Source organism: Gorilla gorilla, chromosome 5 (assembly GCF_029281585.2).
Source record: "Gorilla gorilla gorilla isolate KB3781 chromosome 5, NHGRI_mGorGor1-v2.1_pri, whole genome shotgun sequence".
Classification (NCBI taxonomy): domain Eukaryota; kingdom Metazoa; phylum Chordata; class Mammalia; order Primates; family Hominidae; genus Gorilla; species Gorilla gorilla.
The window spans coordinates 192,564,825-192,636,322 of record NC_073229.2 but is presented as its reverse complement, the minus strand read 5'-3'; the positions used below and the strand labels follow the sequence as shown (position 1 = coordinate 192,636,322).

Here is a 71,498-nt window from a genome sequence, read left to right as displayed (position 1 = left end):
GGACGGAGGAAGAAGATGGCCATATTTAACTGGAACACTTCTCTCCCTGAAGGACCAGCGCTCTACCCAGTTGTATGCAGTTTCCTGGAAATGTAAATTTTCCCACAACTGATAGGTGTAGCACTAAGCTGTTGGGGCCAGGACTTGCCGTATGTAGAAATGCACAAATCTCTGCTGTTTCTTGTTACTCACAGGAACTCAATCAACAGCTTTACCACCAGATTAAGCTGCAACAGCGGGAAACACCCTCTGAAGAGCAGCTGCCAGGACCTTGTGATTTTATGTGATTAAGAAAATCGCACTCTCTTTGCTAGGAAGCCTCTGGTGCTTGCACAACACTTTAAGACCAAAACTCAGAAATAACATCGGTAGTTTAATTACCCAGGCCAGCCTGAGAAGCTAAATCGCATCTCCCCACCTCAAGTTCTCAGACATCCGTCAGTGATGCCCAAAGTTAACACGTGGTCTAAATGCATCAAGTTCCTGTTAACACTTTCCACAGGCAAACAAGGGTCCCTCCCTGTGCCCCGGGTTTCTGGTGTTCACCAGGGTGTGCTGGATATAGGATCAGGTGTCTGGCCTTGACAAGCACCAGGTCTCCAACTGAGGGGTTCTGCAGGGGCAGGTTCTCCGGGCAAGCACATTCGGTCACCTGCAGAGCCGCACGTAGACCAACCATGGAGAGGCTGGCTACACCATGTGGGGAGGGATGGGGAGGGCTGGCACGAGTGACTTTTCATAGTTGCCCTGTAGTTCTCTAACAGGCAGCCAGGGTGAAGGCAAGTGCAGAGGGAGGCTCTCCTTGTGGTGGCCGGAGACCAAGCGGGACACCTGGCAAGCACGTTCACGTCAGGCACAGAATCCGCACGTGGTCCTCCCGTCTCCACAGGTGGGCTCCCTGTACCCTTCCTGGTCTCCACCCATCATCCCGTTTTCTCCACAGCGCTTCCCCTTCAGTATGTTAAGGTTGAAAAGGGGTGCGAAGTAAAGAAGTCACCACACTATGTGATCCAGCTTGAGTCTTGCTTTGCTGCAATTTTTATCCTGTGTCTGGGGTGGCAAGTTGGTCCTGCCCGGCTTGCGGAGAACTTTGCAGGCACACAGCACCAGGGCCACTTGAGCCACTGGGAGCTTCCCCTCCTGAGCACAGAACATTAGGAAGCAAGCTGGGGTTCACCTGCAGCGAGCTGTCAGCTGGGGCAGTCGCACTCCCTTTAGGAACCTGTACCAGCGACAAATCAGACCCTTCTCACAGCCACTCACAGCAAGGCTGAAAACACACCTTTTTCCTGGAAAGTCTGTCTGATTTCTTAGCATCTGAGATTCTAACTCAGGCCAATTCCTAAAAGACATATTTCTTCTGACAGAAGAGTAAGTTTTCCTGAGCTGTCAACACACACAGCAATTCAGGTCCCCCAGCGCACCCCCAAGCCGTCCCCAGAAGGAGGAAGTGGGCTCGTCGCTCCTCACCACAGGCTGCTTCTCCACCAAACACGGAAGGCGTGCGCACTGCCCGCCCAGAAACAGGACGAGCCAGTCCAGCCAAGGCGCCGTGCCTTTCCATCAATCTGTCACTCCTTACACCTCTTCTGGACGCATGCCCAGCAGAGAATTAGTCTCCGAAACCTGCAGACTTCCTGACAAAGAGGAGGTCTTCTAGCTCCGTCCAGGGGAGCCAAGCAGGGCCTGGGTGCCGCCAGGGCGTGTCTGAGCCAAGCAGGGCCCCGGTGCCGCCAGGGCGTGTCTGGACTCAGTGGGTCCTTTGCGCCAACTCATTGGACCCAGACGTCAATTCAAATGCGTGGCATTAAAATGTGAGGAGAAAATAATAAACCCACAAGTCAAGAATGCCCCCTTGATCAAGGGGAAAGTGGCCCAAACCACCCGCTAGAGACCCAACTTTCAGAAGGCTTTTTGATGAATGATGAATTAGGCAGCTGGTGGCACCTGCCAGAGCTCTGCAATCTGATCGATCCGTTCTGAAATCAATCAACAGCAAAGTATTGAGCGCTTACTGCAGCCTTCCACAAATGATGTGCTACAAGGGAAGTCCAGGCACGTAGCCACCTTCCAGCGCCTTGCAGTTTAATACGGCACATAAACATAACTCACAGGAAGAAAGGTTTAGAAAATAACCACGCAGATGTTTTCCACCTACATACCAACGCACACCGTTACTGTTTTCTAGCAAACGTCCACCGCTCTGCCACCTACAACACTCCCCACTGCCTTAGACGCTCTTTCCAAATTAGAAAACAAAACAAAACAGCCAAAGTTGCTGGAGTGAAAATCCAAGCTGAGTATGAGAGCGGACACGAGGGGCTGGAGGCAATAAGGGTTCATGGGACCGAGTTCTGCTGGGGAAGGTGAACAGGGTCTGGAGGTGGATGGTGGTGATGCTCACACCGCAGTGTGAATGCGCTTAATGCCACTGACCTGCACACTTGAAAATGGGTAAGACATTGAATTTTATGTTACATATGCGTTAGCAAAATAAAAATGTATATTAGTTGGAAACAGGGAGAGGATGAGAAATCACAGTTATAATTTTTTGCCAGATAAAGTGATCTCAGTCAATTCATTCAACTGCTGCTAAAGAGAAAAAGCAACAAAATATTATTTCTCTCCTCAACAATTTTCTTTTGGAAATGGACATCGAAGTCCCGCTTGTTTCAAATCTTTGGCAATGCAAGAGAAACTGACACACAGTTTATTCAGGGACACTCACGAGGTGACCACAGACTTCATGACAACCCAGAATTCCTTCCTTCCATGTTCTAGCTGGACACGCTGCTGACAGAATGTCCCTATGTCTTACTGCACTTACTCAAGCTCAGAGAACCCTCAGTTTCATAAATGGATGCCATCAGTTTCTGGACACATTGCCCAGAAGGCTGAAGCGATCCTACCACTTGCTTGCATTTGGTCTGAGCACCTGGCCTGAGTGCCTGCTTGCTGAGTGCATTCCTGACATGGGCTAGACACAAACAGAATGAAACGGCAGTCTGGGAATTCAAGCAGAAAACATCCTGAAGTTGTCTGGATTCTGTAAGGGTGAATGAAGAATGGGCAAAATTCGCCTGCAAACCCCACCAGCTCCCCCCACCATGAAACCAGTCGTTAAGGAGGAGCTAGTGGTGGGACGCATCCTCCACAAAGAGGAAGACATGGATGTGTCTTCGCACCGATTCTAAGACAGGTGACCCGAGCCCAAAGAGGGAGATGAGGCCCTGGGTGGTGTCAGGGAGGGCGCATGGTAGGATGGGACATGGGAGAGGCCTGGGGGGAGGGCAGGTGCATGTCCTGGCACCTCAGGGGAGGCGTTCACAGCCAAGGGCACCCTACAAGCAAAGGGGCAGCACGGCTGAGTGAAGGCCCAGACTGGACCTCAGCAGGCCGTGAGCTTGAGAACAGGAGAGACCGGACCAGGCAGAGCCCGCAAGGGACCATCTGGATTTCCTCCATGGAGCCTGCCAGGACCATATGGATGTACTGCATCCACCCGGGGCCCCGGGGACCACACTGGGCACCAGTGCTTTATCACCAGCCGCAAATGGCAAAGGCAGCGTACCATGGGAGAGGTGTTTCTCCAGAGAATCTTGCGGAGCAGCAGAGGCATTCCATGTGATTCCTGTACGCCCATTTCCTCGTAGACAATGGGATCCACAGTGTGGCAGCCTTGAGGTCCCTAGGAGGTCTGCCTTCAGAGCCTGTGCTCTTAAACCACAGGATCCCTTCCTCCCGTGGTTCACTATGAAGTCTGACATCCTCAGGCCACAGGCTGGCCTAATACGGGCCTCGTGTCAGTTACTGGGATCCAGTTTCTCCATTATATAACGGGAAGACTAATGAATATTCATAGGTTACTTATGAGGAATAAACAGACCAATGTTTCTAAAACACAGTGCCTTATATAGTAAATGCCTTATAAGAAGAAAACGGTCTAAAAGTTAGACTATACGTATAATTTAATTCCCTTTAATTCCTTGCCTTTCAGGATTATCTAGTTATAAATATTTATATTTTGTTGATTTCATATTATTTAAATAGTTTATACTTATTTTAAATTAATGCAATTAAAAATAATAATCAGTCTAGCAAGGCTGTGTGGGAACACAGTGCCTAGGCGTGGCTGTTGAAAGCGTGAATCAGTACAACTTTCTGAGGGGCAACCTTTTCAATGTACATAAGCCATTCACCTTTTGTGTCTGTTTTCTAAAGATATAAAATAGAGATGAACACGTATTTAGCTGCCAGTGGACATGTAGTAGCAAGTGTGTCCATCGAGGTCGAGTCGGGAGATGATGCAGACCCAACGACTTAACAAAGAGAATTCGACATAAATAATCACTAGCCGTGAATTCAAGGACTGAAAAGAAAACACCGAGGTGCTCACCGAGTGAGCTGCAGGAAATGGAAGGAGCAGGCCGGTGCTCCCAGGGACTTCCTGGCAGGAAAGACACAGATGGCCAAGTGTAGGCCCAGACCTGCAGAGCCAGCACTGTGGGCAATGGGGGCTGAGTGAGGAGCCACCCCGTAGGCAGCACAGCAGGGATGGGGGAACTGCGTCCAAGCTGCAGATTCATAAACTGTTACATGCACCAACAAAGATTGAACATCCATGTAACCATGAGCCAGGGCAGGTGACAGAGACAGAGGACAGCACTCACCCAATGCCAAGCAAAGAGCGCAGGTTACCTGTGTGATGTAGTGTGGCTCTGTGTCCCCACCCAAATCTCATCTCGAATGGTAATCCCCCCATGTCGAGGGAGGGAGGTGACTGGGTCATGGGGGCAGTCTCCCCCATGGTGGTCTCGTGATAATGAGTAAGTTCTCACATGATCTGATAGTTTTATAAGCATCTAGCATTTCCCCTGCTTGTACTTCTCTCTCCTGCTGCCATGTGAAGAAGCTCCTTGCTTCCCCGTCATCTTCCACCATGATCATAAGTTTCCTGAGGCCTCCCCAGCCATGCGGAACTGTGAGTCAATTAAACCTCTCTCCTTCATAAATTACCCAGTCTCGGGTATTTCTTTATAGCAGTGTGAAAACATCCCTATAGTGGTGTGAATGCACTGTGTGCACTATGTAATTTCATTTTTAACATAAAATATAAGGCCCCCAAAAGATAGAAATGCACCCTAAACAGGGTTGTAGAAATGTGACTCTGGAAGGTGAGATTGTGAAAACTGTTTCTTTTTCTTTCTTTTGTTTTTTCCAGTTGTTCTATAATAAGCATGTATTACTTTTGTAATGGCAAGAAAACAGTACGTTTTTTGTTGTAATAGATTAAATGTATGAACAAACAGGTGAGTCTAGTTCACATTTAGGTTTGGGGCTGGGAATCCTGTCTGTTCACACCACAGAGCAATGACAAACCCGGTTCCCAGCACTCATCCCACTCCAGTTCCGGGCTGATGCTCCCAGAAAATACCTTCCTGCGGGGAGTTTTGCAAATAGGAATCTTTCCAGTGATGGTAAATATTGGTAAAGATACCAAAACACTTCTTCCTCTGGAGGCTGTTTGCTTACTTCCCGGTCACCCTCGGTTTCTGCCAACCATTCTTTGAAATCTCCGTGGATTCTGTTTAAATTTCCCCTTCCCTTTGCTTAAGAAAATGTCATTTTTTTCATTTACTAAGTATTTATTATTGACCCAGTTATTTATACCCCTCCTTATTTTATGAGGAACTTAATAAAGTTGGCATTCATGTGTAAGTTTACCAACATACAATTAAATTACATGAAATGGCAATATTCAACTTTTTTTTCTTTTTTGAGACAGAGTCTCACATCTCACTCTGTTGCCCGGGCTGGAGTGCAATGGCACAATCTCGGCTCACTGCAACCTCTGCCTCCCTGGCTCAAGCGATTCTCCTGCCTCAGGCTCCTGAGTAGCTGAGATTACAGGTGCCCATCACCGCACCTGCATAATTTTTGTATTTTTAGTAGAGATGGAGTTTCACCATGTTGGACAGGCTGGTCTTGAACTCCTGACCTCAGGTGATCCGCCTGCCTCGGCCTCTCAAAGTGCTGGGATTACAGGTGTGACCCACCATGCCTGGCCTATTCAACCTTGTTAAATTAAAAAAAAAAACAGCAACTTCACATGGTTCAATCTAATGTAAAACACGTGTCTAATACTGAAACACAGTCTGTAAAATTAATTTGGATTTTATTTTCCATTCAACTTTTGTTTAATTGGCAGATCACATAAAATTGCATATAGCCATGTACAATGTGGTGTGTTGATACATGTTTACATGGTGGGATAATTAAATCAAGCTAATTAACATATTCACCACCTCACATATGTACTGTTTTTGTGGTAAGAAGATTTAAAATCTACTCTTTTAGCAATTGTGAAATATATATTATTATTAGGTGGAATTTTACTACACATTGGGCAGATTCTGGTTATAACACTGAAATGGATTTAGGTTTTACATGGATAACTTTTAGACCATGTTTACCTATAAAACCTATGCCTTTCTTCTACATTCTTGTTTTCCTTTCCCCCGATCCTCCAAAAAAAAAAAAAAAGTATGACTCTGACATGGTTTCTTCACATCAGAAAATATTTTACACACATTTCTATTTACACTCTCCAATGGTTGTAATTACAAAATCTATTAAAATGTTTTTAAAAACTTTAAAATATCAAACACAACCACATATGTGCACAATATAATTTAAAAAGGAAAACAATCATATTTCCCCAATGAAACCTAAAATCTGTATTTCCTAAAATATTCTTATATAATTTATATTTTTTTCTTAACTATAATTCACTAAGATAATTTTATTATTTTATTGTGTACTGAATTACTACATATTTGGATATCCTCTTTTATATCATAGTTCTAGCTAAACTGGTTAGTATTTGTGAATCTTGTTTTTTCTCTTAGCTCCCCATATGCTGGAAATTTTCTGTTATCTTCAGCATCTTTGATCTGTGTGGACAGAATGCTGAATGTAGGTGTGAAACTTAAATGCAAATGAAACTTAACTGAAATGCTACATGCTTTCCGTTTTCTTCAGTAAGAAGCATGCACATGACTAGCACTAGCTAATGCAGTCTGAGTACTTACAAGATATCTAACATTGTTCTAGTTGCTTCATGTCTGAGCTCCTGTATTTCTGCGATTTTTGTTGGCGATAACTTCTGTTAGTACCCTCACTGTGCAAAGAATGAAACTGATGCACAGACAGCAAGTAAGTGGCCAGAGGTCACACATAATCTTTGTGTTTAACTGGCAAAGCAGAGAATAAAGCAAGGTTCACCTCACCCTCGTTACTGAGGAGGCAGCAGTGTGCATGTGTGTGGGGTGCTGGTGCAGGAAAGGATGGTGGCCACTGAAACCAGATCCCCACTCACATCCTGGGAAAACAAGGTGGCAAAGGAACACAGAGGGCCACAGTTCCTCTGCCTGGACCCTCAGGACCAGCAGGCCAGTTCAAACTGAGGCTTAGCTGCACACTCTGGCTCTTAGAGGCCTTGGGCTGCACGAAAAGAATATGCAACTTCATGCACCTTCTGGAATGGCTACCATGAAACAGACAGACAACACCAGGTGCTAGCGGGATGTGGACTGACAGGGGCTCCTGCACACTGCTGGTTGGATATGCAATGCACAGCCACTCTGAAAACTGGGAGTTTCTTAAAACATTAAGCATCTGTCTACCCTATGACCTAGCCACTCCACCCCAAGATATCTACCCACTTCCAAGAGAAATGAAAACACATGTCCACAAAACGTCTCATACAAGAAGAATCAGGGAAGTTCGTCTATAACAGCCGCAGACTAGAAATAACCCAAATGCCCATCCACTGGTCAAGAGACAAAAGAGGTTGCAGTATCACCCTCAAAAGGAGGGAAGGATGATTCCTGTAAGATGGACAAATGTCAAAAGTTCTGGAACAGGCAGGGCTAACTTAGGGTGCTAGAAATACCAACAGTGAATGCTTGGGGACCAGGCCAAAGAAAATGTATGAGCTATAGAAATGCTCTTCCCTGACTCCATATATGTGTGAGTTACACGGGTGTATACAACAGTCAAAACTCATTAGACTGTATCGTTATGATTTGTCCATTTCACCATATGCTTAAATAAAAAAGCAAACAAATCACAAATGTACATAATCTATGATCCAGCAATTCCACTTCCATGTATATCCAACTAAAAGAAATGTGCAAGTGTCAGGGCAGCAACAGCCGAAAGAGGAAACAACTGGATCCTGTGTTAGTAGCAGAGTGGATAAACTGTACCTATGTTCATGGGGTATATTATTATTCATTCTGCTGCTAAGCTTAACTATATCCCCAGGGATAGAGTTACATGCTGCTACTACATGCAGCAGTAAAAATGAAGGAAATGGCCAAGTGCGCTGGCTCTCCCCTGTAATCCCAGCACTTTGGGAGGCCGAGGCGGGTGGATCACAAGGTCAGGAGTTCAAGACCAGCCTGGCCAACATAGTGAAACCCTGTCTCTACTAAAAATACAAAAAGTTAGCCGGGCGTGGTGGCACCCGCCTGTAATCCAGCTACTTAGGAAGCTGAGGCAGGAGAATAGCTTGAACCCGGGAGGCGGAGGTTGCTGTGAGCTGAGATCTTGCCACTGCACTCCAGCCTGGGTGACAGAGTGAGACTCCGTCACACACACACAAAATGAATGAACTGTTGCTACGTGGCATACCATGGGTGTGGCTCAAACATAATATTGAACAAAAGAAGCTAGACACAAAAGACAGCATGGTGTCATTTATAGAAAACCCACCAAGAGGCCAACTAACCTACAATACTGCATGGCGGGACATGTTAGGAGGTGGTGGGGGCGGTGACAGGAAGGAATGCACCAGAAACATGTGGGTGACAGGTCTGTGCCTACTTGCTAACGGGTGTCTCCACGTGTCAGAATTCTGTCTGCAGCCTGGTAAAAGCAGGTTGTGGAAAGACGCGATACCCTTCCCCTCCCTCTTGTTATTCTTGGAACTGACATATCCTGAACAGAGCCTAACAAATGGTAATAATCAGATGGGTTGGGTCCGTGTACAACATCAACCTGCTGTTTTCTGTTTGTTTGCCTGTTTTGTTTGTGCTTGTGAGTTCTCTGTCAAGGCCATAACTTGGACATTTGGGGACTCACAGCTGGGACAAATGAAGAGGTGAAAACGCTCTCAGTCCTCCTTTGCTATCAGGTCAAGAACTAAATTACAGAAAGATCCTAAGAAAATCAATGTCATCCATGCTCGTTTGAATAGTTTGCCCCATAGAATAAGTAAAAAACAAACATAAAAAGACCCACAAGTCCTCTTTTGAAGTCTTTCTTTTCATTTTATATTATTTTTTTCCAGATAATTTGCAGATTGCAATCTCACCTTTTCAAAGCAATTGGACGCGTCTTCATACCAAATTTCACTCAAGGGAACCTGTGTGCTCGTCTGCAATGCACTCTGGGCAGGGAACCTGTGTGCAAGTCTGCAATGCACTCTGGGTAGGGAACCTGTGTGCAAGTCTGCAATGCACTCTGGGCAGGGAACCTGTGTGCAAGTCTGCAATGCACTCTGGGCAGGGAACCTGTGTGCTCGTCTGCAATGCACTCTGGGTAGGGAACCTGTGTGCTCGTCTGCAATGCACTCTGGGTAGGGAACCTGTGTGCTAGTCTGCAATGCACTCTGGGTAGGGAACCTGTGTGCAAGTCTGCAATGCACTCTGGGCAGGGAACCTGTGTGCAAGTCTGCAATGCACTCTGGGTAGGGAACCTGTGTGCAAGTCTGCAATGCACTCTGGGCAGGGAACCTGTGTGCTCGTCTGCAATGCACTCTGGGCAGGGAACATGTGTGCTAGTCTGCAATGCACTCTGGGCAGGGAACCTGTGTGCAAGTCTGCAATACACTCTGGGCAGGGAACCTGTGTGCAAGTCTGCAATGCACTCTGGGCAGGGAACCTGTGTGCTCATCTGCAATACACTCTGGGCAGGGAACCTGTGTGCTCGTCTGCAATACACTCTGGGCAGGGAATCTGTGTGCTCGTCTGCAGTGCACTCTGGGCAGGGAACCTGTGTGCTCGTCTGCAATGCACTCTGGGCAGGGAACATGTGTGCTAGTCTGCAATGCACTCTGGGCAGGGAACCTGTGTGCAAGTCTGCAATACACTCTGGGCAGGGAACCTGTGTGCTCGTCTGCAATGCACTCTGGGTAGGGAACCTGTGTGCTAGTCTGCAATGCACTCTGGGTAGGGAACCTGTGTGCAAGTCTGCAATGCACTCTGGGTAGGGAACCTGTGTGCAAGTCTGCAATGCACTCTGGGTAGGGAACCTGTGTGCTCGTCTGCAATGCACTCTGGGCAGGGAACCTGTGTGCAAGTCTGCAATGCACTCTGGGCAGGGAACCTGTGTGCAAGTCTGCAATGCACTCTGGGCAGGGAACCTGTGTGCAAGTCTGCAATGCACTCTGGGCAGGGAACCTGTGTGCAAGTCTGCAATGCACTCTGGGCAGGGAACCTGTGTGCTCATCTGCAATGCACTCTGGGCAGGGAACCTGTGTGCTCATCTGCAATGCACTCTGGGCAGGGAACCTGTGTGCAAGTCTGCAATGCACTCTGGGCAGGGAACCTGTGTGCTCGTCTGCAATGCACTCTGGGTAGGGAACCTGTGTGCTCGTCTGCAATGCACTCTGGGCAGGGAACCTGTGTGCTAGTCTGCAATGCACTCTGGGCAGGGAACCTGTGTGCTAGTCTGCAATGCACTCTGGGCAGGGAACCTGTGTGCAAGTCTGCAATACACTCTGGGCAGGGAACCTGTGTGCAAGTCTGCAATGCACTCTGGGCAGGGAATCTGTGTGCTCATCTGCAATGCACTCTGGGCAGGGAAACTGTGTGCTCGTCTGCAATACACTCTGGGCAGGGAAACTGTGTGCTCGTCTGCAATACACTCTGGGTAGGGAACCTGTGTGCAAGTCTGCAATGCACTCTGGGCAGGGAATCTGTGTGCTCATCTGCAATGCACTCTGGGCAGGGAACCTGTGTGCTAGTCTGCAATGCACTCTGGGCAGGGAACCTGTGTGCTCGTCTGCAATGCACTCTGGGCAAGGAACCTGTGTGCAAGTCTGCAATGCACTCTGGGCAGGGAACCTGTGTGCTCGTCTGCAATGCACTCTGGGTAGGGAACCTGTGTGCAAGTCTGCAATGCACTCTGGGCAGGGAACCTGTGTGCTCATCTGCAATGCACTCTGGGCAGGGAACCTGTGTGCTAGTCTGCAATGCACTCTGGGCAGGGAACCTGTGTGCTAGTCTGCAATGCACTCTGGGCAGGGAACCTGTGTGCTCATCTGCAATGCACTCTGGGCAGGGAACCTGTGTGCTAGTCTGCAATGCACTCTGGGCAGGGAACCTGTGTGCTCATCTGCAATGCACTCTGGGCAGGGAACCTGTGTGCTAGTCTGCAATGCACTCTGGGCAGGGAACCTGTGTGCTAGTCTGCAATGCACTCTGGGCAGGGAACCTGTGTGCTCGTCTGCAATGCACTCTGGGCAGGGAACCTGTGTGCAAGTCTGCAATGCAGTCTAGGCAGGGAACCTGTGTGCTCATCTGCAATACACTCTGGGCAGGGAACCTGTGTGGTCATCTGCAATACACTCTGGGCAGGGAACCTGTGTGCTCGTCTGCAATACACTCTGGGCGGGGAAGCTGTGTGCAAGTCTGCAATACACTCTGGGCGGGGAAACTGTGTGCAAGTCTGCAATACACTCTGGGCTTTATGTCTAAAGGCATGGTCCTTTGCTTCATTCTCTACCTTTGCCCTAAGAGATAAGCATTGCTTGGAGCAGTTCCATAGCAATTATCATTAATCTTGTTGTGTAATTGTAGAAAGGTCTCCTAACCTCTAAATCATCTTATTTCTTCAGTCAGTCAGCAGGGTTTTTTGCAAGCGGAATGCAGAAGCCATGTAAGGCCACAGAACGGTTACAGACGATGAGGAACAGTGAGCGTCCCCCTCCCATTCAGTGGGAGCCACCTGCGCCGGCCCACCCCACAGACCACAGCGAGGATGCGCGCCTAAGAACGGTGGTGGTTGGAACTAAGGTATGAGGACTATACACCATAAATATTCCTGAATTACTTAGTTCAGAGGTAGAGAGAGTTAACATAACTGCTTCTTTAATTATATGATCTAAAGTATACACGAGAATAATCACCAAACTCCCATGCTAGGCGATATGGTGTGGGTCTGTGTCTCCGCCCAAATCTCACATTCAAGTGTAACCCCCAGTGTTGGAGGTGGGGCTGGTGGGAGGAGCTGGGTCAGGGGGGTGGATCTTCCATGAATTCCTTAGCGCCCTCCCCTCCATGCTGTTATCTTGAGGGAGTTCTCAAGAGATCTGGCTGTTTAAAGGGCGCGGCACTTCCTGCCTCTCTCTCTAGGTCCTGCTCCGGCTTTGCCTTCCACCATGAATTGAAAGCTCCCTAAAGCCTCCCCGGAAGCAGATGCCACCATGCCTCCTGCATAGCCTGTGGAGGAAACCTCTTCTTTTCCTTATAAACGAAACCTCTTTTCCTTAAAAATTACCCAGCCTCAGGTATTTCTTGACAGCAATGCGAGAATGGACTAATAACACCAGGTATACGCCAACAGTAGAATAAATATTCATTTAATCCGATACAAAATTATTTAACAGTTACACTTATACAATTACATATATTCCCGCAAAAGTTTATTATTTCTCAAAGATTAAGGTGTATCCTTACTTTGTAGTCATAACTGAGTGTCTGCTTGTTAATGGTATTGCAGTTTATATAAAATAAAAATGGTGGAAACAGCGTGTGCTACTTTCCGGACTTGCTGCCCCCTGTGGGGTGTGTGTGCATCTGCAAGTGAACCTGTGGTCTGTGTCTCTCCTGTAGCTGCTCAGACCACTGGAAGGCACTGCCTTCCCTGGCCTAAGCATCAACGCTCGTTTTTATCTCCATGGACTTCAATAAGCTTCCTTCTAAAATACATAATTCACGTGTAAAGAAATTATTCCTTCTGTATTTTAATTTCCTCTCAATCACTTAGGGTCCTCACAATGAACAAGATTTTGGTGCTAATTTTCTATTGCTAGTGACCTCACTCATTACTGAGCTCTACCCCTTGCATTGAGTGGCCACAGATTTCCTCTATTTCATGTTATTTTTGACATCCTCTCCCGTAACTTTAATACAGAGCTCTTACATACCAATAATAAATATCTCGAGTAAATTTTTGATAAATATTTAAACAGATAATACCAGAGAAGGTGTACAAATATATAACACATGTCAAAAAAGTTCAATCTTAATACTAATCCACGGGAGTGACCCCCTCCTTTCTTGGGGGAAATTTCTTTGAAGTTCAGTGGAACTTCCTGTGCAAATGTCCCATCTTTTTGCTGCTCTCTAGAGACAGGATGATGGCAAGTTTTACTCCCAAATCTTTAAATCTGCAGTTTATACTGAAAAACTAAACTGTGTAAAATTCATCAGTCACCTCATAAACATTAAGATACCTTGGAAAACTCATACAAAAGTAATGGTTTAAACATGACTTCAGACTTAGCAAATCATCCTTTTAGTTTTGCAAAACAAAGTAAAACATCCATTATATTTAAAATCTCTATTATATCAAATGTGGGGCACATCAGACAACTGAAATGTCACCAGCCACAAGCAGCCCATGGAGAAGCGTGTGTGTTGAGCGTCCTGCTGGCAGAGGTGCACGGGGCTCCATCTCTTAGTACGTTTCACAGCTTGTACCATTTACATGTCACCGCCTTAAGGCAGAGCTCTCATTCCCCTTCTTAAGCAGGTAGTTGGAATCACGTGGAGCTGTGAATTACACAATCCATTAGCAGCTTCTCCTCGCCCTACAGGGAGGCGACTCCCATTGTTCTCAATGAACAGCTGCATGCAACAGAACTCCATGCCCGGGAACCAAACGAAGATGGAGTCAAATGACAGTAACCGCCACCACCTGAGCCGTAGACACGCCGAAGTCCTACCACGAAGTAACCGCCACCACCTGAGCCGTAGACACGCCGAAGTCCTACCACGAAGTAACCGCCACCACCTGAGCCGTAGACACGCCGAAGTCCTACCACGAAGTAACCGCCACCACCTGAGCCGTAGACACGCCGAAGTCCTACCACGAAGTCTACAGGGGGGAAATTATGAGCTTCTGATAATATTTTATGAGATTCTTTTATACATAAAGGAAAGTCATCTGCTGACAGATGAACTGAGGCAGCACCTACCAGCATAATCCCAATGTGCCTTTAGCAGTCATATAATTATGAACTTCACATGGTTGCTTCGTCATGCAGAGAAGTCGCATATATTTGCTGTAACTTTATTAACAGCCATTTCCTTTAATAAAACGAAATAAGCTGCTATAGTGTTTATCGAGTTTTAGATGAGGAGTACCTATAACTTCTCCCACTTTAAAATTTCTCTTGACTACTCACAGATGTGAGGCCTGAAGACTAGATGAAGTTGGTGGCTTTATTTTGTACTTCAAGGAGAGTCACTGATTGTTAAACTTTTGATTTAACGACACATTTAATGCTTTAATGATTTACCCATATGTAACTAGTATTAACGTTGTAAATGTGTAATGTTTCACACCTTTCTATGCACAAAATACCCATGTACACCACATGCACACACACACATGCACACACATGCACAATTTTTAATTAAGCCAATGTTTTCTAATCTGATCTTTTGTCCTAAAAAAATTATGAACAATTTTCCATATCAACAATATCCATGTACTTTAGTGAATGCCATCCTGAGATGCCAGAGTGAGTGATCAGTATGAGGAGAGATGAAACCGGTCAGCAGCAGAGGCTGCAGAATCCAAGGACAGTGCCAGGCATGCAAGCATTGTGCAATATTGAGAGCAGGTCAAAGCAGCAGGGATGGGGAGTCCATTTAGCCAGTGCCACGGTGCCAGAATAATCAAGCACATGGGAAAGATGCTAGACTCCTACATCATACCACATGCAAAAAGAAATTCTGGGTGAATGAGAGATATACATTTAATATTAGAATGTGTGTAATATCAGAATAAAATGTACCAAAGTATTGCCTTCATGTTGAAATGGGAGAAAACTTTACGATGGCACAGGAGTTATGAAACACATTAAAAAAAGGAAAAGAATTACATGCTGATAAGTCAAAGTTACCACAAAGCTGTGGAAAAAGATAGACTGGAGGAAAATATGTGTAACACACATGGCAGAAAACTGGCAGTAACCTGCATCTATAACAAGATCGCACAAATTAATAAGATTTAAACAATGAAAAAAATGATATGTGTACATGATTCCCAGTGAAAGACACAGAGCTTGCTGATGTACACACGGAAAGGTGCTCAAACTCACTGCAAGTCACGGCACCGCTTGCTGAATAAATACTGAGATGCCATTTATTTACGACTCAAATCCAGGGGAAAAAAGTTGTAAAATGATGACATCGGTGTCAGCAACATATTGGGTGTGGAGTTAGCCCTATAACACATTGCTTGTTATGGCAACAATAAGAAATAATTGCACAATAATAAGATAAAACTACACATGCCCACTGACATCAGGAATCCCATCTTAGAAAATACAGCCTATGGCAATAAAACCGACGGCACTAAGGCGATACGTATGTGCTTGGTAGCATTGCTATACATAGTGGGAAAAAACCAACAACTGAATGTTCATCAGTAGAAAAATGATTGAAGTATATCACGTAAGGAAATACTTTTTATTAAAAGTTTATGATTTTTTATTAAAATGTTTATTTTTTATTAAAAGATGAAACTATAGAGTTATATGTACAGTATGAGTGTATAGTGTGAGTACAGAAGTGATAGATAATAGGTAGATAGAGAGATAGGTTTGTGAAAGACTACACAATAAAATACGTAAGGAAGAGTTGACTCAAGGACGATGGAGAGAAGACATCAAATTTTCCTTAATATCTATCGCATATTGTATATTATTTTGTAATAAAAACACTTCATAATATTTAAAAAATTATACAACACAGGAGATGATTTAAAAGACCACGGTGCAGTTTTTAAATGTTCTTTGAGCTCAATGACGAACTAATTACCATGTCTTTATGCAGCAAGTATTACTAGACAGCTACCTCAAACCAGGTATATTGTTCTAAGTGTCTAAAATACACCAGTAAAAAAACTAAAGGTCTCTAATCGCACCACTCTTACAGTCTAGTGGGGAAGGACAAACAAGGAGTAATCATCATTTTAAAAAGGCAAACTATGAAGTATGCGAGGAGATAATGTGCTGTGAAAACAACAGTGCAGGTGAGGGCTCAGGAGGCTGCAGAGTGGACGGGAACCCTCCCAGAAGAGGGCACAGCATGGAAGTGAGAGAGCACAGCATGGAGGGAGGGCTCAGGAGGCTGCAGGGTGGACAGGAACCCTCCCGGAAGAGGGCACAGCATGGAGGTGAGAGGGTACAGCATGGAGGGAGGGCTCAGGAGGCTGCAGGGTGGACGGGAGCCCTCCCAGAAGAGGGCACAGCATGGAGGTGATAGGGCACAGCATGGAGGTGAGAGGGCACAGCATGGAGGGAGGGCTCAGGAGGCTGCAGAGTGGACAGGAGCCCTCCCAGAAGAGGGCACAGCATGGAGGTGATAGGGCACAGCATGGAGGTGAGAGAGCACAGCATGGAGGGAGGGCTCAGGAGGCTGCAGGGTGGACAGGAGCCCTCCCGGAAGAGGGCACAGCATGGAGGTGAGAGGGTACAGCATGGAGGGAGGGCTCAGGAGGCTGCAGGGTGGATGGGAGCCCTCCCAGAAGAGGGCACAGCATGGAGGTGAGAGAGCACAGTATGGAGGTGAGAGGGCACAGCATGGAGGGAGGGCTCAGGAGGCTGCAGGGTGGACGGGAGCCCTCCCGGAAGAGGGCACAGCATGGAGGTGATAGGGCACAGCATGGAGGTGAGAGGGCACAGCATGGAGGGAGGGCTCAGGAGGCTGCAGGGTGGACGGGAGCCCTCCCAGAAGAGGGCACAGCATGTGCAAGGGTCTCGGGCATCTGAGAAACAGCAGATGCAGGGAGTGAGATGAGACAAGGGGAGGAGAAGGAGTCTGAAGGAAGAGGGTCTCAAGGGCCATCATAACCTACAGCTTTTCTCTGCGTGAAGCTGGGGGCCATGCCAGGGTTTTGAGCAGAGGAGTGACAAGGTCTGACACCCACTGTTGTGTTCAAAACAGGCCATGTGGGGGAAAGCACAGGAGCAGGAGGGCCTGTTGAGGATCCCTGCAGTGGAGCAGGCAGAACAAGGGTTCCTGGTGACCCAGGGCTGAGAGGTCATTGGACGATTCCAGTCCATAGCACACTGCTTAGTTGGAGCTCGGTGTTTTCAAGAAGTTTGCTATTGATGTGGTATTAGTCTGTTTTTACACTGCTATAAAGATACTACCCAAGACTGGGTAATTTATAAACAAAAGAGGTTTAATTGACTCACAGTTCCACATGGCTGGGGAGGCCTCAGGAAACTTACGATCATGATGGAAGGGGGAGCAGCCCTTTCTTCACAAGGCGGCAGGGGAGAGAAGAGTGAATGAAGGAACTTCCAGCCACTTATAAAACCATCGGCTCTTGTGAGAACCCACTCACTATCACGAAAACAGCATGGGGGAAACCCCATGATCCAATCACCTCCCACCAACACCTGGGGATTACAAGTCAAGATGAGGTTTGGATGGGGCCACAAAGCCTAAACATATCAGGTGTTTAATGGCTAATATTTAAACAACAGTAATGTGTATTTATTTATTTAATGACTTTGTATCCTTATAAACAGCGGTTAAAGACCAAAAATCACTTTCTGGAGCACCAGTTTTAATAATCTCATTTATTCTACATATATATCATGATTTATTCAACCAAGTACTTACATAGATTGCTTCCAAATTTTGCAATTATAAAGAGTGTTCAAATAAGCAGCCTTATAGAGTCATCTTAGAATGTTCCACTGATCGGTTCTTTAGAATACATTGCTAGAAGTGAATCAAGGAGCATGTTCATTTTAAGGCTTTTGACCGTTCTGCCGAATTGCCCTCCAGGAATTTTCTCCTGATTTGCAGTCCCACTAGCAGTCTGTTGCAAGAGGGTACATTTCCTCCCTAGCAATGGGTGTTATTATTATGGTTATTCTTTTTGATCTCTGTCAATCTGATTGGGGAGAAGGAAGTTTTCTAATTTGATAAATCATGTGTGTATTAATGTTGGCTTACTGCACAAGTAAATTGATCAACAAGAAAGTAACTTAACTCAATAGAGAAAGTGACCCACAGCCACAGCAAACTTACAAAAAAAATGTTTCAATTCTCTTATGCCTCTAAATGGACCCTGCTGACAGGCATGCACGCTTTACATGTACTTATAGTCATAATGTAGTTACAATTTTACATGCGGTTTTTTCTTCCTGGCACTTGGCATCTTATAAACATTTTCTTCATTGCTATTTAGTATTCCAAATTATAACTGTAACGGTTATGCGATACTCAGTAATTGACTAAATTGTGTACTTTAGGAACCTCTGATGATGATAAAAGAAAAGGAGGGGAGAAGGCCTGTCCCTCAGAGCTGGACTTGCTGTCACCTCTGTGGAGTTTAAGAGGGACATGAGAAGGAGACGCACGCCTAACTATGTGAACCTTGAAAAGAAAGTCAAAGGTAGAGAAACAGAAAAGCAGACATCACACAACATGGGTAATTTAGAAAATACAAACAGAAAATTAGTATTCAGAGAGAGATTCAAGAAGTGATTGCATCCACAAAAATAAAAATTGTAAAATATGAACGTGACCCAGAGGCTAACAAAGACCTATTAAAAATTAAAAATATGATCAATAAAATAATAGAAGTGCTGGAAGCCAAAATTGAACAAAATATTCAAAAACAAAAAGATAGGAAATATGACAGAAAAAATAAAATCAGAAAGGCTTAATCATGGAAGTCCAAACGAGAATTAAAATGTTGCAATAAGGAGACAGAAGATTTAAATAAAAAGGAGAAATTATCAAAGAAATAGAGAAGAATTTTTCTAGAGTCAAAGAACAAAGCTCCTTTCATGTTGAAGTTTACCAAATGCTGAGTGTGATGATTAATTTTATGTGTCAACCTAATGCCTGCTGAGCCACAGGCATTTGGTCCAATGTTATTCCGGATGTTTCTGTGAGGGCGTTTTCAGATAAGATTAACATTTACATCGGTGAACTCTGAGTAAAGCAAATTGTCCTCCCTAATGTGAGAGGCCCTCATCCAATCAGTTGAAGTCGTGAAGAGGAAAAATCCGACCTCCCTTCACCAAGAGGGATTCTTTATCGTTGTAGGGAGAGAAAAACAAAGCTCTGATAAAATGGGCAAAGATTCCAAGTTTATGGTAAGTAAATGGTAGGACCAGTGAAACAGGAGGTGGGGTGAAGGAGTTGGAAAGCTGGTAAAATTGTAAAATTGCCACAATCTGGAAGTGAGGTGGGACCTTCCTACAAATCAGTGTGAAGACCCTTAGTCCTCCTTGTGGAGGCCTCAAAAATGTTCCCTGAGCCCAAACTCTTTCTCAGAGGCACCTGTGATAGTGCATGTCATCTTGTGTGTGTGAGAGAGAGAGAGAAAAGGAGAGAGAGGGCAAAAAATCCAGCACATCCTACAATCAACATAAATTTATATGACAAAAGGGGAGAGTACGATTGAGACAAATAAACCAAGTCTAACTTTTCCAGACCTGTTTTTTTGCCTGTGACCTTCTGAACAGGGGACAACGGCAGAACAAAGGACTATGCAATCACTGGAATTCCTGACCAAGCTCACATTCTAGGACTCAAACTGAGATTGCATCAGTGCCTTTCCTCTGGAGGCTACGCTAACAGAGCTAGTTACATCCTTCACCCCAGACAGCTCTGGAGGAGACACAGTTCATGCAGGCAGTGGTCCCACGGTTCTCCTCCAAGTCAATGCTATGACACAATCTAAGATACAGAGGACCCAATATTTACCCAGTAACAAGCTCCTGACGACCACCAATGAGGGCTGAGCTATGCCGATAAGGGAGAGAGAAGCCAGCAAGCCAAAAACTCATTTATGACATTAGAGGAAATAATCCAGTGAAGCACGCCCACAGAAAATAGGCAGAAGGAAGATGAGAAGGAAAACAGCACGCGTGGATGAGTTAGAAAGCAGACACCAACAGAGAGGACCACCAAAGCCAATAGCTCTTTCTTTGAGAAACTGATAAAACTGTGAAACCATTGCCAAAATGTAGAGAGAGCACAAATAACCACTGATAGAAAAAATGTGAGGAGGCATCACGGCAGATTACAAGACATCTGAAGATACTAGCTCAGGTCATGATGCCAGCACACTTGAAAACGTGGACAAAAGGAACAAAACCCTATGGAATAATACATCTGCAACAAACTGACATGAAAAAATAAAAAGTCTGAATAATTAAACAACTATTTAAAAGCTTGTATTCAAAATTAAAATTTTTACACACAAAAATCCCAGGTAGAGATGGCTTCATTAACAAATTCTGCCAAATATTTAAGAATAAAACGGCATGGGTCTTACACACATTTTCCCATAGACTATCAAAAAAGGGAATGCTTTCACTCTATGAGGTCAGCATACTATTGATTCCGAAAACTTGAAAAAGACAAGAAAGGAGAATTATGAGCTAATCTCCTTGGGAATATAGATGCAAAACTTTAAAACCAGATACTACCCAACTAAATCTAGCAATATATAAGTGGGACAATATGTCATAACCAGGTTGATTTATTCCAGAAATGCAAGGTTGGCTTTATATTTGCAAATCAATCAGCATAATTTATGAAATAAACAGGGAAAAAAGGAGAAAAATATTTTAATTCCCTCAATATCTTAGAAAATACCTTTGAAAAAATTCAACATCATTCTAGGAACAGATGATTATTTTATTAATCTCATAAAGGGCATCTTCAAAGCACACACACCGTCGTCTCAGTGATGAAATATTGAAAAGCTTCCCACTGTTCTTGAAAGTGACACATGGAAAGGGAAGCATGATAGCATCACCGTTCAACATTCTCCTTGGGGCGCTAGCCACTAAAATAAGGCAAGAAAAATGAATAAAAGATTTAAGGGTCAGAAATAAAGACATAAAACTGCCATTAATCTCAGATGATATGAATGTATATGGAAAAAAATCCCAAAGAATCTCTAGATAAATGATTCAAATGAAAAAATGAGTTTAGCAAAGTTGTTAGATTCTTTGTTGGTATTTTTATCTATCATGAACCAAAATAAAATGAATTTTAAAAAGGTAACTGGCAATAGCATTAGGGAATCAGGAGCCCAGGAGAGCCAGTGTAACGCCATTTTAAAACCAACTCCCATCCTGCCTCACGGTCCTAAGATGTTTACAGCTAAGGAAACAGCTCGGTCATGCCTGCAAGACAAACTCCTACCACAACAGAAAGTCCAGGTGTCCCAATACCTGTAACAACATATGCCTTCAAGATAATTATAGTAATGCTCCGACGTACTTACATACTGAAATGTCAAGAATAGTTTTCTTTAAATCAACAGCATAATTCTGTCCCGCTGCCAGCCCACCCACATATAGTCACAGCTTAGCATAGACTTTCCATAGCAAGACCCCATATCAGAAAAACTTAAAATGAAGAGGTGCATTCCTCCACTTGCTGTATGAGGACATCAAACAAACTCTGCAATGGAGTAGTATCTAAGAAACTTGCTTCTTTCACTGCACTCTGCCACTCACCTTGAATTCCTTCCTGCATGGGATCCAAGAACTCTCTCTTGGGGTCTGAATCAAGACTGCTTTTCTGGTAACAATAGCATCAGAAAAGAAGAAGAAGAAGGAGAAGGAGAAGGAGAAGAAAGTAGGGACAAATCTAATGAGAGTTCTACAAGACTGCCACATCTTTCTATAAAGAAAATTATAAAATAATAATTAGAGATATTAAAAGAAACCTCTATGTACATACATACCATGAAACACTACGCAGACATAAAAAAGAACTAGATCATGTCCTTTGCAGCAACATGGATAGAGCTGGAGGCCATTATCCTAAGTGAACTCATACAGGAACGGAAAACCAAATACCACATGTTCTCACTTACAAGTGAGAGCTAAACATCAGATACACGCGCACATAAAGAAGAGAACAGGCCCCAAGGCCGATTTGAGAGTAGAGGGTGGGAGAAGGGTGAGGAATGAAAAACTATATATCCAGTGCTATGCTTATTACCTGGGTGACAAAATAATCTGTATGCCAAATCCCTGTGGCATGCAATTCACCTATACAACAAATCTGCCTATGTATCCCGAACCTAAAAGTATTAAGAAAAAGAAGAAAACTTTTATAAATAAAGGGGTATTCCTTGTCTGTGGATTAGTAATAGAATGTTCAAGATTGTAAAGATGTAATTTCTCCCCGGATGGACTACAGAGTCAATGGAGTCCTATCAAAATACAGTAGACTTCTGGTATTTATTTCCTTGCTGATTCTAAAATTTATGTAATATAGCAAAATACCAAAGATATTCAAGACACCCTTGAAAAATATGGTGGGAGAACTTGCTCTACAAAATACCAGCATTTCTTTTAAAGACAAAACAATTATGACAAGTGCAAGAACAGACAGATGCACTAGCCACATGGAGACTAAGACCCAGAACATTCCAGAAAACACACAGATATTTTACTGAGGACAAAGGTGGCGGCAACATGCAAGAGTTCAAAAAGGACAAGATTTTTCAATAAATATTGCACTGGAATATGTGCTTAAAAACAAGTAAATTGTGACACCTCCTCCAAATACAGCACATGAAAAGCCATTCTGGGTGGATTATAGATCTAGATAAGAAAGGCAAAATGATAAGGTTTCTAGAAGACAGCATTAGGTAATGTCTTCAGTAACCTGGGTGAGTAAACATTTCTTCAAAAGGTCACAAAAAGATTAATAATAAATAAGACGATGTAAAAATTAAGACCTTCTGTTTACCAAAGGACACGATTCAGAGAGCTCACATACGGGGAGAAGACATAACTGATAAAGGGCTCACCTCCAGTCTGTCTCTCTCTCTGTCACTATCTTCATCTCTCTCTATCTTTAAAAGGCATCTAAGACAAACCCACAGCTGACGTCATACTTAACAGGAAAGACTGAATGTTTTCTTTGGCCCTTTCTGTTCAACATGGTGTTAGATGTTGTAGCCAGAACAACTTGGCAGGTAAAAGAAGTAAAAGGTACCCATCCTGGAAAGAAAGCAGTAAAACTATCTCTATTTGCAGACGACATGAGCTTCTAGGTAGAAAGTACAAATAAATTCACATGCACACACACACACCCACACACACACAAACTATTAGAACTAATAAGTTCAGCAAAGTTATAGGAATCAATATACAAGAATCTTTTTTTTTTTCTTTTTGAGACAGGGTCTCACTCTGTTGTCTGGCTGGAGTTCAGTGGTGCAAACACAGCTCACTGTAACCATGACCTCCTGGGTTCAATGGATCCTCTAGCCTCAGCCTCCCTCCTGAGTAGCTGAAACTACAGGTGCATGCCACCATACCCTGGCTATTTTTGTATTTTTGGTAGAGGCAGGGTTTTGCCATGTTACCCAGGCTGCTCTGGAATGCCTCAGCTCAAATGATCCACGTGCCTCCGCCTCCCAAAGTGCTGGGATTATAGGTGTGTGCCACTATGCCTGGCCTTCCAATCAATATTTAATTTTTATACACTAACAATGAATGTTCTGAAAATAAAACTAGAAAACAATTCCATGTACAATTGTGTCAAAAATAATAAAATACTTAGAAATAAATTTAACAAGTACAAGACTTCTATGCTGAAAACTACAAAGCACTGTCGAAAGAAATTAATGAAGACCTAAATAAGTGGAAAGACATCCTATGTTTATGGTTCAGAAGATTTAACCTTAAGGTAGCAATACCTGTAATAGGTAAACAAATTTAGTTGCAATTCCCATCCAAATCCCAGATGACTTCTTTGCTGAAATTGACAAGCTGATACTAAAATTCATACAGAAATCGAAAGACACTGGCCAGGACTAGCAGCTCACACCTGTAATTTGGGAGGCCAGGCAGGCGGATCACCTGAGGTCAGGAGTTAGAGACCAGCCTGGCCAACATGGCCAAGCCCCATCTCTACTAAAAATACAAAAATTAGCCAGGCGTGGTGGCATGTACCTGTAATCACAGCTCCTTGGGAGGCTGAGGCAGGAGAATTGCTTGAGCCCAGGAGATGGAGGTTGCAGTGAGCCAAGACCGCGCCACTGCACTCCAGCCTGGGCAACAGAGTAAGGCCCTGTCTCAAAAAGAAGAAGAAGAAGAAGAAAAGAAAAAAAGAATCAAAAGACACAGATCAGCCAAAACAATCTTGGAAAAGAAAAAATTGGAGGACTCACATTTCCGGACTTCAAAACTGATTACAAGGCTACAATGATTGAAACAGTGTGGTACTGGCATAAGAATAGACATATATTGCAATGCAACAGAACTGAGAAACCAGAAACTGATTTCTGGATCAACTGATTTTCAACAAGGGTCCCAAGACAATTCAACAGGGAAAGAATTGTCTTTTCAACAAATGGTACTGGGACAACTGGGTATGTAAAAGAAGGGGCCCTTACCTCACACCATATACAGAAATTAATGCAAAATAGAACAAAGGCTTAAATGTAAGTGCTAAGTCTACAGCAAAATCTTAGAAATTATAGCTGTAAACTTTGTCTTTGGATTAGACAATGCTGTGTTAGATCACCCAAAGCATAAGGAACAACAACAAAGCAGATAAACTGGAATTCACCAAAATTACAAACATTTTTTTGCTGCAAAGGACACTACCAAGAACATGAAAAAAACTCACAACATGGAAAAATTATTTGCCAATCATGTATTTCATAAGGGAAGTGCAAATCATGTCTGATAAGGGAATTGTATAATGAATATTCACATTTCAATAACGAAAAGACAACCTAAATTTTAAAATGGGCCAAGGATCTGAATAGACAGTTCTCCAAGGGAAGTATACAACAAGCATATGAAAAGATGCTCAACGTCCTTAGCCATCAGGGAAACACAAATCAAAACCACAGGGAGATACCCCTTCACATCTGCTGGACTAAAGACAGCGGTTGGTGTGCACACTGAGGAAATGGAACCCTCATACCCCGCTGGCTGCTGGGATTCCGCTGGGAAAGCAGCCTGGCAGCTCCTCACAAGGTTAAGCACAGTAGTCACCTACGATCCAGCCATTCCTCTCTTAGGTATAATGAAAACATATTGCCACACAAAAACTCATACAGGAATGTCCTTGCAGCGTTATTCGTAATCGCTAAAAAATGGAACAACTCACATGTCATCAGCAGATGAACGGATAAACAAAATTTGGCACAGCCATGCAGTGGAGTATTATTTAGCCACACAAAGGAATACAGTTCTGACGCAATCTGCAGCACAGACGCACCTTGAAAACGCTCACCGAAAGGAGCCCCCACAGAGACCACCTGGCGTGTGACCCCATTTCCATGAACTTCCAGAACCTGCGGGGTGGTGGTTCTATGTGTGGGGGTGCAGGAGAGGGAATGGGGGTAGCTACCGATGAGAACAGGGTTTCTTTTGGGGGTGGTGAACACAACTTCGTTAATATACTAAAAACTGGAGCTGTACACCTTAAATTAGGTTAGTTTTATGGTATGTGAACTGCGTCTTAAGCAATTATTTTAAAAATTTAAAAAGCAAGCTAAGCAGCCTGGCCAACATGGCGAAACCCCATCTGTACTAAAAATACAAAAATTAGCCAGGTATGGTGGTAGGCGCCTGTAGTCCCAGCTACTAGGGAGGCTGAGGCAGGAGAATCGCTTGAACCCGGGAGGCAGAGGTTGCAGTGAGAGGAGATCGCGCCACTGCACTCCAGCCTGGGCGACAGAGCGAGACACTGTCTCAAAAAAAAAAAAAAAAAAAAAAGCAAGGTGCGGTTTCCAAACTGCAGATACCCATTGGGAAACGTGGGTAATCCGGTTTTGAAATCTCTACTGCGTCTGTAATGGTAACACGGTCCTTGCAATGTGATAATGTCCCAATAATTTATCTTTATAAACATTTTAAAACCTTAACAAGCCCTTTCTCCGCCTTTGTTCCACTTGCGCCTCTTTGCCCCTCTCCCCCGGGCTCCTCCTCCCGGCTGGCCCTCCCCGCTGAAGTCACGGAGGCGCTTAGCTGGCCCCGGGGTCTGGGTGCGCCCGCCCTGCCCGCAGCCGGCGAGGGGCCCTGGGGGGTCGGCGGGGCGGGTCCGGGGGAGGCCGCGGTGACCTCGGGGCGCGTGCAGACCCCGCCCTCCGCGCCTGGCCACAGATTCCAGCCCACCTTGGCGACCTGCGGAGCCGGGGGCGGAGAGAGGAGGCGCAGGAGGACCCGCGACACAGCTCGGGATCCGCGCGCGCTGGGCCTCCGGCGCCGCTCGTGGGGTTCGGGAGGCCGGGACCCTGCCCGGGAGATGTGGACGCCGGGCGGACCCCCGGGGCCCGCGGGCTGGGACCGCCGTAGGTTGGGCGCGAGGTTGCGCGCGGCGTTCGCGGGGCTGCAGGAGCTGCAGGGGCTGCGCGCCACGCAGCAGGAGCGGGTACGCGGCGCCCTGGCCCTGCAGCCCCCGCCCGCGCCCGCCGCGCCCGCCGCGCCCGCCGCGCCGTGCGGCCCCCACGGCCTCCACGGCCCGGAGCAGCAGCTGGAGGCGGCGCTGGCCGCGCTGCAGGAGCAGCTGGTAAGGACCGGGCGCCGGGACTCGGGGCTGCGAGGTGTGCGGGCCACAGGCGCTGCTCTTTCGGCAGCGACTGTGTGTTAGTGGGACGGGGGTGTCTGATGGATGGAGGGGACGTCCTTTGGGATTTGAATGGAATGCAGTTCGGTCTCCAAGGAAGGGGACATGGAGGCCCCGCGCGCAGGTGCCTAGAGGTGAAGCGCACAGGTGAGGACCCTAAAAACTGCCCGGGGCTGCAGCCCGCGCTCCGCCCTGCGTGGATGTGCGCCTACCCACGCCAGCATCCCGAAGCTGGCAGATGTGGGAGAGACACCCTGTTCGTTACAGGGTTACAGCATTGTTCTGACCTGCAGGTACTGACCGGCGTTCCCCTGGCGGAGGTCAGCTCGGGATCCTGGCATCACTTCCCGGGGGACCAGGTCCCCCCTGCTGTCTTGGGTTAGGGGCAACAGTGTCCGCGTGGTAAAGCGCACCCCGACTTGTCCTCAGGAATGTGCTGACGTTTCTTAAGGTCGCGTCACTGTAATAAAGTATTGGGGGAAAGCATGTAACTGACAAAGGTCTCTTCAACTTTAAAATGTGACCTGACCTGTAAGGAGAGGCGTGTCCTCTGATCCAGAGGAGAGAGACTCTGATTTCCCTGCCACGGGCCCTCTTCAGCACTCCCTGGGCGCTCTGAACCCCTCCTTTCACACAATGAAAGGAACTCCAGTCATTACCCCTCTGCTTATTATGTTATTGTATGATTTTGTTAAACTTACTGGAAACAACTCACAAGCGTTTTCGTAGTTGCTGTATTTTCTTAAAGACAAACTAAAAAGGCTGGAGAAAGATATCTGTTTACTTGTGTTACCTCTGTTACACTAAGTGAAATTTCTTTTACATTAGAAATTTAAGTCTGTCCTGTTAAAAGTTACTGCCTTTAAATGTTGCCCAGGTGAAGCTGCGGCATGACCGTCTGCCTCGCTCGCTCACCCAGGTTGTTAACATAGCAAACCCTTCTGGATTAAAGAATCAGGAAGTCCAGTGTCTGGGACACCTCCCAGGTTCCCCGTTATCTCCTGACGTTGTGGAAGACGGAGGTGGCAGACTGTGTGGGATTAACCTGGGCCCCCAACTCTGCCCCTGATGCCTCCTGAGAGGAAAGTAGCTGGTGTACAGACTTTGTTTACTCACCCAGTGATCAAATCCTGGCCGTCTGTTTAGGTCGTTTGTGTGTTTGCACCAGACACAATCGCAGCCTCTGTGTGACCTCAGCTCAGCACACGACAGCCACCAATGTGTTACACACATGTGATGGGAAGGGAGGTGCTGCCGAGATGCTGTTGTGTGTTTGCACCAGACACAATCGCAGCTTCTGCGTGACCTCAGCTCAGCACATGACAGCCACAGATGTGTTACACACATGTGATGGGAAGGGAGGTGCTGCTGAGATGCTGGCTTCAACTGTTCTGTCAAGGGGGTGAGAGTGCAGGTGATGATTAACTTGGCTTAAGAAATATACAAATCAAACTTGCAAGTGCTCAGCCTCTAATTACAAGTGGCCTTTTGGAAGAGAAGATCAAACAGATTTTTTGTTTATTTTATTATTATTTTTTAATGTGGGGACCAGAAGGAACACACAGACTTTGTTTTGGAACTTTGTTCTCCGGACGGATTATGTGATCAAAAGAGAAGAATAATTGAATTTGTGTGACATCAGCCCAGGGCTTAACGCTTTTACATTTTTCTTACAGGGAAAAACATTAGGAGTGATAGCAGTTCTATAGTGTTGAATACAATGAACAGCCTTGCTTGCTGGAACGGTTACACACTCCAGCAGCTCCCGGCTAACTCAGGGTTCCCTCCGCCCACCCCGGTGCTCACCTGTCCATTGGTCATCATTCAGGTGTGAAGGCAGGAAGAACATTTATCAGGCCCTGAGCAGATTTAGCCTGCAGGAATTCTCAGGTGAGAACGATTGTTAGCATTTGCAGGGATTTAAACGGTCAGGAAAATAGCAGCACTCACCACTTCAAGGCTTGTCGCAATGTGCTGCAGCGTTTTAATTACTGTGCCACGAGAGAGTGCAGTAGAGGGTGCTTAGTAGGATTTTGCTGAATAAATAGATGAGTGACTTGTATTGCTGCAACAAAAGGGAAAATGATTTCAGAAGTTGGGATCTCCCTGTTCTGGGTTTCTAAGCTGATGAGATCCCCGTGCCCGCCGACCCAAGTGGGTTTGCTGCTGTGTGGCCAGTCCAGAGAGGGTTGACTGTGTCCTCATGTATGTCTGTGAGGAAACTTGTCGTTCCCAAGAAGTGCCGGCCATTCCCACATTCATAAGGGTTAGGTTCCCCAACAAGCCCTAGATAGAAGGACTTCATCCACTCCCCGGAACTCAGGGCCCATGAGTAGACCGAAAACCCCATCCTTCACCAGTGGGCGCTGTCTCCACAGGGGGAGAGACACAGAAGGGCTCCGGGAGTCTGCAGTGAAATCTTATCCTGAAGAATTTCCCCGTCTTGACATGGCTGGTCATGACTTGTTCTGAAAGTGGCAGCTTGCAACAATTCCTTTTCCCTGGCAGCTTCCCACATTCCATGCTGCAGGAGCAAGCTGTGTGTCTGATTCTGCCGCATCAACATGATGCCTGGCATTTTCCTTGGGCTGGCTGTGCTTGCTTTGTGAGCACACGGGAACCAAGGGAGGCAGGGTGAGAACTTGCTCAGGGCCACGCATTAGAGCCAGGCAGCCCCAGAAACCTGCAAGACTTCAGTGCTCCTTTTTATCCACAAGTCCAGTCTGTGGACCAGGGACCCCTTTGCTGTTGATTGACAGACCTCCTTTAAACTTAGGTAACAGCATTTACCTCTCTCCTGAATGGAGGGGATAGCCTTGGAATTCAGGCATAGAATGTTTCCTTTGTGCATCCTAGCTCTCAGGGATAGAAAGGAGGTGTTTCAGATCCCATCTCCATATCCTGAACAGTAAGGCATTTTTCATGTTTATTCTCCACATGTGCCATAAAGGTGTTGCGATGTCTGGACTGTTGACTTGCCCACGGAAAAGGCATAGCACATGGAAATCAGGTCATTCTCTTGCGGTGCGTAAAGAATGCATTGCAAAGAAAGGGATTAACCTATTTTTTTTTAACGGCACCCCCTGGAATAGAAATCCTCAAACTTTTTGTTGTCTTAAGGAACTTGTGTGGTCCCTGGGAAGCTTGTTAAAATGCAGGTTCCCAGGCTTACCTGGTAGAGTCTCAAGAAATGAGTGGGGCCTGGAGCCTGGGGTCTGCAGGTGTGCCCAGCTGATCCCACTGCCTGGAGAGGCTTGGTATGAGCACCTTTATACCAGGCCCTCATGCCCCTTCCCCAGGCCCAGGGGTTTGGCATAGATGCCCCCAGAGCACACCGTGAGCAAGGCCGCCTGGAGTTAGCCTGAACGCTTGCAGGGGGAAGTGGAGCACGGCCATCCAGGGCTCGCTTGCTGCTGTGGAGTGAGTCGGTCCAATCATGGACATGCGTGGAGATCACGCTCTAGGGCTGGCCTTGCAGTGGACTCTCCTCCTTCCTGGCCACATATATTTTGTGACTGTGAGCACAATGTCGGACCCTAAGAAAGAGTTAATGAAAACCACAGTCAAACAAACCCCAAGTTCGGGACAGCGGTCGGGGTTAGGGACAGTGGTCAGGGTTACAAGCACGACGTAAATCCTGAATGGTGGAGTCCTGCAGACGTAGACGGGACCTGAGGACGTAATAAATAACCTGTGAGTGCCTGAGAGCTCTGTGTGTCCTGCAGCCCCTCGACCATTAATCAGAAACCAGCAACTGAAGGCCTGGCTGGCCAAACATTAATCACAAAGCAATTAACCCAGCACAGACATGGGGGCGGGAACGGGGCTGGGGGAGGAGGACAAAGCTGGCTGGGGTGCAGGGGCTTCCCTCCTTCAGAAGAAGGAGAGTGTGATTTGGAAGAGGACGGGGCACTTAGATCCTTTTAAACATTGAGATGTGGCCTCACAAAGGAACTTAATTTTCTGTCAGTACCATGGGTTTTGTTTTACACCAGGAAAAAGAAAAATCCTGTGCTGTAAGGATCCACCCAGCCCCTTTGTTTGGATCCAGGCTTCCTCTTTGCATAGCTGGTGTGGGAGAGCCCGCCTGTGTGTGCTGCTCAGGCTTGGCGGGTGGTGTTGTTCACTTGGATAGTGATTTACCTGTGTAAAAATGTGCAGGGTAAGGAGCCAGTATGTTTACGTGAAGCTGGGTGGTTCTGGAAGCATAACATTTTGATTAAATTCACAATTGGTTTTTGCCATGTTCACATTCACAGATAATATTATGGCTTCAGAGGCCGGGCGTGGTGGCTCACGCCTGTAATCCGAGCACTTTGGGAGGCTGAGGCGGGCGGATCACGAGGTCAGGAGATCGAGACCATCCTGGCTAACACGGTGAAACCCCGTCTCTACTAAAAATACAAAAACTTAGCCGGGCATGGTGGCAGGCACCTGTACCAGCTACTCGGGAGGCTGAGGCAAGAGAATGGCTTGAACCCGGGAGGTGGAGCTTGCAGTGAGCTGAACTCGTGCCACTGCACTCCAGCCTGGAGGACAGAGCGAGACTCCGTCTAAAAAAAAATATTATGGCTTCAGATTCTGTCACTGTGCAAACTTTGGAGGTTGTTGGGAGGCCCCTGATTGGGTCCTGGAGGAGGAGGTCTGCTCCTGGCACAGAAGCTGTGTGCTGGGTCGAGCCTGGCCTCCATCCCCTCACCCGTGCTGACAGTAGGCACTTGCGTTTGGAAAATCTGAGAAGTCATTCTCTCATCAGAACAGGAAACCATTGCTACCTGCCTCTCTCGTAATGATTTCTCATATTGTGGAAATTACTGAAGTAATTCCCTGAGGCCTAGGTTATGGGACTCAGGGGAACTCCTCATTTCCCACTTAAAATTTGAAATATAATTAATCATTTTCTTAAGAGAAACAACCACATAATTACATTCATTAATTATTTGCCTTAATCGTAGTTGTTCATCAAAACAAGAAATGTTTTAGAATTGAAAGACGCACACACACGCACACATGTACACACACACACATGCTCATAATAAGCCCTTTACAGTAGGGGAAGCTGAGGCCAGGAGAAGGCGCAGCCTCTCAGGGCAGGGCTGTGATGGAAACTTCTAAATACACAGCCCCTTGGCCAGGCACATGCTTGTAATCCCAGCACATTGGGAGGCCAAAGAAGGCAGATCACTTAAGTCCAGGAGTTGGAGACCAGCCTGGGCAACATGGCAAGACCCTGTCTCTACAAAAAATACAAAAATTAGCAGGGCGTGATGGTGCATGCCTGTAGTCCCGGATACTTGGGCGGCTGAGGTGGGAGGATCACCTGAGCCTGGGGAGGTCGATGCTGCAGTGAGCGGTGATCACACCACTGCACTCCAGCCTGGGCAACAGAGCAAGACCCTGTCTCAAAAACAAAACAAAAGATCCTGAAGGCCGATTTTCAAGCTGCATTTATTCCAGGTAAAGCTGACATTTTCCATGTTTTGCTGAGAACCTTCTCCCCTGGTAGCTCTGCCGAAGCCTGTAACAGTTCAAAATGTTACTTCTTCTCTCAGGGAAGGAGAAGGGACTTATAGTGAAGGGGGAGCTTTTCTTTCTTTCCAAGGGACTTTCTTACCTTCTTGAAAAGTCAAAAGGTTTGTGCTCCCCAGGCACCAGGGACCCAGAGGCGGCCGAGTGAAAGGACGCCACCGCACCTGGGCATGAGATGCGTAAAGCGTTAGTACAGGAGAGTAAACCCTTACGCAGGCTGAAAAATGCAGCAAAACAGACAGTGCAGATAGTTCCTGTCTGCCAAAAGGAGGTGTTGTTTTTGATCCTGATTTCACTCTCATAAGCTGTGGAATTCTGTATCCTTATAAAGAAATGTAATTTGAAAAGTGAGGATAAGTAAAGCAGTCTGATCTGGAGAAAACCCGTGTGTGTGTGTGTGTATGGGTGTGTGTGTGTATGGGTGTGTGTGTGTTTGTGTGTGTGTGTGAGAGTGTGTCTGTATGTGTGTATGTATGTGTGTGTGGATGGGTGTGTGTGTGTTTGTGTGTATGTGTGTGTGGATGGGTGTGTGTGTTTGTGTGAGAGTGTGTGTGTGTGTATGGGTGTGTGTGAGTGTGTGTATGGGTGTGTGTGGATGGGTGTGTGTGTGAGTGTGTGTGTATGGGTGTGTGTGGATGGGTGTGTGTGTGTTTGTGTGTGTGTGTGTATGTGTGTGGGGGGCGATGGGTTGTCAGTAGAGCTTTCTTTTTGTGACAGTGGAACAAGGAAATTGCTTCAGAGTGAGCAGGGGCAGCTGCCAGATTTAGAAGATGTATTTCACGTGGACTTTGAGAGTTTAAATTGCATTTACAATGCATGTTTTCACCCCTTTGAACCTTGAGTTTTGCTTTCCGTAGGTACAATAGTTCCCTTTCTCTTCTTTCCCTTCTCAGTCCCGGCTGAGACAGCAGGACATCGGCCTGAAGACCCACCTGGACCAGCTGGACCTGCAGATTAGCAAGCTGCAGCTGGATGTGGGCACAGCCTCAGGGGAGGCCCTGGACAGTGACAGCAGGCCCAGCTCAGGTACCAGGGCGCCCTGACCTCCCGGACACAGGGGCAGGCACGCAGCACAGGCAGAGGTGAAGCCTATCCCGCCAGCCCCTCTTGGGCTGAAATTCCATTCCAGGTATCCTAGCGTCTGTGCAGGGAGATGGCCGCTTCGTCAGGCTGATCTGAAAGTTAGGAGGCAACACTGAAGCCTTTCTCAGGGCATATATATTAATTGGCTACCTCGCTCTTATTTTTTTAATTTGCAAAAATCACATTGCGGTCTAAGTGATGTTATTGCACTCAGGAGGCCTGCGGCTGAAGCACCTCCCCAGACTGGTCTCCTCAACTTGGCAGGCACCAGGGAAGAAAGAGAGAGACAGGGGCCAGAGGTCTGTCCTAAAAGAGCTGAAATCCAGAGGAAGAGGCCACCTCTTAGGCAGGCATCGACCACCCAGGACTAAAGGGACCACTTGCCAGGAAGAGGGAGGGCCAGGGCTGCAGAGTGCAGGTGGAGTGGGCCCTGACCGACCCACTGACAGCTCCTGGGAAGAATCCTGAACATTCTCACCCGAGCCACTCTCTCCCAGGCCAGCCGTGTGGACGATGGCACACAGCCTCCGGTAGCCTCAGCTCAGGGGTTCCCCTGGGCCACCTGTGCCGTGACAAGCTCAGGAGGAGAGGGGGCCCTGGGCTCTTCTGGATGGGGGTCACTGACCTGCCTTGTCTGCTCCGTCCAGGCTTTTACGAGATGAGCGACGGTGGATCCTGCTCCCTGTCCACGTCCTGTGCCTCCGTCTGCAGTGACCACATCTCTCCCTCGCTGGGCAGTTTGTTGCCTGTGGCCCAGGCCCACAGGGCCAGGCCCAGCATGGGGGACTGGAGGCCCCGGTCGGTTGATGAGACTACTGTGCCAGCGTGGAGACTCCAGGCTACCGAGGAGGACGCCAGGCCCCCGGGGAGCGTGGAGGATGCAGGCCAGCCGTGGGGCACATTCTGGCCCAGGCCTGTGTCTACAGGTAAGAAACTGCCAGGGAAGGTGGGGGTCTCATCTCAGGCACAGGGGATGGCAGAGTGCAGTCCCCAGCTGCTGAGGGCAGAGCTGGGGACCCTACACGGAGCACGCTCTCAGGCTGTAAGGGACGCTGGAAGGCCTCCGTGGGCCACGTGGTGGTTTGGATGGAGGCAGGAATCAAACGCGGCCCTGCGCATCACCATCAGCTCTTCTAACGCACAGCACTTTTCTCTGCATTTAAAATGGACATCAGCAAGCTTAAAAAAATCCTTCAAAAACCCTGGATCCACTGGTGTTTGGAGTGAGAGTGGGGTTGAAAGGGCTGGTGGGGAGAGAACTGGGCTCACACCTGGATCCCACCCGCTGGCCCAGGAGGGGCTGTAGTTGTCTTCAGACTGTCTCCAAAGGCACAGATGTCATTTTTGGCCTCATTTTATTTCTAATACAAGGCCTGGTTTAGTAATAACCATTTGGTCTTTTCTTACTGAGAAGCCCCGTGGTTTCCTCCAGGGCATCTGCAGGGACCAGCTTCATGCCCCTGGCCTCCCTTGGGGCTCCATCCCACCGCTGCGGGGCCTCTTCAGCCTCCAAGCTCTCAGGGAAATGAGGGCGCTGAACTGGCGATTCTCACTGCCCATGCGCTCTCCCGCAAGGGGCAGGATCAGAACAGGCTGAGGGGGCCGCGCTGCAGGCACAAATAGGGCCCCGCACCCTGTGTCTACACGCAAATGGCCCCGCACCCTGTGTCTACACGCAAACGGCCCCGCACCCTGTGTCTACACGCAAACGGCCCCGGACCCTGTGTCTACACGCAAATGGCCCTGTGCGGTGTCTAGATGCAGACGGGCCCCACGCCCTGTGTCTACACGCATTCCCGTGTGCCCCGCACCCTGTGTCTACACGCATTCCCGTGTGCCCCGCACCCTGTGTCTACACGCATTCCCGTCTGCCCCGCGCCCTGTGTCTACACGCATTCCCGTCTGCCCCGCGCCCTGTGTCTAAACGCATTCCCGTCTGCCCCTCACCGTGTGTCTAAACGCATTCCCGTCTGCCCCGCGCCGTGTGTCTACACGCATTCCCGTCTGCCCCGCACTGTGTGTCTTAAACGCATTCCCGTCTGCCCCGCGCCCTGTGTCTACACGCGGACCCCAGTGACAGTGAGTCGCCGTCTCCCATGGGACCCAGGAGTTCCTCGAAGCAGTGAATGAGCAGCGTTTCCATCCCGGCTGCCACGCATGAAATGAAATCAACAGTGCACTAAATCGTCTCCGTAGTTACGTGTTTGTTCATTTTTCTCATTCCCAGGTGATCTTGACAGAGCCCTGCCGATGGACACGGGGCTCCAGAAAGCCAGCACGGACGCCGAGCTCCTCGGGCTCCTCTGCCAGGGGGCGGACATCCCGCTGCACGTGCCGGACCCCAAGTATCGGCAGGACCTGGTGTCCCAGGGCGGCAGGGAGGTGTACCCGTACCCCAGCCCCCTGCACGCCGTGGCTCTGCAGAGCCCCCTGTTTGTCCTGACTAAGGAAACCCCACAGAGAGGTGGCCCCTCGTTCCCTAGGGAGAGCCCTATGGGCCCCGCAGGTCTGAACACCATCCAGACTGGGCCGGTCCTCGAGGCTGGCCCGGCCAGGGCCAGAGCTTATATCGACAGGCTGCTGCATCTGTGGGGCCAGGAGACCCCAGCAAAGGGTAGCGGGGGAGGACAGGGACCTCTAAGGCATGCAGCGTCCCCATCTCCACAGAGGCAGGGTGGCTGGAGTACAGACGGTGGAGGGCGACTGCTGGTCTTCGCCCCAGGGAGGGAGGACGAGGGAGGGCCAGCTCAGAGCAGGGGTGCCGGCAGGGGCGGGCCCCAGCAGCAGGGATCCATGCCCCTTGAGGGTCCCCAGCAGTCTGGCAGCTTTCCAGAGGAGGGCTCCAAGCCCTCAAACAGCTGCGTCCTCAGGGAGACCATGGTGCAGCCTTCTCCCAGCTTGAAGGCCCAGCAGACACCCTCAGCTCAGGACTATGGACGAGGCAACATCATATCCCCATCCAGGATGCTGGACAAGAGCCCCTCACCGGCCTCTGGGCACTTTGCCCACCCATCCTTTGCTGCCAGTCTGAAAATGGGTCCCCCCAAGAGCAAGGCTGAAAAAATCAAGAGAAGTCCCATGGACAAGGTGCTGAGGTTTGCAAGGCAGCCGCTGCTTCTACTGGACAGGCCTGAGGGAGCCCATGCAGCCCCCCAGCCATCCCTGGAGTGGGACCCTGCCCACTGGCCCCCAGGGAGGGGCGGGCTCCAGCGGAGGCCAGCCTTAGCCTGGGAGGCACCCGGGCGCTCCTGTTCCGAGTCCACCCTCTACCCCATGCCTGTCCTCGTCCCCTTGGCAGTGGCCCCGCAGGAGAGCCACCGGACCTCAGCCCAAGCCCTGTTCCCCTTTGAGGCGTCACTGCTCACCTCAGTGGCCAGGAGGAAGCATCGCGGCTGGCAGTCCACTGTGGAGATCTCGGCCCGGGCCCGCCTGGCCAGCTGTCCTGAGTCTAACCTGGGGCCCCCCAGGCCCATGGCCAGGAGAGCAGGTGGCCCACTGGCCCGGGGCCGGCCCTCACTGGTCCGCCAGGATGCCTACACCAGGAGCGACTCAGAGCCCTCCAAGCACTCGGCCGAGTGTGACCCGCGGTTCCCATCAGTCATCCCGGAGACCAGCGAGGGAGAGTCCAGTGACCACACCACCAACCGATTCGGAGACCATGAGTCCAGCAGCAGCGACGAGGAGGGCGGCGCCCAGAGCAGGGACTGTGACCTGGCACTGGGCTATGTGGCAGCTGGGCATGCGGAGCTGGCCTGGACCCAGGAGGTCCCGGTCAGCTCGGGGCCACTCCTGTCCCCCGTGCCCAAGCTGTGCCGTATTAAGGCCTCCAAGGCCCTGAAGAAGAAGATCCGCAGGTTCCAGCCGACGGCCCTGAAGGTCATGACCATGGTGTGAGGCGCAGTGACTGCGTCAAGAGAAGCCTGCTGCACACAGGGGCCCTTTCCATGCAGTGTCCTGTGCATGTCTGGGTTTCAGTGTCATCTTGCCAAGTCGCTTTATCTTCTGAGGCCACCGTTTAACAGGAGTCCCCGCAGATGGGTTCTGCCCTGTGGAGTACGGCGGTGAGTCCCCGCCCCAGCAAAGACTTCCATGTGGAGCTCTGGTTTCAGATGCCAGCAGCCTCCCCAGCCGACCCAGTGTCTCTTTTCAAGGTCTGCCCAGGATGCTGCTTCCCGGCATGCACCTCGTTTCCATGTTGTCATTCTCCCATGGCTTCCCCTGCCCTCACTCCCCTCTGGCTGGGGAAGTGTTTCCCAATCCTTTGACCATTCCTCCCCAAAAGCATTTTAAAGAGGCGGTTGCAGGACTCTGAGCTGGAAATTGAATTTGAGTTTAAACTCCACGTTAAGCTGTCAGCATACACAAACACCCAAATTACGCCATGATCTCAAATAAAAGGAACATTTTTTTCCCTCTTTTAACCTCTTCCTCCCTGATTCCTTGTGTGGCACATGGTAGGGTCACCATAATCATCATGCCTGCCCATCACAGGGCACGTGCCAGCACAGGGCAGGGAAGGCATCTTATAAGTGAGTAGAGACTAAACTCTGGTTTTAGTATAAAAAGTAAGGCATAGGCTGGGCGTGGTGGCTCACGCCTGTAATCCCAGCACTTTGGGAGGACAAGGTGGGTGGATCACAAAGTCAGAAGATCAAGACCATCCTGGCCAACATGGTGAAACCCCATCTCTGCTAAAAATACAAAAAAAAAAAAAAAATAGCTGGGTTTGGTGGCATGCACCTGTAATCCCAGCTACTCGGGAGGCTGAGGCAGGAGAATTGCTTGAACCCAGGAGGCGGAGGCTGCAGTGAGCCAAGATTGCGCCACTGCACTCCAGCTTGGGCAACAGAGTGAAACTCCATCTCAAAAGAAAAAAAAAAAAAGGGCATAAAAGTGTTTTGGGGAAAAGAAAAAAAAAACTTTTTTTTTTGGTGTTTACTTTTCCAAAGTAAATTTTCCTCAAATTTTCAAGAAGAAAGATAGCAGTGTTTTCAGGTAAGCTGCCTGGTGAGGGCCACAGCATTTTCAATTCAGAAAGCAGCTTTCTCCTGAAAGATTGAAAGAATTTTACTTGAAGGTGGAGAAGGCCGTTGAAGTCCCCGCAGACGTCCTGGGCCCCTCAGGGCTGATGCAGCGGGGCAAGATCGTTGGGAGGAAGCCAGTCAGAAAACCAGAGGAAGACAGGAGTAGATTTGGAAGGAGGCGTGAAATATTCCTGGAACAAGGAGCTGGTTTTAGATGCCTGTAAGGAACTTCACGTCTAGAACAAAGCGTAGGTGAGGGGAGGCTGCTGCTTAGCTCCCTGACAGTGAAGACAGTGGAGGCAGGGTCTGTTCTGTGTGCACACCACGAGAAAATGCAAGCATTTCCCAGGGGTCAGAGCAGACAGATTCAAACACCCATTGAGCTCATCTGTGTGCAATTTCATCTGCCCTTCCTGAAATCTGCTTCCTAACAGAAGGCCAGAATCTTCCTGAAGCTTTCTAAAAACCTGCATTGAAATTTAAAAGGATGATTCAAACCCACTCATGGATGGGGGTGTTATTGTAAAAGTTAATTCACAGGGTATTTTATAAAAATGACAACAGTTTTATAATGAAGCGTGGCTTCTCCAGGACCACTTAGCAGGTGAGGCTGTGACGACAGCCCCGTAGCCTGAGTCCCCGTCCTCACTGAGGACTGTGGGCGCAGCCTCAGTCCACGCATGTTTTTGTAGCTGACCGTGCTGAAGACATGGCTAGGAAGTTCCATTAAGTCACAAATTCTGCTCATTCATTGGTGCTTTTCACAGCAGCTTTGAGTGCACTCTCCAGAAAGTGCAAACTTCCTGTTCATCCTCCATGGTGACCTAGCTTGTATCACAACTCTAGGCAGCTCCGACTCCGTGTTGCAGGCCAAGATCACAGGGAATCAGCCCAGAAGGAGAGTGAGTGCAGTGGGTCTGGGCTCCTCAGGGTTTTCTGACAGTGCCCGTCTTTTAGAAAGCTAGGCGTGGTTTCCTGAACATTCAGCTTCCAACCTGCAGCCCGGAGGGGTGCATTCCAGCCAAGTGAATCCCGTCCTGCTCCGCACAGTCCTGCAAGCTGACCAGGAGAACCATGCAGACTCCAGACAAAATGCAGCCGTCGGGTCGGGGGCAGGAAGGGTCCTCAGTGATCTGACAGTCCAAATCAATCAATCAATCAATTGTTCTCCTTCCCTTGTCTCTCCATCCTCTCTCTCTTCCTCAATAATGTGCTCTCTGGCTTTTGCTTTCTCTCTCTCTCCCTCTCTCATGCTCTCTCTTTCTCCCCCATTTTAACTGTGGAGGCCCAAACATGCATTTCAGTTTGCCTGAGGCCCAAGGCCTTGCCACTGCTCTTCTACTCTCCAGTAGCTTTGGAGTAAAGAAGTAGAATTCTCACAGATTCCATGGGGGTCCTCGGAGGGTTCCCTAGCCCTCCTGCCCTGTCTACCCGGCACCCTGACTCCTTGACTCCGCTCAGTGTTCTGCGGGACCAGGCAGCCCAGGACAGGAGGACAGCTCTGTCTCCAGCTCCCATCCCGCCTGGCCTCCTCATAGCCTGGCTGAGTCGGCTTCCTCCTTCATCAAATGAAGCTGATAGCTCCTCAGGATTTGGAAGGAGGCGTAAGCTGGCAGTTTGAAAATGGGACCCACATCTGTCTGTGCTCCCCACAGTAGGGGCAAGGGGTGAGTTGGCCCAGGTTGTGGCCTCCCTATAGTGTGCAGAGTTGGTGAGCCTCCCTGACCCGTCTGCAAACATCGCCCAGGCACCACCAGGAAGAGTGGGCAGATGCCACGTGCAGGCCCAGGGCAGATAGCAGCCTGGGGAAATGCTTTAAAACACAGAGTTAACAATTAGAACGCCAGTCATAAGAAGCCCGTTTTTGAGAGGGCTGACGACAGGGCGCTGATGGGCATGGCAGAGCCTTAAGCACTGTGAATTCAGAGAACAGGGATATTGCAAGAAGGCCAGGTGGCCCAGGCAGGCGCGCAGAAAGAGGATGGATGGAGATGCCCTGTGGTGAACATTCGTCTCCTGAATGTCTTATGTTCTGTGCATATTTTTCCTCTAAACAGACATAATTGTAACCACTCACACAGAAGCAGAAATGAACCAGGAAGCCCACTAAGGCAGAGCGTGGCCTGTCATTTGAGGGGGTGTGATTGATTAGATGACAGGGGCAGACTTCAAGTGCGTTGGAAGACAGAGGAGCTGTTTCCCTCTCTCTCAAGTGATTAAAAAGTAGACAACGTAGAATTTGACTTCCGGGGTCTTTAGAACTAACTTCTAGCATGCTTACAATAAAAATATTTTAACAAAAATAAAAATAACAGGATAAAGTTGCTCTTTATCCTTTCTATCCTAAAATATCCTATCCTCTTCTATCCTAAAATAAAAGGATAAAGAATTAAAGTTAAGCTAAAGTAAAAAATATGTCAGGAATTCTAAATTATAAGAATTTGTGAAAGATTTAATTATAATATTAGGGAAAGTGTCCCAACCTACTTTAGCAAATCATACGTTATCACTGAAGAAAACAGAGCGTATCATTACTGATCAAATTCAGGAATATAAGCGGGCACCCCAGCAAAGTTTTCTCTCTACATCCTCTTGCTCCAGCTTGTAGAATAATTAAAGCCTGTCTTGGTCCATTTTGTGTTGCTGTAACAGAACTGGGTAATTGAAAGAGAAAAAAGGCTTATTTGGCTCATGATATGCATGGCTGGAAAGTTCGAGACAGGCAGTGGCATCTGATAAGGCCTTTATGCTGCTTCTACCCATGGCAGAAAGCAGAAGGGGACCGGGCGTGTGTAGAGAGACACATGGTGAGAGAAGAAGCAAGAGACAGAAGCCGAGGAAGCCATTCTTTTAATCACCTGCTCTCTCGGGAACTAGGCCATTCCCCCAGAGCGAGAACTCACTTAGCTCTGAAGGACCGCGTTGGTCTATTCATGAGGGTTCTGCCCCCATGACCCAGAAACGTCCAGGACCCACCTCCCAACACCACCACATTGGGGATCAAATTTCAAATTTCAGCAGAGGTTTTGGTGGGGACACACCACACGCAAACCATAGCAGAGCCCTCTTATGACAGAATCCGCGGTTCTGTACAGTTACTGGATCCTAAACATTAAATACATAAAGCCTGATGGAAAACGGGAGCACATCTGGAATGGATTTAATGCCGTCCTACTTTACAGGTCAAGTATGTATTTAATCTCTGCGAATAAATGAAAGATCAGTGAAAAAAGGGCAAAATTATTATATAATACAGATTTCATGTGGCTTTAATGTGATGGTGCCTAGTTTTTAAACGGTTGACAAAAAGTATATTTATTTTTAAAGATTAAAGTCCACAAGAATTTGTTGACTGTCTTTTTCAATCACTTGCATGGTTGGCCCTGCTAGGCTTCGAAATGATGCTGTAAACTGGGCATGTTCACACACCGCGGCCCTCAATCATGTCACATGGGCCCCACCGCTATCCGGCAGACACAGCCCTTTTCAAAGGAGGCTTGGCCGGTGAAAGCCATACACAGGGTGTGTTCTTTCATTCACTCAGTTACCAAATGTGCTGAGCTCACTGGGTGGCTGCCTGTGCAGTCAAGGTTGGGAGGTGCAGACAGGAAGGGGCTCCTCCCCTCATCTCCTGAGCACTGGGGCTCCTCCCCTCCTTTCCTGAGCACTGGGGCTCCTCCCCTCCTCTCCTGAGCACTGGGGCTCCTCCCCTCCTCTCCTGAGCACTGGGGCTCCTCCCCTCCTCTCCTGAGCACTGGGGCTCCTCCCCTCGTCTCCTGAGCACTGGGGCTCCTCCCCTCCTCTCCTGAGCACTGGGGCTCCTCCCCTCCTCTCCTGAGCACTGGGGCTCCTCCCCTCGTCTCCTGAGCACTGGGGCTCCTCCCCTCCTCTCCTGAGCACTGGGGCTCCTCCCCTCCTCTCCTGAGCACTGGGGCTCCTCCCCTCCTCTCCTGAGCACTGGGGCTCTCCCCCTCCTCTCCTGAGCACTGGGGCTCTCCCCCTCCTCTCCTGAGCACTGGGGCTCCTCCCCTTCTCTCCTGAGCACTGGGGCTCCTCCCCTCCTCTCCTGAGCACTGGGGCTCCTTAAGGCAGACTCATCCCTCCCTCCTGCTGCAAACCCTTCCCTCACATAGCGTTGGGCTCCTGAATCCCACTAAATAAAATCAAGCTATTGCATAGTTGAAATGTTTGCTGGTTCAACTATCCAAATTATTTTTACCTCAATTGAGTTAAATGCTGCTGCAACTTTTACGGCCTGGAGTAGAAAATGCAATCACATCAAAAGGTGCCCTGGAAATGATAAAGAATTATGAAAACAGCCCTCTCTGAAAACAGGTTATGTATATAGCAAGAGCAGTGGTGGGTAAATGGTCCCAAAAATATGGCTAAGAGAACAGGACCATGGTTCAACATTCTTTACACATTTGGGGACAGCATTGCATTTGGGGTCCCAGCTGGAGCAGAATTTTAGCTCTCTGCTCGTGGAAGTAGAGCATGGCTGTAATACCACAGCTGATGACTCAGCCCCTGCTGCCAACCGCTGGGAGACCAGACCCAGGAAAGGATAGACAAGCTGGCTAATCAATAACCCAAGCACAGCAGAGTCCTACCTGACACTGGGCCTTCCTAAGGAGATGGAAAGCAGTGAACCTCTGTAAAAGCTTAGAGGTAAGCGGCAGTGAAGCTGGGCAGTGAGGAGCTGGATGGGGGTCTGGGAAGAGGCAGGCGGAGGGAGTGGGGAGAGGAAGACAGGCGAGTGGAGGGAAGAAAGAGAGATGGTGCAGGAGCAATCCAGGGAGAAGAGCGGGCCCGGAGCTGAGAATGAAGCTGGACAGTCACCAGGTGTGGACTTGTGGGTCATCCCATAGCTCCCAGTTCCACCTGGGACAAGGGGAACAGCCACTGCAGGCTTTGAAGTGTGGAATAAACAAAGGCTACTGGGTGTGGACCAACAAAGGTTGTTTATTCAGGGCTTGCTGCAGTGAGTGGGCTGGGCAGGCAGAGATGCTCACAACAGGGAAGCTTCCTGTGAACACACAGAGCCCCAGCTGTGCCCTGTTGGAGGCCAGGCTCTGGGGACACCACAGCTCTAATGAGAGGCGGGCATCCTGGGGGCGTATCTTGCCTTCTCTGGTTGGTCCCGAGTTGGAAGCAGGGACAAAAATTAGGAAGCTGTCAGGACTGATCAAGTCTTGGCCCTCCGGAGCTGATTGTCACAGAAGTTACTGTTGAGCTTCCTGGGCTCTCACTAAAGATGGCAATGTGGTTCCCTGAGAGCCTGACCGGGCCACTGGCCTCCTGGGCTGTGTATTGCAGAAAAGGAGTTGGCTTTCTGGGCAGGTGTGGGTCAGAGTTCTGCTTTTAGATACGATCCAGCCTTGGACCCTTGTGTGTTCAGTTCCTCAGAAGCAGAGGTGTAGGGGGAGAATGTAATTACATTTGTGTTTTAGAAAGACCCGTTCTCTGGAGGCTGAAGTTCCAGAGAAGGGGCCTGGCCCAGGGTCTGGGCATGGGGACTCCATGCCTGGGAGAGAGGCCCACGCAGGTGGCTGCCACAGGAGGATGCAGAACTCTGGGCTGCTCGGCCTCCAGAGGCCCCGGTCGCTGGCCGCTGTCACAGGCAACAGCAACAACGGGCTCCAAGAAAACCGGACACTCTTCCATGGCGTTTCTTCTTCATCCCCAGCAAGAAATGAGAGTTTTTGTTTTGTTTTGTTTTTGTTTTTTGTTTTCTGTTTGTTTGTTTTTTGAGACAGAGTCAATCTGTCGCCCAGGCTGGAGTGCAGTGGCACAATCTCAGTTCACTGCAACCTCTGCCTCCCAGGTTCAAGCGATTCTCCAGCCTCAGTCTCCCAAGTAGCTGGGACTACAGGCACATGCCACCACGCCTGGCTAATTTTTTATATCTTTAGCATAGACGGGGTTTCACCATGTTGGCCAGGATGGTCCTAATCTCCTGACCTCGTAATCCACCCACCTTGGCCTCCCAAAGTGCTGAGATTACAGGTGTGAGCCACCACACCCGGCTGAGAGTTCTTACTGAAATCAGAATATTCTTATAGAAATAATGTTCTAGTCTTTTAATTTCTGTTTTTGAATTTTTAATTCCACTTTATTTCTGTTTTTCTTTTGGCTACAGTCTCCTAAGCAAGGGCAGGGCACACACCGGGACAGAACAGCAAATCAATGACTTTAGTTGCTAAACTAAAGCTTCATTCTCCTTAAGAATGACTCTCCTCTATCGCCACCCCTCACCCCACTTGAGGACTTATCTGGAATTTCAAATGTTTGTTCCTGCAATGTATCTTCCATCCTGGGTGACAGGAAGTGTCTGGTTCCATGACGATGAAGCAGCCACAAGGCCTCTCTGTGTCAGTGCTGGAGAGAGAGAGCTTCCTTCCTCCTGTCCTGGACCCCTCCTGGAGGGAGGCTCCCAAGGCTGAGATGACACAGTCATTTCCCGCATGCTGTCTAGCACTGACCCACCCGTCGCACTTGTCCTGGTGCTGGTCTGCAGCAGCAGTGAGGGGGACCCCTTTGTGTGAGGGCTGCACTGGCCATCGTTCAGGAAAAGGCAATAGAGCCTCTGCAGTCTTTGAACGCCCTCGGTGCCTCCAGCGCATTGGCCTTAGGACAACACTCCTTATGGGGGGTCTCTGAGGTCTGCCCGGAAGACACTCTTCCAGCCCACCGGGTCCTGCAGCCAAAGTGCATGGTGTCCCCTGGCCCTGGAACAAGTCTCTGTGTGACACTGAGGGTCCCTGTAGAAACAGCCACATGGCCCCTCCTTCATGGAGCCCAGCGTTCCTTGTTGATTTTCGGCTTTCTTACCTGGCCTCCACTGTCCATCCTTGAGGTGGGCTGGTGCTCTAGGGACTCCTGCAATGATGGGTTTGTGTTGGGTATAGAAAGAAGCTATTGTAGAACCGTCCGACGATGGAGCCTTCAGAGGCACGGCGGCCCCGGAGCACATGGTGACATGCTGGAGAAGCTGGGCAGTGCCCAGGAGTTGGCACGTGGGGACTCAGTTCGCTGAGTTCGCTGAAAGCAAATCCATGTTTTGCATGAGCAGCCTGTGTGTCTGCTGGCTCTAAACCTGCCTTGTTTTGTCCAGTTGTGGCTGGGATCTGTGACTCCTTGGAAGGCATTTCACCTCACTCAGAGTCACAAAATTCAAGCAATGACAAGAACAGTGCCTGGAGTAGAATTCCATTTAAATTTTATTTATATTCATTTATTCACTGTCAAATATCCTTTTTATTTAACCAAATTTCAAACTGTTAGAAACAGTGGAGGTTATGGAACCCAGAGTCAGGCAGATCTTCAGAGTTTGTCTTTATTTGCAACTGTGAGCACAGAACTCACGTATGTTCATCTCAGAAAGATCACAGAAGCACAGGTGCTTAGGAGAGCTGACACCAAGCATGTGGAAGGAATTTAACTTCTTCATGTATTGGTACAACTGAAACAAATTATGCCTAGGCTGGGGAGACCTGCACCAGCTACTGGATTGGTTGAGGAAGATGAGATAATATGAGACCCTATTTAATAGGAAGATTATTTTACATATAATTTTCCACATATAATTTAGGGAAAATAGTAATTTATTAAAGGACTCTCAGGGACTTGTAGTTGAGAAAATGTTACCTATTTGGGTTAAGGGACATGTTCACTGACTCTGAGATTTATAGCATAGTTGTGAGTGGCTGACATTTACTATCTACTATTTATTTTTAACAAGTATATATGATTAATAATTAATATTTACAAAGTACTTCCACAAAAATCTTCTTCTGGTGCTCATGACAATCCTGTGAGGTAGATATTGTGGGTATTTTATATCTACACTATATTTTAAAGCTCAAAGAACCAAAGCCGAAATGAATAGTTGGCTTGCTCAGGGCACCCACCCAGCCAGCACGTGGAGGTGTCTGAAATTAACCTCAGGCTTCTGATTTCCAAAACCAATCTGTTGCCCAAGGTCCCAGCTCACAACTAGAGAAGAAGCCTCTTTGAACAGATCACAGCTTATGTATGTATTCACGTGTAATCTCCACAGTAGCTACGCTAGGCCATTGCATGTACATGAAGGTACGTGAAGGAATGGATGGAATTCTCTTACATTAGGGAAGATACTAACCTCCCAGCTGAATTTTGGCGTTAGCACGACACTTAGCATCTTTCTTGGCTGTTAAAATAAAGCATAACAGGGTGGCAGGAGAGGATGATATACCACCACTAAATACAGTTGGATCCCAAAGGTGTGTACTTGGCCTCTCTGTTTCTATTGGTTCATTGCCTTTTTCTTATTCAAAAACACATTTAAAATTTTGAAGTATTTAAAACAAAAAACAAATGCAAATACCACATACCCATTCCTCATGCCCTCGCCAAATGGATCTGGGGCAAGTTAGAATGCTGCTCCATTTCCTTCAAATAGTTAATTTTCAAACAATAAGTAATGTGTAAAAACTGTAGCTAAAGCCTCTCCCTCCATCACAGTTAGCCACAGCTCTGAAGTCAGGACGGATGTCTGTTAAGTTTGCCTATATTTACCTATTTTTTCCTATACTTATAGGTACATGCGTGTGCCTGAAACACCGCCAAGCATCCTTTTACATTTTCATGCTTTGAATAAATGTCATCATTTTTCCAATGTGTGTATTCACTCAATATTACATCAGGATACATGACAATTACCAGGAGAATATTTACTGAGCTCTTTGATAAGCCAGACTTGGTGCCATTCACTCACACAAGTCCTCCTACAGACGTGTGAGGAGTAATCACTCCTCACCAGGGGCTGGGACACGGACCCACCCGGGCTGCGCCCACACCTCCACACGCCTGTGTCTGCCCTGTGCTGCCCTTGACTGGGCCCTTGCCCCACTGACCAGGCCAAAGTTCATCCGTCCATTCCTCTAATGATGGACTCTTACGTTGCCGTTTCAAGCAACGCTGCAGCAAACATCCATCTCTCTGTCTTTCTGTCCGCACAAGCAAGATTCTCTCTGTATAGATACCCCATGTCTCTCCCAGGTGGCTGTATGTGTTTCCTCTGTCACAAACTACCACAGACTTGGGGGCTTAAAACACAGCAAATTTATCCTCCTACCATTCTGGAGGGCGGAGGTCCACAATCATTCTCCCTGGGCTGAGTTCCAGATGTTGGCAGGGCTGATTCCCGGAGGTTCTAGGGAAGAAGCTGTTTCCTTGCCTTTTGCAGCTTCTAGAAGCCAGTGGCTCTGGGCCTCCTCTTCCACCGTGAAAGCCGGGAACATCTGTGAGTCCTTCTCAAGCTGCGCCTCTCTTATTTTCTCCCTTATGCTTCCTTCTTCCTCTCATGAGGACCCCTGTGATTATCACACTGGGTCCACCCGGATAATTGGGGATAGTTTCCCCTCTCGGGTCAGTTGATAGCCACCTAATTCCCTTGGCAAACTTCATCCACCTTTGCCACATCACCTGACATATTCACAAGTTCTGGGGATTAGGACGCGGACATCTCTGGGGGACCATTGTTCTTCTGACCACACTCCCACCTGCCATGCACAAGACTTCCAACTTTCTCACTTCCAAAACTTGGTATTGTCAGGCCTTTGTAATGGTGCCAAATCGAACAGATATAAAATGGTGTTTAATTATGGTTCATTATGTGCATTTCTCAGTTTATAATGAGGTTGAACAATTTTCATATTTTTCTTGGCCTTCTAGTTTCCTTTGCGAATTAACCTCTACATACCCTTTTCCCCCATTTTTCTCATTGTTTTCATTGATGTGTAGGAGTCCTTAAATGTGGACACCAGTTTTTGGTGAGTGGTAAGTTACAGGTTTTGCGAGTATCACTTCTCCAGCTGAGGCTTGTCTATAAATTTGTTGATGGTGTTTTGGCTGAGTGCAGGGTTTTGGGTCAATGTCATCAAATTTAGGAATCTTTTCATTTATGATTTGTGGGTTTTAAAAAATTGTATTTGTAGAGCTCCTAGGCAGTCTGCTATTATACAGCTATTCCTTATTGTTATTAGCAGTTTAGCATCTTTGCCTTTTGCCTGGAGGTGCCCGTGATACTTGCCCTTGTGTAGGAGGAGAGCTCTGCTGCTGATTCCGGGTGCTTGTCCTCCACGACCATCTCCTCACCGCTGTGGATGGATCTGCTCTTTCCCTGATTCCGGGTGCCTGTCCTCCATGTTCTCCATGACCATCTCCTCACCGCTGTGGATGGATGCGCTCTTTCCCTCATTCCGGGTGCCTGTCCTCCATGACCATCTCCTCACCGCTGTGGAGGGATCCGCTCTTTCCCTGATTCCGGGTGCCTGTCCTCCATGTCCTCCATGACCATCTCCTCACCGCTGTGGATGGATCTGCTCTTTCCCTGATTCCGGGTGCCTGTCCTCCATGACCATCTCCTCACTGCTATGGTTGGATCCGCTCTTTCCCTGATTCCGGGTGCCTGTCCTCCATGACCATCTCCTCACCGCTGTGGATGGATCTGCTCTTTCCCTGATTCCGGGTGCCTGTCCTCCATGACCTCCATGACCATCTCCTCACCGCTGTGGATGGATCCGCTCTTTCCCTGATTCCGGGTGTCTGTCTTCCATGACCTCCATGACCATCTCCTCACCGCTGTGGATGGATCCGCTCTTTCCCTGATTCCGGGTGTCTGTCTTCCATGACCTCCATGACCATCTCCTCACCGCTGTGGATGGATCCGCTCTTTCCCTGATTCCGGGTGTCCGTCCTCCATGTCCTCCATGACCATTTCCTCACCGCTGTGGATGGATCTGCTCTTTCCCACTGGCCTGTGCTGGCTCCGGCTACCTGGGCATCAGGTATGTGAGGTCTCCTCCTGGGGACACAGCTATTCTCTTTCACAGTTTATTTCTTCCTCCTCCAGTGACAAATAAGTCAACGCTGCAGCTTTTGAATAAGGCTTGATAACGACTCTCAGCCAAATATCGCAGCTTTTCTTCTTCCGTGCTGTCTTGGCCATTTGGGTTCTTTATACCTGTGTGAATCACAGGATCATCTTGTCAAGTGAAAAGCCTCTGTTGGGTTTCAATGGAATTGCATTTATATTTATAGGCTGACTTGGGGGATTATGACTATCTTCATAACAAGTCTTCATGTCAGTTAACCTAGTTCTATTCTATGTACCTCAGTAAATTTTTAAATTTTTTTCTTAAAATTATGCCCATGTTTTCTTACATGTATCCCTATATGCCTTTTCTGTATGATAAATAAAATTGGAATTTTAAGTTAGGTGCATGTACCTGTCTGTATGTTACTGTGTTTATTTTGTATCCTGCAGCCTTATTAAACCCTCTCACTAGTTTTAGGAATTTGCCTGTGGGTTCTGTGGGATTTTCAGTGCCTGCAATCAAACCAGGCAGAGTGTCTGTTTGAACCCAGTAAATAACACTCCTCTTTCCTACCCAGGTTCTGAAGCAAAAGCAAAGTCTAAATTTAAGCAGCCAAAGGTTATACTATCAATTCTATTTGAGAAAATACTGGTATTATATCTGCAGAAAAGTGGGCTACCCAATATTGAGCTGTGAATTCACAGATTTGCCCGCCTGATCCTCAGAAGATCCTGTTGGGGTGAGGGCCTTGTCACTCAGCTGCCCACGCGGCTCAGGAGAACAGTTGGAGTGGCTCCGAACAGCAGAGGAGGGGGAAGGGGCAGGGCTGCTGCCAGGGCCCCAGCATATGCTTGGGACTCAGCACCAAAGGGAAGATGCCGAGCCCCTTGTTCCACAAGCAAGACTCGGTGCTGTGAAAGGCACTTGAGTATAAAGCAGCTTCTTTTCATGCCACGGTTTCTTCCTCAACTTGTCAGGATGTGTATTTGCTATTTAATGTCATTCAAAGTATAGAAAATTAAAATTTTAAATTGTGGGCATGAATTTTGTTGTTTGTCTTTATACTGCAGGCCAGTGTTATAAAATCTAAGTTGCATGCAGAATTACTGAAGCTGCAGAATCGCAGAATCGTTGAAGCTGCATGGTGTGTTCTGTAGCTCTCACACATATTTGCATTTTGTTCTTACCAGAGCTGTGCAATGCTCCAGGTGAACCTGACATGCATGCTCCGCATGCAGGCTGCACCTCCAGTTCACTGACAGGTAGGGAAGGATGTTCTTCTTTATATGTGTATAAACATATATATATATATATATATATATATATATATATACACACACACATATATATTGCATTATACTTTAAGTTCTAGGGTACACAGAAAGGGGAACATCACACACCGGGGCCTGTTGTGGGGTGGGGGGAGGGGGGAGGGATAGCATCAGGGGAAGGACGTTCTTAGCAGAGCCGTGCAATGCTCCAGGTGAACCCCACGTGCACGCTCTGCCCACGGGCTGCACCTCCAGCTCGCTGACAGGTAGGGAAGGACTAGGAGGGGAGGAGCGTGGCCATCCTCTTCCCCTTCCTCTGTGTCCTCACACCCAGCCCCAGTGAAATGGCAAGCATTCGGGAACAGATGTGACAGAGCTCCTGGCACTCATGTTTCTCAGGATGGCATTGCCTTCTCTCTGTGTTAGGTGTAGGTTCTGGTTTGAGAGGAAAGTGTGGCCTCTGAGGCTGTCAACTCCCGTTCTGCTCAGTGGTAAGTGCTCCATGCTCACTGTCTGTGTGCTTCGGGTCTGGCTGCACAGCTGCCGTCGCGGGTCTGTGCTCATGGGCATCGTGGGTGCTCTGTGGGGACGGGGAGGCAAAGAGCAGTAGCAGACGTGCGTGTTGGATGGACCTCCTCTACTCACAAGCAATCTCTGTCATCCCTGGGGACGTCACTTACAGAACACAAGTTCAAAGACAAAATCATCAAGAATTTCAAGACAGCAATGACAGAGCACTACACCAAGCTGGGGGCTGCATTGACTGACCAGTCACAGGCTGGAAGTCGGGTCCCGGCCACAGGCCCAGCTTCTTCTCCCGACATCATCGGCCCCCCTCTGCCCGCCAAGTCACTCTGCTTTCCCCACAGTGAGCCAGTGGGAGCTGCAGAGAAGTGTCCAGAAAGGACTGCTGGTCAGTGGAATTTCCTTTACGTGGAAAGTTGAAGTGAGGGAGTAATGGACGTAAGAGAGAATGGTTTCTCCCTAACAAATAGACTGGAAATTCCAATCCTTCTACTTTCTGTGTGTTTTTCTAGCATGACTGCAAGTGCTGGGGCCATCAGCACCATGTTCAGCAGCACCCAGGAAGCAAGAGCAGTTGACAGAATGTTAGTGAGCGTTCCTTCTTGTTTTTATTTTTTTTTAAGCCCCTTCTATATTTCATAATTTTTGTGATTTTGGGTAAATACACTGTTATCAAAAGTTAAGGAAAAGTTAATCTTTTTAGGCTAGGAAAAGTTCTAGTTTACGTGCATATATATTATTGCAAAATGATGTGAAAATGTAATGTTTTTTGAGATAATTGATATTTTTCATTCACTATGTTAATAAGATGAATCACATTAACAAAATGTCCATTGCTAAACCAATCATGCATTCATAGGATGAACAATGTTTGGGTATGGTGTTTTTGTTTGTACTTTTAAATGGTACTTAAACATAATTAGGGAGAAGATGAGCTCCAAAGCACCTGGCGCAGCTCCAGCAGGCTCAGCTAATGGCCGGTCTTCTCGTTTACCAAACCCACGTGGCCACCCCCACCTCCGACGAATTTTTTTTACAAAGTCCAGACATTCAATTATTTACAATGTGTCTTTTTAGGACACTGCCAGAATTAGGTTGTAAATTTTTTTTTAGGATTGTATCTTATGTTCATAGAAGAAATTGGCCTATGAAATTTCTTTCATATAATACTCACATCTGGTTTTCATCCCAAAGCTAAACCAGCCCATAAAAGCAGCTGTGATGGTTTTCTTCTTCTTATATTTCAATAAATGGTATGTAAAAGACAGGAATCACACGTTCACTCAAAATTTGTGGACCTGATTGTATAACCATCTGGGCCTTGGAGGGTTTTTGTGCATTTTTGAACATATGCTCTCTTAATGCTTAAGTCTCACCAAGTTTCTCTCTATATTTTCAAGTCGGCTTGCAAATGTATGCTTTACTAGGAAATCTTCTATTTCATCTAAATTTTTAAGTTTAGTAACATAAAGTTGCACATGCGTTTCTCTTAAGATTTGAAACATCATTACCACGGATGCAGCTATATCGTTTTCATCTGTGGCATTGCTTTTTTTTCTGCTTTCCCCATTTTCTGCATCTGATCAATCTTGCCCAGGGTGTACCAATATTATTCCTTCCACAAAAGGAATTGTTTTGGTCTTTTTCTAACTTTATTTTTTTAGATGATCTTGCCAGCAGCGTGTTAATATTGCCCGTTTTTCTAAAGAACCAGGTCTTATTTGCACTGGTGTCTCTATTTTTCCTTCATATTCTATTTCATTAATTTCTGCTCTTGCTTTCATTATCCCCTTCTTTTGGTTTTCTTTGGAGTTATTCTGTGTTTCCAAATTGTTTGCTCAGCTAATGGGTTTTCAGTCTTAGTACCATGTTAGCTAGCTCCAACAACTTTAGTATAGAGTGTTTTTGTTGGTATTAATTAGTAATTTTTTTTGTACTTTCATTATTCTTTCTAATTTGACCACAGATTATTTAAAAGGTCTTTGTAAACTTACAAACCGAAGGGGTTTTGGTGAATTGTCTTTTTGTTATTATTTTCTAATTTATTGTGAGGTCAAACACTTTAGACTAGATGCTGATGATTCTTGTAGTTTTGTGGTTGTTGTGTTGGTTGAGACTTCCCTTGTAATCTCCTGGGGTAAGTTTTCAGAGATTCTCCCTGTGTGCTTGTTGCTGGCAGGGTTTCAACCATATTTATGAAAAAGTGAGCCCTTCACTTCCTCTGTGTGTGTACATTTTTATTGTCTGCTTGCAGGTATGGTGAAATATGTTGCTGTGTTTCTAGATTTGTGCATTTTTCTTTGATTGTTATCCTTTTTTGCTTCATACAGTTGAATACTGTCTTGTTAGGTCTGTACTTTAGAAGTGCTTTTTCCCCCCCGAATGGCTCTTTTTATCATTACACGTTGGCGGTTTATGCTTCTAATAATGCTTCTTTCTCTAAATTCACTCCAGCCTGTCATGTTGTTATAACGCCCTCTCTTTGGCCTTTGTATTTTCCTGTTAGCTCTGCTCATATCCCTTTACATTCACCCTTTCCGTGATACTGTGTTTTAAGTGTGTCTCTCTCTCACACTTTAATAGCTAGTTAGATTCATTTACAATCATTGAATTTATTTAAATTTATTTCTAATACCTATTTTATGTTTGCTCATTATCATACTTTTTCTTTGTTTTGCCCATGTGAGTTTGATTGTAATTTCTTAAATTCTTTTTATTCTCTCTACTAGTTGGAGAAGTATATATTTTACTTATTTTATTTCAAGAGTTGTTTTTACATATTTTGACACACATATTTGTCTTAAGAAAGTTTAAATTTATAACAATTTTTTTCTTCTTTCATGCAGTGCAAATACCATAGAATGCTGTCAATCCATGGACACCTTGTCCAGCCTCCTGTGCTATTACTCACTGTGCTTTAGTTCCATCCTGCCTCATTGCCTCCATGGACAGCATCACTCTTGGAGTGATCGTTCAGTCTTTCCTGGATCAGCCCTCCATGAATGGCATCACTCTTGGAGTGATTGCTCAGTCTTCCCTAGAATCAGCCCTCCATAGATGGCATCGCTCTTGGAGTGATCGCTCAGTCTTCCCTAGAATCAGCCCTCCATAGATGGCATCGCTCTTGGAATGATCGCTCAGTCTTCCCTAGAATCAGCCCTCCATGGAGGGCATCACTGTTGAAGTGATCGCTGTCTTCCCTGGATCAGCTCTTTAATCGGCATTTGCTGATTTACCAGATGGTCAAAAACAAGGATATAGGATATAGGAAGTGAAAATTAGATTAAGATGAACAAGCATGTTATAACTAAAATGAAGAAGAAAATAAATAATAGGAGAAAAAGAAAAACTTGGAAGCAAATTATCCTATCTATCTATCTATCTATCTATCTATCTAACATCTATCTATCTATCTATCTATCTATCTATCTATCTATCTATCTACCATCTATCTATCTATCTATCTATCAGCTTTGGATAGAAAGGGGAGAACTTTAATGCTTCATTTGAGACCCTTCTTGGGGTTAAACAGCACTGATCCCCTCAGTTCAAAGGTCAACATCAGTGAGTTGCTGGATTCAGAAACCCCACTGCTGAGTCAGGACAATTTGTGCTTAATGCAAACACAGAGGGGCGAAGCCCGGCATCTGCAGAGCTGCGATGGGGTCACAGTGGCTGGGGACGAGTGACAGTTGTGCTCCCAGTCCAGCCAGCGGACAATCTCCTGTCCCTGAGGAATCATAAGCCATGGCTGCAGACTGGGTTTCTAAGGCCCTTCCTTCCAGATCAGCACTCCTCTCCCTTCCCCACCCATGTCACATCATCTCCTGGCACTGTTTGTGCTGAGAAGTCTCTCAGGGCCAAGCATGTGGTAAGGCCAGAGGTTTTGGACATTCATCCATGCTCAAGGTCACAGTGGTGTCATCAGGTCTCAGGCTATGGGCACAGGGCAATCCTCTCCCCTCAGCTGCTGAAATACGGCCAGAGATAAAGCAGGGATGAGTTTCTGCCTTCAAGAATAAATGTCCCTGGGCAGGGGTGGGCAGTCAAGGGAGAAAGGCCAAGCACCCAAATTAATGATTTCAGACCACAGATACTGAAACACCAAAGTGATAAGGGGGCAGGTGTTTCAGTTAACTACTGCTGCATAACAAATGACCCCAAAGCTTAGTGACTTAATATGGTGATTTGTTATTCTTTATCATTCTGTCAGCCGGGAGGTTCTTCTGCTGGCCTCACCTGGGCTCATGCACAAGGCTACATTTAGCTAGGGTGTCAGCTTGGGGGTGGGCATAGCTGGGACGCTGTGTCACCTGAGTCTTTCTTTCCCTGTGGTATTGTTTTAAAATATAGGTTTTAGTGCTGCCTCAGGATGTAAAGCGTAACAAGGGGGCCGGGGTGGGCAACGTGGGCCTGTGAGGCCTGTGGGTGCCCACGTTCCCCAGCTCCCCCCGCAGCTGGCTCCGCAGTGGTTCGCTCCGCTTGCCCGGTGGGGATCTGGGTTCCAGATGGAATGCTGCGTGTTCTCCACCACTCGTTGTGGCTGGGGTTACTGCAGCCACCGCCAGAGCAGCCTTGGCGCTACGGAGGACCCTAGGGCTACCCCTCAGCCATGCTTGGGGCTGATCCTGGAGTTGCGACGCAGGGTTGTGGCAGCACTGCCTGACGGTATGAGACCGGATCCTCATCCTTATGGTTTTCCATGGGAATTGGTGATACATGCAGCTGTTGTTGGATTTTTTGCTGTTCCCTTTTTTTTGTGGAGAAGTTTTAGATCGGTTAGGAGTCGGCTTTATGTGGGAAGAGAGAAAAAACTTGCTGTAGCGCTTTCTGGACTAATTGAAGAAAAATGTAAACTACTTGAAAAATTTAGCCTCGTTCAAAAAGAGTATGAAGGCTGTGAAGTAGCGTCATCGTTAGAGGATGCCAGCTTTGAGAAGGCGGCAGCAGAGGCACAAAGTTTGCAGGCAACCTGTGAAAAGCTGAACAGGTCAAATTCTGAGCTTGAGCCTGAAATACTCTGTCTAGAAAAAGAGTTAAAAGAAGAGAAATCTAAACATTCTGAACGAGATGAACTGATAGCAGATATTTCCAAAAGGATACAGTTGCTGGAAGATGAGTCAAAATCCCTCAAATCACAAATAGCTAAAGGCAAAATGACCTTCAAGACATTTCACATGAACGGAGAACAACGGAAGATAACAATAAAAGATGCTTTGAATGAAAATTCTCAACTTCAGGAAAACCAGAAACAGCTTTTGCAAGAAGCTGAAGTATGGAAAGAAGAAGTGAGTGAACTTAATAAACAGAAAAGAACATTGGAAGACTCCAAAGTACACACAGAACAAGTTCTAAATGATAAAGAAAATCGCATCGAGACTGACCGAACACTTGCTAAGGATGAAAGATCGGGCTGCGAGGCTGGGAGAAGACATAACGGATGATGGTAACTTAGAAGTGTACAGTGAATCGGAAGATGGTGCTCACTTAGATGATCCCTCCAAAGGAGCTTTGAAGAAGCTGATTCATGCTGCTAAGTTAAATGCTTCTTTAAAAACCTTAGGAGAAAGAAACCAAATTATATTCAGTTATCTGAAGTTGATAAAACAAAGGAAGAGCTTACAGAGCATATTAAAAATCTTCAGACTGAACAAGCATCTTTGCAGTTAGAAAACACACATTTTGAAAGTGAGAATCAGAAGCTTCAACAGAAACTTAAAGTAATGACTGAATTATATAAAGAAAATGAAACGAAACTCTACAGGAAATTAATAGTAGAGGAAAATTACCGGTTAGAGAAAGAAGAGAAACTTTCTAAAGTAGACGAAATGATCAGCCATGCCACTAAAGAGCTGGAGACCTACAGACAGCGAGCCAAAGATCTTGAAAAATTTGAGAGAACTATTCATTTTTATCAAAGGAAGATTATTTCCCATGAGAAAAAAGCACATCATAACTGGTTGGCAGCTTGGGCTGCTGAAAGAAACCTCGACGATTTAAGGAAAGAAAATGCTCACAACCGACAAAAACTAGCTGAAACAGAGTATAAAATAAAACTTCTAAAAAAAGATCCTTATGCACTTGATGTTCCAAATACGTCATTTGGCAGAGAGCATTCCCCATATGGTCCCTCACCATTGGGTCGGCCTTCACCTGAAATGAGAGCTTTTCTCTATCCTCCAGCTCTGTTGGAGGGTCCACTCAGACTCTCACCTTTGCCTCCAGGAGGAGAAGGAAGAGGCTCAAGAGGCTCAAGAGGCCCAGGGAGTCCTCTGGACCATCAGATTACCAATGAAAGAGGAGAATCAAACTGTGATAGGTTAACCGATCCTCGCAGGGCTCCTTCTGACACGGGGTCCCTGTCACCTCCATGGGAACAGGACCATAGGATGATGTTTCCTCCACCAGGACAATCATATCCTGATTCAGCTCTTCCTCCACAAAGGCAAGACAGATTTTACTCTAACTCTGGTAGACTGTCTGGACCAGCAGAACTCAGAAGTTTTAATATGCCTCCTTTGGATAAAATGGATGGGTCAATGCCTTCAGAAATGGAATCCAGTAGAAATGACACCAAAGATGATCTTGGTAATTTAAATGTGCCTGATTCATCTCTCCCCGCTGAAAATGAAGCAGCTGGCCCCGGCTTTGTTCCTCCACCTCCTGCTCCAATCAGAGGTCCACTGTTTCCAGTGGATACAAGGCGCCCGTTCATGAGAAGAGGACCTCCTTTCCCCCCACCTCCTCCGGGAACCATGTTGGGAGCTTCTCGAGATTATTTTCCACCAGGGGATTTCCCAGGTCCACCACATGCTCCGTTTGCAATGAGAAATGTCTATCCACCGAGGGGTTTTCCTCCTTACCCTCCCCCAAGACCTGGATTTTTCCCCCAACCCCCACATTCTGAAGGTTGAAGTGAGTTCCGTTCAGGGCTGAGTCCGCCTTCAGATGAGCCTGCTACGGAACATCAGAACCACAGCAAGAAACCTGACAATATTTTTGCTCTCTTCAAAAGCCATTTTCACTGATCTCATTTTCAGTTTAAGTAACTGCTGTTACTTAAGTGATTACACTTTTGCTCAAATTGAAACTTAATGGAATTATAATTCTTAGGATAGTATTTTGTAAATAAGGATGATTTAAATATGAATCTTATGAATAAATTGTTTCCATTTTATTTTATTCTAGATAGTATAACTATTTTAATTTGATTAACTAATCCACTATTATATAAAAATAGTAGGAGTTTTATATACGTAATCTTGCAGGTGGGGAAGGCTTTAAATTCTAAAGGCCTTGTCTTTATGCCAAGAACTGTATTTACTGTGGCTGTAGGCAAATGTGTAAGTAACTTTATGCTTGATTAAATAAATTTTAGTTGATTTAAGAAATAAAGAAAGAAAGAAAAGGGAGGTGAGAAGACAGAGGCCAAGCACTGTGTGGACTTAGGTGCTCAACGTACAGCGTGCTCGTGCTCAGGTCTGGGGTCACCCTCTCATTCTCGTGCCCCGGGTTGAAGCACACAGCAAGGACAGACCCAGACACCAGGCAATGAGTCAGTTCAAGGGAGGAGCCGACCATTCCAAGCTCAGGCTGTGCTGAAGGTCCCCAGAGTCGGGCACTTTTGTCCTCTGCCTCATCAGTGTGAGCTCTTGGCTTCAGTTCCCACACAAGCATAGATGCTGACAGCAGCATTGTGTGGGATCCTGGAAAATGGGCCCAGCTTGCGGATCTGTAGAAGAAGACTCACCAAATTCTGGGTTGTTGCAGCTTGGAATATAGTGCAGACATTAGGATAATTGTTTTGGATATCTCAACAAGAAAGGGATTTTGTAAGATGGCAAATACTATAAAAATGTGTAAAATAGCAGAGTACAAAGGCTGAATAGAGAATAGGAGATTGAGATTAGAGAAGATTGGGGAATAGCGGTTACAGGAGGCTCCAGCCATATAAAAATGTGAGCACATGAGAGGCTGTCAGAACTTTATTCTTTTAATCACTGAGGGGAAGTGCTTTTTGTCCAATTTTCCTATCAAGTTTTCATACCATTTTTATAAAGGAACAGAGTTTTCCAGTCATGGAAGGAAGCATTTCCCATGCCAGTCCCAGGCAGCGGCGTCTTGCGTGGTTAATCCTGAGTGGGGCAGCTTGGGTGGATCCCGGTTTTAGGCTGACGCGCTGCATGAATCCAGATGACCTCTTGGCTCCTGGTGGTCTGGCCTGCTGGGTGTGGATTGGGGGTGTCATTACCTGGCCCGCGGAGGGATGCGATAATGCCAAGGTGTCTGCACTAGCAGAGTTAGAGGACGTGCTCCATAAATGGTCACTATCGTTATGAACACGATCAGGTGCTGGGGTTGCTGGCAGCGTTAGTTCCGTGGGTGTACTCCTTATTTGAGGTGCATCATTTTTTTGTTAAGTTAAAATGTACTGTCTTTGTATAAGTTTTCGAGGGCTGCCATAATTAAGAACCACAGCCTGGGTGACCTAAACAGCAGGAATTTGTCGTCTCCCGGGCCTGGAGGTCCAACGTCCGAGATCAAGATGCCGCAGGGCTGTGGGTTCTCTGAAGGAGCAGGGGAAGGGTGTGCTCCAGGCCTCTCTCCGTAGCCTGCAGACAGCCGTCTTCCCCTCTGTGTCTGTCTGTCTCTATGTCCAGATTGCTCCTTCTTATGAGAACACCAGTCATATTGGTTTAGGGCCACCCTAATGATCACTCTCTAACATAATCACCGCTGTAGCAACCCTATTTTCAAATAGAGTCACATTCCAAGATACTGGGGGTTAGTATGCCAACATATGCTTTTGGGGGCAGACACAGTTCAACCCATAACAGTCATTTATCTAAAGACTTTGAAAATTCTTGCAAATTAGGAAAAGGTACATCGAGTTCCCCGTTGTAATGGGTTCCCCATTTGTGGGTGAAGAATGAAAAATGGATACTGGTTGGGAGGCCACTGCACCAGTCCAAGCACAAGGTGGTGGTAGTGTCGATGAGGGCGTTTGCCATGGAGGTAGGGCAAGTGGCCTAAGTTAGGGTATGTTTTGCAGGTGGGCAGAGCCCATGAGACTCTTGATGGGGTGTGAAGCGGCAACTCAAAGAGGACTCCAAAACTTTGTCCTGCATGTTTGGAAGGATGGAGTTGCTGCCTCCTGAAATAGGGAAGGGGAATGGGAATGTTTAGCAGGAAGATCATGGGTCCATTTTCAGGCTCATTTTGAGGGCCTAGACATGCACACGAGCATTCCAGGACCCACAGGGACGCGAGATGCCCTTCCATCCAAGCCAGCCCCTCCTCTTCTCTACAAAGGCATAGCCACAGGCAGTGGGTTGGGCAAGTTGGTGGCCAGAGTGGGAGCATGGGGGAGGAAACAGCTGGTAGGGGAGATGGAGTTCATGGTGACTGTCATCCAGGAAGCCTCGGAATTGTGCCTCAGGGAATGTGAGTCAAAGGCAGAAACATACAGAGAATGAGTTGGGCGGGGCCAGAGGGAGAAGGAGGAGCATGAGCCAGAATGGAAGGTGCTGAAGGTGCCTGTCTGGGAGGCTGTGGCTCTGTGAGGAAGCAGGGCTGGCCACATCTGCATGAATCTAGACCTCACCCTGGCTCTCCCCAGCTGTGCCCCTCAGGTGAGCATGGAGCACCCTGCACCCAGCACATGCTTCTACATTCCATGCTCAGAGCCATGCCCCTCGGGTGAGCATGGAGCACCCTGCACCCGGCACACGCTCCTACCTTCCTTGCTCAGAGCCGTGCCCCTCGGGTGAGCATGGGGCACCCTGCACCTGGCACACGCTCTTACCTTCCTTGCTCCGGCTTTGCTGCTCAGGTGTCTACATGCACACCACTGGCACCATTGGGATATGGGATGGCTGAGCGGCTGGGTGAGCTGGTGGGCCTCCGTGGTGACTTGTTCATCTGGCACCTGCTGTCTCCTTCATGCAGGCTTGCAGGTGTATCTTCAGTGATGCATTTCCAAACCCCAAACCAAGCATCAGGCCATAGCCAATCGACGTGAGTAGCCAAGGGTCTAGCAAGCATCTATGGGTTCCTCTCTCCACGCATGCTATGTCCACCTCTACCAGCACCTGCAGAGCCCTGGAGGGCCCCTCACCGCAGCCTTGCAGGAGACCCCACTCCCGGGACTGCATGGGCTTGTCTGTCCTTCAGAACTTGTGTGTTCCCAGCTGTGTCCTTGGCTGCTGCCGAGGACACGACCTGGGGCTTCAAGCAAGAGACTCATTGCCCACGGTGCTGGAGCTAGAAGTTCAGAACCCAGGTGGCGGCAGAGCTTTCTCTCTCTCTCATCTTCTGGGGTACGATATGCTGAGAGTTTGTGTCCCTCCAAATTACCGAAGTCCTCCCCTCCCCAAGGTGACGGCATTAGGGGGGCCTTTCGGAGGGGCTGGTTTCTTGAGGGTGGAGCCTCATGGGCAGGGTGAGTGCCCTTACGTAATATCCTACAGGAGGCCCAGAGGGCTCCTCACCCCTTCTACCACGTAAGGGCACTGCGGGAAGATGACACTAGGAAGCAGCGCTCACCACACGCTGAACCTGCCCTGACCTTGGACTGCCAGCCTCCGGAACCGTGGCGGGTGAATGTCTGCTGCTAATTGGCCACAGAGTCTATTCTCAGAGCCACCTGAGCAGTCTGAGATGTGGTGGTCTCTGGCTCTTCGTGGCATTTCTGGCTTCTATGGAGACAGGCCCTGCAGTCTCTGCCCCCATCAGGACCTGGCTGTTCTCCCTCTGTGTGTCCCACAGTGCTCCCCTCTCAGGTCTGTCCTCTTATTATATGGACACTCTCATATTGCACTAAGGACCACCTACCCCACTGTGACCTCATCTTAACTTACATCATTTTTTTTTTTTTTGAGACAGAGTCTTGCTCTGTCACCCAGGCTGAAGTTCAGTGGCACAATTTCGGCTCACTGCAACCTCCACCTCCCGGGTTCAAGCGATTCTCCTGCCTCAGCCTCCTGAGTAGCTGGGATCACAGGTGCCCGCCACCATGCCTGGCTAATTTTTGGATTTTTAGTAGCGGCAGAGTTTCACCATGTTGGCCAGGCTGGTTTCAAACTCCTGACCTCAGGTGATCCACCCATCTCGGCCTCCCAAAGTGCTGGGATTGCAGGTGTGAGCCACCACGCTGGACTTAATTTGCATCTTAATTGTAATTGCAATGACCATATTTACAAATAAGAACAGATTCACAGGTTTCAGGGGCTAGGACTTCAGCATATGGATGGTATGAGGAACAATTCATTCCACTGCACCAGGAAAGGCTTTCTGACCCTCTGGGCTGGACACACGTGCAGTCCTTGCCACCTCTGCCCTCCTCATTCCCAATGTCACACCGTCCATGGATAAACCTCCTGCCTGGACCATGAGCACCTGTCATTGAAGAGTGTACAAATCGGAGGGAGTTCTATGTAGGGCATTGAAGTACTGGGCCTTGTTTCTAGGGGAATGCCAGGGAAGACACATTCTGGAACTTTCTGAGCACTTAGGATCTGCGGTCAAATGAGAGTCTCATAGTGTTTTCATGTAGAGAAGAGAAAATCAACGCTAAGAAAGTATTGATCTCAAATGCACAGCCACACAGAAAGCCCTGCTAGATGCGATGGAGTGGTTCCCAGGAACCCGCCCTGTGCTCCGTGTGGGTTGGCTCATGCCTGGGCACACTGACGTCCACACTCCGACCACAGCACACGCTGGCCCACACAGCCCTTCAATGGAGCCCCAGTGAAGGCACCTCCAGAGAGGAGAGCACCACACAGTCATGAAGAAAAATAAAGTGCAAAGTTCAGGCCAACGTACTAAGTTAAAAAGTAGATTAGAAAACAGATTTTATGGAGCCAAATGTGTGATGTATTCAGAAAAACATTTGCAGCAGTGACGATGTGATGTGGTAAGATGATGGGTGTCCCACACATTCGCACAGTGACGATGTGATGTGGTAAGATGATGGATGTCCCACACATTCGCGGCAGTGACGATGTGATGTGGTAAGATGATGGGTGTCCCACACATTCGCACAGTGACGATGTGATGTGGTAAGATGATGGGTGTCCCACACATTCGCACAGTGACGATGTGATGTGGTAAGATGATGGGTGTCCCACACATTCGCACAGTGATGATGTGATGTGGTAAGATGATGGGTGTCCCACACATTCGCACAGTGATGATGTGATGTGGTAAGATGATGGGTGTCCCACACATTCGCGGCAGTGACGATGTGATGTGGTAAGATGATGGGTGTCCCACACATTCGCGGCAGTGACGATGTGATGTGGTAAGATGATGGGTGTCCCACACATTCACGCAGTGACGATGTGATGTGGTAAGATGATGGATGTCCCACACATTCGCGGCAGTGACAATGTGATGTGGTAAGATGATGGGTGTCCCACACATTCGCACAGTGACGATGTGATGTGGTAAGATGATGGGTGTCCCACACATTCGCGGCAGTGACGATGTGATGTGGTAAGATGATGGTCGTCCACACATTCGCACAGTGACGATGTGATGTGGTAAGATGATGGATGTCCCACACATTCACGCAGTGACGATGTGATGTGGTAAGATGATGGGCGTCCCACACATTCGCGGCAGTGACGATGTGATGTGGTAAGATGATGGGTGTCCCACACATTCGCACAGTGACGATGTGATGTGGTAAGATGATGGGTGTCCCACACATTCGCGGCAGTGACGATGTGATGTGGTAAGATGATGGGTCCCACACATTCGCGGCAGTGACGATGTGATGTGGTAAGATGATGGGTGTCCCACACATTCGCGGCAGTGACAATGTGATGTACTAAGATGACTGGTGTCCCACCTGCTTTCACATTTCCCAGCATAGGGAGGTGTTTCTCAGAGAGATGAATGTGCTTTTCCTTTTCAAACTTCCGTTAGTACCAGCTGCAACCTAGCCTGAGACATTCCTTGAAACTTCCAAAGTAGGATTTTAAAACTTACAGAGAAACAATGATATTGCAAGTCCGGCTTTGCTAAGGAAGAAAAGTGACTTCTGAACCCCCGAAGGCCTAGAGGAATGGAAGCCTGGATTCAAGCCCCAGGACACAGCTCCGGCTCGGCAGGGGATGGTTAGGGAGCTCTTGCTGCTAAGAGGAAGCTTTGGAATGGCTGAGCAAGGGTTGACCAGGCTTTGCAGTGGCAGAGCGTCATTTCCCATGAGACCGCCTTCCCTCCCCACCCGTGGATGACAGAGAGGCACGGAAGTGAGCACACACAGAGGGGGTAGAGAGGTGCGGCCCCAGGGCTCGACCTGCTGGGCTGGACAGGACCGCGTGCAGCCAATTGACCCTGCATTGACCCTCCCTGACACCTGTGTTCCTGGTTCATAAATAAGAGCAACGGTCATGTTCACGTGACTTGAAGAGGAAACTCAGGGATCCAGCGTTGTGCCTGCTGCTCTGAAAATGAGGCGCTGCTGTTGGGAGGCTTGGTCTCCATGTGCAACCCCTTGAGTTTCCAGCTCTGAGTATGGACTTGCTTCGCCTGTTTCTCATGTGTACACCAAATGATGAAATGCTTGCCACTGGCTTACCCTGCAGAGGAAAGGTATTTCCCAACACGGAGTCAATGATGTTGACAAGGCTTTCAGAAACTCCACATAGACCGTCAACATCAAACGACCAGGTGGTGCTCGCATCTTCAGTGCAAGGCGCCCCTCTGTGTGTCTTGTGCTGAGCTCGGTGTCACTTGTGTGCCACTGTCAAAGGCATCAGTCGGCAGCCCACGAGGCGTCTGTTCCGCTTTTACAATTAGTGCTGGGACTCTTTGAAGCTGCAGAAGATGCCTCTGAGGGCTTCTCTGAAAGGCCCAGTTGTATTCAGTGTAGTTATTTTTGGAGCTGGCTGGAAGAAAGATCTGTGTAGATGCAGTGCCTAGAAACTGGTGTAGATCACAGCTCTCGCTTCTTCATTAATTCCAAATGAATTAATTCACATTTCCATCAGCATGAGGCGCTGAGTGAAGGATGATTGATGTGCAGTCCCGGCTGCAGCCCCCACAGGAGCACACAGTGGCCTTGAGCACGCCCTCCCTGTCCCCCAACCTCTGTAGGAGGGACGTGGACAGGACAGGGCTGGGCCGGGGGCTGAGGACTCTGAGGTGGGGACGGGAGTGAAACTGGATGCTGGTGGAGTCTCTATATCCTGGGGCTGCCCCTCAGCTGGGCCTCACCCTCTGTGACATTGCCCACCCCAAGCACCCAGCCTGGGAGGAGAGGAGGAGTGAGCCCAGGGACCCTCTGACCCCGCCTGAGCCCCTGGTGCCGCTTTTCACTATCGCCCTGGACAAGGGAGCCCAGTTCTCAAGCTTCCTTCTCCGTGGCAGTAGTATAAGGAGCCAAGTGTGACCGATGGGATTGAGGCCAGGGGAGCCCAGCCTGGGACCTGCGGGGCATGGAGACTCCCCCTAGTGCAACCTCGGCCGTGTGAACAACAGACAGCGCAGCCCAGATTCCGAGGCTCATTCAGCACGATGGGTCAAGGATTGTAGACCCTGCTCAGCCTAGGAGGCAGGAGACTGGGCGGCGAGTTCGCACAACCTTGGCAGATGATGAGCTTGTTGGGGGAGAGGCTGCCCCCGTGGGGAGTGTCCTGTCCTCGCAGGTGGACACCCGGGGGGCTCACGGCACCATCCTCTCTCTCCTCGGCGGCTGTGGCAACACCACGGGGGCTGCTGAGCTGTCCCTGACACTGCCTGTTCCATCTCCATGGGTGACACCTGCTTTCGAGGTGGCAGAGGAGATTCACCACCACACAAACGTAACTTGCCTGACACATGATGCTTCCTGCCTTCTGAAAATGCCTTCTAGTCCCTGGGAAAGCCCAGGAAAGGGATTCCACTGTTGGCATTTGTGGGTCCCACTAACAGAGACTCGAGATGTTTCTAACTATGCTCTGTGCTGGGTGAGCCAAAACCTGTCCACTCACGCGACGAGGCCTCTGGGGTGCTGGGGAGCCTCCCTCTCATTCCGTTTCTGGCCCTCACAAGCTCTTGCTCCCTACAGTGAGCTCAGAAGCAGACAAGCACCATTCTCCTCCTTCCCATTCTCTCTGGGGAGTACACGGGAGGGTGTGGTCTAGATTGGCGGTGCCTGTGTACCTCTTGCGGAAAGCAGGAACTCACAGGTGACCTGGGCTTGCTAGTTAGATGCTCCTCACCAGGACAGGAGCAAGTGCCCCAAGAGACGTGAAATCACGCCAGTGTTTGTGGTGGCTAGAGAGACCCCTGCAGGAGAGGAGCAGGGCCGCTCCGTGGCTCACCCTGTCTTAGATAAACCATGGTGGTGACTGGAGAGACTCCTGCAGGAGAGGAGTGGGCTGCTCTGTGGCTCACCCTGTCTTAGATAAACCACGGTGGTGACTGGAGAGACCCCCTGCAGGAGAGGAGTGGGCCGCTCCATGGCTCACCCTGTTTTAGATAAACCACGGCGGTGACTGGACAGACCCCCTGCAAGAGAGGAGCGGGCTGCTCCGTGGCTCACCCTGTCTTAGATAAACCACGGCGGTGACTGGACAGACCCCCTGCGGGAGAGGAGTGGGCTGCTCCGTGGCTCACCCTGTCTTAGATAAACCACAGCTGCTCTGCCGCCACTTCTGGGCTAATGAACAAGAAACAAATAAAAGAGACAAGGACATTTGGTCACAATAAGTGTTACTGAGGTTTAAAATGAGGTGGGATGACAGCAAGTGACCAGACACCTGGCCCCTCCTGCTGGACGGGGGCGTGGGGTCCCCCACTCCTGCCTGGTTCACAGTGCACCTGAGGGAGCAGCACCCCCGGAGCCACCGTCTATCACCTGAGCAGCCTTGGTCCTGCACAGCCCTGTATCACACGGTTTTGCAAGATGGTGCTGGGGGTTTGGTTTTATTCTAACTGTGTTGAGCAATCAGTGGACAGATTTTGAGCAGAGAGAGGCATCATCTAATTTAATTTTGCTTTTCAGATGCTCCTATCTTCTGTGTAGAGGACAGATTATCATTGAGAAGAGTGGAATCAGGGAAACCAAGATGCAGCCGAGGCTATGGCCATGGTCCAGGTGACAGGTGATGGAGGCGTAGGCCAGAGGGGAAGGAGCAGCGATGAGAGAATTGGATGGGCGTGGTGCACTTGATGCTGTAGAATAAGGCGGTGCATGCAATGTAGAATAATATGGAACACATGATAATAAAGTAGAATGAGCATGGCCCACGGGTGTCGACGGAGAAGAGCGTGGTGCATGTGACGTGGGGTGAACGTGGCCAATATGATGTTGTGGAATAGCGTGGCTCATGTGGTGTAGAATAGTGTGGCTCATGTGGTGTAGAATGGCATGGCTCACATAATGTTGAATAATGTGGCTCACGTGGTGTAGAGTGGCATGGCTCACGTGGTGTAGAATAACGTGGCTCACGTGGTATAGAAAAGCGTGGCCCATGTGATGTAGAATAACATGTATTTTTTGGAATCTCATTGAGTTTACACTGACTGTAAGTCTACCCATTGGAAATGCTGAGTAGGCAGTTGGAATTCTTAACTGGAAGCTCCTTGGAATATGAAGCACTGGAGAGAGTTTGGGGAGTCACTGGCACTTGGGTAGAACTGGTTGAGGTCACCCAGGGAGATGGCATAAAGAGGGGAAACAGGGACCCGGGACTAAGCCCTGAGTCACTCCACTCTCTGTGGGTTTAACAGAGGAGAAATACTGCTAATAAATGCGAGGAGCCAAGAGTGAAGGGGCAGGAACCCCGGACACTGTACTATCAGAGACAGGAGAAAGATGCTCTCTCAGGAAGGGAGCTGCCGCTGGTGAAATGCTGCTGGAATGCAGCCCAGCTAAGGCCACCCATGGGCTCCTGAGGGAGGATGCTCCTGAGGAAGGATGCTGCTAGACTGGGCTGGGGAGGAAGTGGGAACCCTCACACCTGCTAGCTCTCCCAAGAGCTACTGCTGCTCAGGGCTGGGGAGAAGGGAACATTGTGTGGCGTGCGGTTTGGAGTCCAGCTAGAGGCCTGTTTTTGCAGGTGCTGGCTCCTGGGGCCAACACGTGCTGGTGGCTGTCATCATCCAGCCCTACAGGGAACCCTGAGGAGAAGACAGGCCAGGTCCGCGGAGCAGGGTCTCTGCTTTGTGGACGCCGTACAGCAGCCGCAGAGCTGTGCAGCCGCAGAGCTGTGCAGCCGCAGAGCTGTGCAGCCGCAGAGCTGTGCAGCCGCAGAGCTGTGCAGCCGCAGAGCTGTGCAGCCGCAGAGCTGTGCAGCCGCAGAGCTGTGCAGCCGCAGAGCTGTGCAGCCGCAGAGCTGTGCAGCCGCAGAGCTGTGCTTGACGGGCCCTCGCCCTCATCCAGCGAGGAAGAGACGAGGAGCTCCCCTCCAGTGGCCCTGTTTGTTGAGACGTGTGGGGTTAGAGTATCAGCTGAAAGTGGGGAGGGGGAAAGGTGTGTGTGTGAGGGCAGAGGAGAGCTGTGCAGGGACGGTCCTGGGACGGGGAAGACGCTGGCGGTGCCGCCTTCTCCGCAGCTGCGTGGCCGGACCCAGAGTGTGAGGCTTGCTCCCCTCGGATGGGTGGAGACTTATAAAGAGAATGAAATGTCTCCGAATGGCAACCAGCACACACTGTAGCCAAAATTACGAGATATTAGAAGTCTAAATTCATAAAATTGAAGACAATAAAATGTTCTGCGGATGGTCCTGTGTCACGCACATGCTAATAGGCGCGGCCTCGCGGGCCCTGGAGCCCCCCGCACTCTGCTGGGATATTGCAAACCAATCCACGGAGCCGGGCAAAGGACCCAGGGCAGACGTGGGCAGTCACAGTGAAGTAACAGTCACGCATCGCGGAGCACGAACTGCCGCTTCCCGTGGCTCAAGCACATGTCAACCTTGAGTCCTCCTTGTGGTTTTAAAAGCAAATTTAATAATCATCTTAAAGACTTGGTGGGATATACAGGAGTCCAAGCATTGGCAGTAGTTCTTTTGTTCAAGAGCAGAGAAAAATTGGAGCGAATAATTCAAATACAGCAGGAACTCAATTCTCCACTGGAATTATTTTTCATCCTTTCAGTGAGGATTAATCCTGATTATGTAATCTTTCAGAATTAGGGTTCAGTCTATTGTGATAAAAGAAGGCTTTGGAATCACTCCGAGCATCCTGTCACTGAGCACGGGAGTGCCAGCCCTTGGCTTGGTCCACCTCCTCCAGCTCACATCCCACCCATTCACGTCTCCCTCCTCCTGTCCCCTCAGCCCTGAGCCTCTCTGAGCTAAAGGAAAATGTCCCTCATCGTTTTCCCGTGGTGTGACTCTCAGGCCTCGCAGAGAACAAGACGGAGTCCAAGGCACTATGGAGGAACCTGGGGCCTGTAGGGGATCCTGGGGACAGTCAGGCACACCAGAAACTTTAGGGGACCCTGTGGGCTGTAGGGGACCCAGTGACTATAGGGGACCTCCAGACTTTAGGGAACCCCAGGGACTGTAGGGGGCCCTGCAGACTACAGGGGACCCAGGTCTACAGGGGACCCCCAGACTGTAGGGACGTTGAAGACTGGAGCAGCCAAGAGGGGCCCCTTCTCCCTGAGACTCGTGCTGTCACAAAGTTGCTCCCTCCAGGCTTGGGAGCATGGCAGAGCCAGGTCCCAGCACACAGACGAGCTCTCGTGGCTCTCAGAGGGAGTCTGGTTAGTACCGTTGTGGCATCTCTAGATTAAGGAATCAGGCAGGAGTGCAGAGATGAGAGGAAGGACACTGTTCCGGAAAGGCTCTGAAGGAAAGACACTCTAAGCATCAGAGAGAAGCTCTTAATTCTAACAGGAGCTGCAGTTACACAGAGAAGAGAGACTCCTCCACCCCAAGCTGAAACGCCACCTGCACTTCCCAACACCACCTGGAGAAAGTTACCCATCCCTGGAACCACAGGTGTGCCCCTGTAAGTCCAGCTGAGGCTGCCTTGGCTCACTGAGGGCCAGGCTGAGATGGGAGGATGCTGGCCCAGGCGGCCCTGCAGGCAGCACCTCTGGAGTCTGAAGCCCTGAGTTTAAATCCCCACCTCCACATGCTTGTCTCGGGCAAAGGATGTTAGCCTCTCTGCCCCCAGTTCCTTCTCTGAAACAGGATGTTCACCGTGTCTCGAAAGCAGGGCTTGGAGAGGAGGGAATGCCAGCGTGGGCGGGATGCAGGAGGGAGCTCCAGCGTTGGTGGGATGCAGGAGGGAGCACCAGCGTCGGTGGGATGCGGGAGGGAGCACCAGCGTCGGTGGGATGCCGGAAGAAATGCCAGCGTCGGTGGGATGATGTGTTCCTGGCATGCAGGATGCCCTCAGAAAGCAGTTATAGGGCCAGGAAGCCCAGCTGCTAATTCTGATGCAAACTCCCTTTGCCTTAGTTTCTCTGCACACAAAATTCGGGATCTGGGTCTCCCCACTGTGGGGAGGCCCCTAAGCTGTGCAGCTCAGGCCCAGGGCATGTTTTTAAAGAGAAAATGCAACTGAAGCAACACAACTGTGCAGAAAGGAAGAGAAAGAAGAAAGAAAGACAGGGAAGAAAGAAGGGAGGGAGGGAGGGAGGATTAGAAAGAAAGTTTATTAATGAAATCAGCAATTGCCATCCTGCAGTGGCAACTTGCAGTGCCTGCCTCTGCAAACCATCTGCGGCCTCGGCCTTGCCTTTCCTCTTCCAGCTGCACTGCTCCCTCCTGCTCCCCCATTGCCTGGGGTGCAAGGGATGTGGGCAGCTCAGATTCATGCTTTCCTGTGGTCTCTGAGGTGCAAATGCTGCCCTATCCTGCAGGCCTCAGGCTGGAGAGGCAACGCAGAGGCCATTGCAGGGAGGGAAGGGGCGTGTGTCCCTGGGAGGGGCATGTGCAAAGGGCAGCTTCAGCTTCAGGTGCCAGAATCTAACTTTCTGCCCCTGTTTGCAGACCTGTCCAATGCAGACCCTTGTCGAGATTAAGATTTCTCAAGTTAAACAGTCAATTAAACAGGATTGCGTTTAGCCAGTCCTGTGGGTTAAACATTAAACCAGACCAGAGGAAAAGCAATCCACAATGAGACATTCTTCCCCCATCAGGACCTGCCCCAGCTGTACCATGTCCTGTGGGAGCTGTGGACACATTTATAGGAGAAGACAGAGACCTGGTGGCCATCCTGTCCATCCAGACTGGGACATGGGACAGGGATGGGGTGTTTCTCGCACTGACTTAGGGAGAGCAACCAGGTGCTCTCTGAGGACGGCCACCTCGTTTCCCTGTCCTCCTGTCCTTGTGTCCTGGGGAAAGGCAGCAGCAGAGTTGG

At 48.3% G+C, this 71,498-nt stretch overlaps 1 protein-coding gene and 1 pseudogene across 2 annotated transcripts; both read left to right on the top strand.

The window, feature by feature from the left end:
- Positions 1–26,277: 26,277 nt before the first annotated feature.
- Positions 26,278–41,877, top strand: DACT2 (dishevelled binding antagonist of beta catenin 2). Of its 2 annotated transcripts, none has more exons than XM_019028674.4 (4): positions 26,278–26,837; positions 33,317–33,449; positions 34,154–34,432; positions 35,734–41,877. In XM_019028674.4, exons 1-4 carry the CDS (start codon positions 26,574–26,576, stop codon positions 37,398–37,400), a joined length of 2,343 nt encoding a protein of 780 aa, XP_018884219.3. In that variant the 5' UTR covers positions 26,278–26,573; the 3' UTR covers positions 37,401–41,877. The 2 variants fall into 2 exon arrangements, with proteins under 2 accessions (XP_018884219.3, XP_055246319.1); XM_055390344.2 differs by lacking the exon at positions 26,278–26,837 and adding an exon at positions 31,611–32,351.
- Positions 41,878–55,789: 13,912 nt separating this feature from the next.
- LOC101148693 (cTAGE family member 2-like) lies at positions 55,790–58,103 on the top strand (annotated as a pseudogene).
- The last annotated feature ends 13,395 nt before the right edge of the window (positions 58,104–71,498 follow it).

Excerpts from the sequence above, each read along its gene's own strand:
- DACT2 (XM_019028674.4), top strand. The coding sequence starts at position 26,574 with ATGTGGACGCCGGGCGGACCCCCGGGGCCCGCGGGCTGGGACCGCCGT. Across the intron at positions 33,450-34,153 it reads TGACAGCAGGCCCAGCTCAG|GCTTTTACGAGATGAGCGAC; the intron begins GTACCAGGGCGC and ends TGCTCCGTCCAG. Across the intron at positions 34,433-35,733 it reads GCCCAGGCCTGTGTCTACAG|GTGATCTTGACAGAGCCCTG; the intron begins GTAAGAAACTGC and ends TCTCATTCCCAG.